The sequence below is a fragment of the Mus caroli genome, unplaced genomic scaffold (genome assembly GCF_978045245.1).
Source record: "Mus caroli unplaced genomic scaffold, Mus_caroli_1 scaffold_10, whole genome shotgun sequence".
In the NCBI taxonomy this organism is placed as follows: domain Eukaryota; kingdom Metazoa; phylum Chordata; class Mammalia; order Rodentia; family Muridae; genus Mus; species Mus caroli.
This window is the reverse complement of record NW_028227265.1, coordinates 13,073,182-13,145,270: the sequence shown is the minus strand read 5'-3', so window position 1 is coordinate 13,145,270 and position 72,089 is coordinate 13,073,182.

Genomic DNA, 72,089 nt, shown 5'->3' with positions numbered 1-72,089 from the left:
CAACATGGGCGGTTCCTCACTTTCATCAAATACATCACACTGGTACAGGACACTGAAAATAGGGGAAGGTTGTGTGAGAGTGGATCCAGAAAGAACATGGGAAATCATGGTGGCTTCTATTGAATGTTGACTCAACGTTAAACTCCTATAGATATATGTATATGCTGGGTCTATTCCTTTGACTGATGATTACCCAGCCCCAAGTAGGACAACGATAGCAGCAGCCCTCTAAGGTTCAGGAAACATGCCAGAAGATGGGATAGAAAGAGTAAGAAGAGCCTGCAGATGGAGTGAAAGGGGTGGAGTTCTGTAAAAGGCTGTCTGTCTTTGTTGTAGCTCTGGTCACTAACACAAGATCTGTAGAAGGTTCAGCCAATGACATCAGTGGCCATTCCAACAGGCACCATTAATTTGGTTCAATGTGTTAAAGACAAGAAGGAGAGGACACTAAGATGGGAAGGGGACATGCACAGGATGTTCAGAGATCATGAGAATGGGGAATAGGGTTTGGGACTGAACAAGGTACACTGAATGCATCAATGAAATTGTCAAAGAATAAACAAAATGTCCATTTTAAAAGTTCACTTTTTAAAATGATGTGTTCTGTGGCATGCAAGTAACTGCTTGGTAAAGCAGTTGGATCATAAAAGAACAAATGGATAATGTGCTGGACCTTGTCTGCCCAATGACCATACTTCTCCACACATCAGGATTCCTTGAACAGGCAGAGGGGGCTCGTTGGGACCCACACAAGCCCTTTGGCCACTCACTCAAGTCTTCCCTTGTGGGGACTAAGATGCCTACTGGAATCAAGGACCCTCTACCAATTCTTGTCACACATACACACATTCTAGGCAGTTGGGCTTTGAATGTGTTAGTAATGAACCGTTTGGGCTTCTGTCCCCAGAAATAATAATATTGCACCTTCAGCAAAGTCTGTCGCACAGCTTGTCAAGCTACTCCACGGTACAGCTGTTGGTGGCGTGTACGCTCTCAAAGGATGGAATAGCTCATTGTCCTAGCACATCCTTGATTGCCTCTTGTCTAGGCCAAAAAGCACAAAGCTGAGTTTTGCACACATACACAAAATAAATCCAACACAAACATTACCCCCCATGGTCCTACCCATTCCCTACCAGCCACCCTAACAGCTCTGCAATCCTAAAAGTTTGTAGGTAAAGGACACATGGACCCAATGCAGAATCTTATCAGAAAGGGATTCAAAGCCAAGACTCCTGAGCCCCATGTCTGGAAAAGGCTGATGCAGGAGGATGGAAAGTCTTGGGCCTAGATCCTGTCTGAAATAGTAAATAGGGGTTTAAGGATATAGCTCAGTATGTAAACTATTTGCTTAGTATGTACAAATAAGGCCCTGAGTTCAATTTCCTGTGCTTGAAAAAAAAGTGGGGCAAGAAAGAAGGGAGGGAAGGAGGATGGAGGAAGGGAAAGAGGGAGGAGGGAAAGAAAGGGATTGAAGATAAAGTGAAACTAAGGTTTGTAGAGAACTGGACAGGAGAGTCTACAGCCCCCTTCTGCATGTAATCTATGAAAATACATCTTCCCTCATGGGTCTTTCTGTACCATGTACCCTTAGAAATATATAGGAATCTAACTTTGAAAGTCTATATGAATGAACTAGCAATTGCTTAGATATTTTTAAGAAGCATAAGAGAGACCTTTATCCTGAACACTCTTTTTCAAAAAAAAAAAAAAGTCTATCTTTAGCTATTTCTAATATGAGTTTTAGAACAACCAATTTAGCTCATCAGTGAATTCTGAGCTCAGTGAGAGACCCTGCCTCAAAAGATAAAGTAGAGCAATCGAGGAAGACACTCAGTGTTGACCTCTGGCCTCCACACACACACATCTATATCAACATGCACATATGTTGACACATGTTGTATGCATTACACACTCATATACACAAATGAAAACTTTATGGTAGAAACAAGGCTCTATAAATGGTTTTGGATAATACAGATGACTTTGAACATGGGTTGAATTACTTCAAGGATAGGGGAAGCCCTGTGAGAAGGGATATCTCGAAGTTACTTTCCTGGGAAGAGCTATTCATCAGAGGCCTGGTAATCAACAATGCATAGATGTAGGACCTGGGTTACCAGCAGGCAGATCAGATGACCCAGCACTTGGTCTTGCCATTTACACCAGTGCACTTCTTCCTTATAGGGACTGAGCAGTTGGCTTTCTGCTTCTGTCTAAGTAAAGAAGTGAGGTGTGGTAGCTAGTGTATAGAGATAGATGTTGTTCCTAAACATACTGGAATGTGTAAGACTGCCTCCTATAACAAGAGTTATGCAACTCACAACCAAGTAGTGCTGAGGCTAAAGAGTCCTTCTTGAGAGCCATTGTTTACAAATAAATGTGCTCTTTGACAATTTCATAACGTATATAATGCAATATGTTCACCCCCCCTACTCATCTCCCACTTCCCTCCCCCAACTCTCACCAACCTGCACCCACTCTTCCTCTCTAACCATCTTGATCCAGATTCATGACTTTTGGTTCAGTTTTGTGATTCCGTTATTTTATGGGGTCCACTTGCATGACCGTCAGGTTGGGACTAACTATTGGAGCATGCTAGGATCAGCAGATCCCATTTTTAATCCTTTGGATTCCTTCTTAGGCAAACTACTGGATGTGGGAGAATAATCTGCCTGCCCTTCAGCTCTAGCACCTGCAAATCCTCTTTTATCCAGTCGTTGACCAAGTAACCTCAATGTTGAGGACTGGTTTCTTGATGGTTGCTGAAAGCACTGTATCTAAATAGTTACTTTGTTTTTACCACTAATTTAGTTAGTCCACTAAATTAGGCTCTTCTTTGAATTTCAATCATATCGTCCCTCTTCCTGGTTTGAATTTAATAAAAACAGAGGCAGGTAGCTACCTTCCAGTGTATTCTTTTTTGTGTATGTGCCACATTTGGGAGAGGTGTAAGTGGATTTCTGCCCAAACCTGTTCTTGTTTGATCTGTATATTCAGATGCCTTGACTCAAGAGACCAGAGAACAACAACGATGTGAAGTAGGGTTTAGGCACCACAGGCTGACACATAGGACTCTACAATGCTAACATTAGAGTCTATCTTTCCAAGCAATTCTACCACCTGTGAAATTGGAAATTGGGTGTCAGAGGAAATGGGGCGGAGGTATTTCATTTGCAGTGAAAATTCTGCATCGTCCCCAAACCAATGGGTGCGACGAGATCTCAGGAGGAACAGATGGGTGCCTGCAAGCACAGGGCCTTGGATGCTCAGGGGAGGAGGGTGTTTCAGCCAAACCTCCTGGGGAAGTCCATCTGGCCCGGACCATGATAATGCACCCCAGGAGGAAATGAGATGAGGCCTGAAGATGCCTGCAGTTCTGGGAGGTGCAGGGGGAGGGGATGCTTATGTAAGGGACAAATGTTCTCATTGGCTGCGAGTTTGTTTGGATCTTGATGGTGACCAATTGGCTATGGGAAAGAAAGAAGAAAGAACATACAGCTCTGCCCAGGGAAGCAACTAGGAGTCTGATCCACCTTCTTGGTGGTTGTACACTATGTTTGTAACCCCCAGGGTGGCCCAGCCAGGCTTCTGCATAATGGAAGGTTGATAGTCCCAGTTTCTGTGCACTTGGGAGTATAATAGGGACACTTCAAAGGACAATGCTCAGTGGGCATTTGATTCTCACAAGCTTGCTCTTCTTTTTCACAGAAGGGTTTTCCACACTATAAAGTATTATGTATGCCTCTGCAACCCCAAATTCCTTTGCTAGCTTTGCAAAACTTCAGCTAACACTGTAATGTGACCACTCTCTGAAATGCAACACCCTTTGGAGTGTACACATTCCCAAGCAGAAAGGATGGTAGTGTGGCTATCTGAGGTTGCCAAAGGGAAGGTGAATGAAGGCCTTGAGCAACTCTCAAGGCATTTCTCCAAAGACCTTTGGTTAGGGAGTTGTGTCTGTTGATATTTTTATGTTTATAAATTCAAACCAGGACAATTTAAAGTCAGTGCACTCAAAACACCAAATCATTACATGTTAAGCAACATCATGCAACTTCATTTTAAAAAATAACAGTGGGGGATGATGAGGTTGCTCAGTGGTGAAACCCACCTGATGCTCTTGTAGAGGGTCTGGGTTTAGTTCCTAGCACCCACTTCAGGCAATTCACAACTGCCTATAACTTCAACTTCAGGAATATGACATACCCTTCTGGCATCTATAGGAACCTACATTCACATGCACATAACCACGCCCCCCCCCACACACACATAGTTTGAAACAATTTTTAAAAACCCAACAGCTTCTGAGACAATACTAGCTTAGTGGTATGACTGTGTTAAGTCTTTTAGGTGTCCTTTAGTAGAAAGCAGACAGTCACATCACTTCCTGCATTCAAACTATCATTGTCATTATCAGCTAAAGTACACAATGACACTTAAACTTAAAATGCAAGATAGAAAAGAATAAATGAGGTTAATAACTTTCTCAGATAACAGGGAGAGTATTTTTGATACTACATAGAAACTCAAAAAGGGGTGTTTCTCAAAGACTACTTGCAGCGTGGAACCTGAAAAACATAGCAATATACTTTTTTGCACTCTATGTAATTGGAATTCATTGGCCCATCCTGCATTTTAAATGAGCCTTTTAGTACATTATGCACTGGTCATTTGGCAAATATGGGCTTCTTATATCATGGGAATACCTTTCAAGTCATTCCACATTGCATTAATATCTTCTTTTTAATCCGTTAATACCACCAATCTCATCTCCCAAATATTTGAGTTTTCAAAAGCGATGGTGCTCCCAGTTGCAAAATATAAAATTTCCCAAAATTCTACTTGTCTCTTGAAGGTTGGGCTCTCATCACGGGCAACGGATGGCATCAGTTGTTTTCCTGAAGTGACGGGCTCGTTTATTCTTTTCCCAGAAACTGTCTGCCAAACACCCAAGTCTGAAGAGTCATAATTTGTCTGTCAGTTGCTCTTCCAAGTGAAAATGGTGTTCCGTAAATAAATAGCAAGTTCAGCTCACAGCTCAGCCACAGCATGAGCAGTTGGCTCGAGCCAGTCACCACGCTGCACTCTGCACAGGAGTTTTCTGTATGTGTTCATCTTATTGGATCTCAAATATTAAAAGATGTGAACACAGAGGTTGAGATTTGATGGCATTTATCATTGTTACTACTTCATCCAGGGCGTTCTAAAGAGCGATTGCTTTTGTTTCTTTTCTTTTTAATTGCGATCATGGCATGCTGAAGGACAAGGTAGCTGTTTATATGCATGGCCATAGCTGCTGGGAAGCCTTATGAGGTACCAGCAGGGTGACTCACTGTGTCTTTTGTACTATCAAAGTAGCAGCTATGAGCTGCTGACAAAGGTAACCACATCTTTATATTGTTAAAAAAAAAATAATAGTTTGGCCCTCAAAGGCCCCCTGAGAGATTCTATGAACCTCTAAGAGCTAGAGGATCACACCATAGTGAGTCTCAAGAAACTGGTAGATTCAGCAACTCACCTGATGGTGGTCTCGCTGCAGGCCTTCCAACTGTCTTCTGGTTTGTTTGTTTGTTTGTTTGTTTGTTTGTTTTATAGAGGATATGCTTGTTGAAAAGATGACTCAGGGTAGACATATAAGATATTCATAGAAAAAATGGATCTATGATCAAAGCCATGATTTAGGGATTTGGATAGACTTATAAACTAATTTCTGTGCCCTGGATGTAGGTAGTCAGATAGGCAGAGGTGTGTGTGTGTGTGTGTGCATGCGTGCGCGCACATGTGAATGTGTGTATATATACATGTGAATATGTGTATGTATATATGTGTATATTTATACATGTGAATGTGAATGTACATGTGAATATGTGTATGTATATATGTGTGCATATATTGTGTATGTAAATGTGAATGTGTGTACTTATACATGTGATGTGTGTGTACATGTGAATATGTGATGTATATATGTGTGTATATATGTGTGTGTATGTAAATGTGAATGTGTGTATGTATGTGTATGTACATATACATGTGATGTGTATATACATGTGAATATGTGATATATATGTATGTATATGTGTCTGTGTGCATATGAATCTGTGTATGTATATATGTATATATGTGTATATATACATGTGTGTATATACATGTATACATGTGTGTATATACGTTATTCTAAACCCTGGCTCATGACAGCTCAGACCTCATGCTTTTTTTTTTTTTTTTTTTTTTGGTTTTTTGGGACAGGGTTTCTCTGTGTAGCCCTGGCTGTCCTGGAACTCACTCTATAGACCAGGCTGGCCTCTAACTCAGAAATTCACCTGCCTCTGCCTCCCCAGTGTTAGGATTAAAGGCGTGTACCACCATGCTTGGCTTTCAGACCTCATGCTTAAGTAATCATATTTGGATGGAGAACAGGACTCCCACTTCAGGGAGAGATTCAAATACACTACTGCACTCACAGTCTCCGAAATTAGGGCTGCTCCCTTGGCCTTCTGAGACAGCAGGAAGTGACTGTAATGTTACAGTATTCTGTAATGCTTCATTCCAGGAGGCAGACTAGATAATGTAAGATTATCACTATTGGTTATGGCCTGACTGTGTATATGTCCACCCCCACAGAGGCTCATGATTTAAATGCCCAGATGGTGGCATTCCTTTGAGAAACTGTGGAAACGTTAAGGGCTGGAGGAAGCATGTTACTAGGGCATGTCTTTGATGGTACATATTACCCCTAACTGTCTCATCCTTTGCACTCCAACCTGCTAGCATGTGAAATAAACTGTTCTTACTACGCCTTCTCTGCTAGGCATGTCTGACTCACAGCTCATGGAACATTTGCAGCCAAGGCTAGCTATGACTACAGCCCAACATCATAAGCTTCCTTAAAACACTATGAGAATTTGGGAGATTCTGCTGTTGTTGCTGTTGTTGTTGTTGTTGTTGTTGTTGTTGTTGAGACCTCAAATGCATGGTTCTGAGGCATGGACATTGCAGGTGACAAAGTTATACTGTAATGTCAAAAGGTTGGACATGCCTGGCTCCCCCTGAAAGCATGGCCCAAGTAACTCTTTCTGCTTATAAGTTGGTTGCATCAAGCAATCAGTAATTGGGTATCCCAGCCCTCGTGAGAGCTGCATAAGAGTCTGAGGAAGAGGTAACTCCTTTCTGTGGACAAAGATGAGTCACCCCAAAATGAAAAGCTTCAGAGATGTGAGGCCGCTGGTGGGTTTATTAGAAGGAGAACATTCATTCTGGCAGTAAAGATGGCAGAGAAAGGAAGAAGCAGCTGTCGCAGTCATGGAGAGAAGACAGGCTGGCATGTGCTGGGCAAGTGTCACTGCCATGTTTCAGCTGGGTCAAGGAGAGAGGAGGCAGGGAGGAGCAGGTGAGAGGCAGCTAGAAGAGACTAACAGTCATCTAACCAAAGATCCTAAAGGCAGAGATGAGAGATTTGACCTTTATCCAGAGAGGAAGGAAGGTCACTGAAAGGTTTCCCTAAAGCCAGAGTGGTAGGAAAAACTTTTAAAGAAATTTCCCATTGACCACAGTATGGAGAAGGACTGGGGGAGACTGGGTAGAGACAACACAGGAGAACAGATTGGGCCCACTCTGTCCACTTGCCTGAGAAGCAAATGGAATCTTCAGGAGGGCCACATGGCTGGGTGGAAAGTTCAGGGCAGGTATCTAAGGATGACCTGATCTCAACCCTTTCCCTGGGCAGGCCATCAGAACTATAAATCAAAAACCAACCTTAAAAAAATAAATTGGCCTGAGCAACTATTTCAGTCAATACAAGTACTTGGTGTGGGCAATCAAGAAGACCTGAGTTTTCCCAGAAGCAAGATTAAAAGAGTTAGGTGTGGTAGAATCCTCTGGTAATCCCAGCACTGGAGAGCTAGACATAGGAAGATCCCTGGAGCCCACTCACTGGGCAGCCAGCCTACACTAACTGGTTAGCTCCAGACCAAGGAGAGACCCTGGCTCAAAAGCAAAGAAGAAAGGTTCTAAGAAATGACAGACTTTGACTCTGGTCTCCTCATGCATGCACACACATGTGTACCCAACTGTATTCAAATGGATCACATGCACACACACACACACACAGAGAGAGAGAGAGAGAGAGAGAGAGAGAGAGAGAGAGAGAGAGAGAGAGACTGAACATAGGAGGACAGTGGTACACGTGACTTCTCCCTCTGCCCTGTGTGTATGGATTTGATGACTCTGAGTTTTTCCCCTTGCAAAAGTCAATGAGACAATTAAGTCCCTGCCCATTTTTCCTCATCCTGATCTCAAACAGTGTTTAAAAAGGCTTGCACCACACTTTCCCTGCCTGGCCTTGTTAATAATTCATGCTCTCCCCTTCTTCAATTCTTTTGTCTTTGCTGCTTACACCCAGTGGGAACCCTCAGACTCTCATTTGCCCTCCTGAAGCTCCATCCTTATAAACAGCCTGACAGTCACTTGGTGAGTGGCCACAGTTTGGGGCTGGCCACCTTCTCTTTAATTTCAATCCAAACCTCACTTTGTGACTCTATTCTTGTCTCAATCCTTTTACCCAGGGTCACTGTGGCTAACACAGAGGAGGAGAGTGTGTCATTACTGACATTGTGGTCTGTGTGGACCAGTGACCTGATTGTGGTCTGTGGACCAGTGACCTGACTGTGGTCTATAGACCAGTGACCTGGGTCTCTTCTTAGAAGGGGGGTTCCTCAGCCTCTACATTTTAAGAATGAAAAATGTTTTATGGTAGGGACAGTCCTCTCAATCGTGGGGTGCTTGATAGCATCCTCAACCTCTACCCATTAGATGAAAGCAGAGCTTCCTTTCCATTACATGCAAATGCAGCTCCATGGGAAAGTTAGCTGGGAATGTTAAGAACCATCTTGTGTAGGTACCCCATCCCTGGGAGACTCCTGGCAAGTTGTGGGTGCAAGGTCGCCACACTGTTATTTAGAAGATCTGTTTTAAAGCACCATGGGTCACAAGGTTTAGCTACAACGTTCACCTTTTTCAGATGGGGAAACAGGTCCATGAGAGTCCAGGAACTACCCCCCCACACACACACACACACATACATTAGAAACCAGTGGCACCAAGATTCATGATGTAAATTTTTACAGTGAAGTATCTTTGACAATGCTCCCAAAGTCCCTTCTAGTGACTCTGGTAAGATTGGTCCCCCTGCTTATATGTTTCTCATTTAACGTCCCCTGGTTGGAGGGTAAAGTGTTAAATGTAAACATGGCCATGTACTTCTTTAGAACTTAGTACATCCCCTTGCACATGGTGGACAGGCAACACTGGGGTGAGTGGGTGCATAAAGGAAGTGTACACACAGTACACTGCAGGACTTAGCACCCATCCTTCTAATGCCAGAATCCAATCCATGCAAAGCACTAACGGAGTCAGGTAAAGTGACAGATGTTCCATCTGGTCTCGGTGCAGCTTAACACAGCTCCTTCTACCTGGTACTAATGAGCCTTTCCGCTCAACATATGATGGCAGGAACCCCTGGAGGCTGAGTTTCAGACTCAGGCTTTGCTCTGTTTAGCTTTAAGTGTCAACTTGACATGGTTTAGAGTCATCTGACAGGGAAGCCTCCATGGAAGAATTGCTCATATTAGATTGACCTGCAGGTATGTCTTTCAGGAATTGTCTTGATTATTCATTGACATAGGAGGGTCCAGCCCACTGTGGGTGGCACCATTCCCTAGGCAGGCAGTTCTGTGTTAAGGAAGCAAAATGAGCATGATCCAGTGAGTGAGGCACAGAGCAAGTTGTGTTCCTCCATGGTTTTTGCTTCAAGCTCCTGTCCTGACCTCTCTCAGTGATGGACTGTGAACTTGAAATATAACACAAGTAAATGTTTTTCTCCACTCAGTTGTTTCTGATCTCTGTATTTGGTCCAGCAACTGAATAAAACTAAAAAGGCAGCAACAAGAGTACCAGTTCCTTAAAGGGAGCCTTTGTCCATCAAGGGGTGAACCTGGCACTTGTCTCCAAACCACATATCCTCCTGTGTGGCCAAACCAACCACATTATCAATATATAATTACACCAACACTCAGAGTGGCAGTCAAGTTCTTAAGTACTCTGAGCTAGAATTCAAAGAGACTACATGACCTCCCCAATGGCAAAACAAAACCATTCCTCTTTTATGCACACACTTGAGAGATGGCCATGGATATATACCACTGTCTAGATGGGTCAGAACCTTGACCCAAGTCCACAGTCCCCTCCAGTTTATCACATTAGGTTTGGGAGATAAAGCACTGCACTGAAGATAGAGGACTCCAGAAAGGACTTGACCATGATGATGGACAGCAAGAAATGTCTCAAAGAGATATCTCTGACAATAGGGTAGAAGATGGATGAGAATTGAGGAAGCATAGAAAAGAGATCTCTGAGTCTGGGTTTTCAATGGCTGAGGGAAAAAAGGCGGTGTGGATTAAAGAGATTTGGAGGACATCAGTGTCACGTCGTAGCAAGACACAAAGAGTGAAAAATAGGAAGTTTAACATAACAGTTAAATGCAGGAGTTCCATGCAGCTATTTGGATGGGGATAATGTTTAGAATGGAAGAAGTGGGTACCTTTTAGGGTCATCTACTCTGTCCTACTCCTTCCCCCTCCTCTCCTTCTCCCTCCCCCTCATCCTTCTTGTGATCTACCTCCTCTTTTTCCTCCCTTCATTCCCCTCCCCCTCTCTAATCACTCATCTTCTTTGGCATGAGTGATTAGGCCAAGATTCACAAAACGTAAAATTGCTAGTTTTTAAGTCAGCTGCCATTAAGTACATTCCCTGTTACTCAATCACCACCTCCATCTGGTTTAATATATACCCGTTATTACATCATAAAACCCTGGGTCCCTCCCAAACCGATCTCTCCTCCCTTGGCAACCACCAGTCTAATTTCTGCCATTTTGGTTACATCTGACTGGACTAAAAGTTTCATAAGAGTGGGATCAGGTCGCATGTGGTTCTTTGTGACTAACTCCTTTCCCTCAGCATGGTCTGGGCATTCATCTGCATTATAACTGTATCACTCTTTTAATTCTCTTAGCATGGAGAGACCACCATGTGTTTCTACATTCATTCACAAATGGAACACTAGGGTGTTTTCATCCTCTGGTTGTGGAAAGCCAGGGGTACCTCTGGGAAGGCATCCTTGCCTAAGCCCCAATATTTGGGATATGTGGCTGGGTATTGCGGAGTCACATGGTGATTCTATGCTTCTCTCCTGGGGCATCCTCAATCTGTTCCCCATGGTGTCTGTACCATGTGATGCTCTCTGCAATAACGCCCAGGGGCTCCAATTTCCCTAGTGCTGCTTTGTCAACAACCCTGTCTCTTCACTTCCTGCTCAACACCGGGAGATGCCAGTGTCCTTGAACGTAGCACGGGCACCTGATTTCCTTGCAATTAGCCCACTCTGCAAATCAGCATTCCTTCTCACCCTGCAACTCACCTTGACCAGACAAAGCTTTCCATACTCACTGCACCTTAACACAGTGCCTTTGATCCAAGTAAGTCCAAAAGGCCAGCTACACTTGCAGCCTTCACACATTCATCCCTTAGGCCCCCTCAATTGTGGAACTGCTCAAGGCGTGTCTCTCAGATTGGCTGGCTGCTCTACTGTGGTAATGACAGATAGACTGCCTCTTTTATGGAAGGTCTTCCTGTTGACTTTGCCTGGACAAATCAGCTATGTTGAGGAATGGGCTGGGGTTGTGTTTGGTCCTGCAGAGTAGGGCAGAGTTAATATGACCACCATTGCTAGGAAGATTACACTGCTCTGTATATCACTGGATCCTGGCAGTTATCTAGTTATCACCCCACCTGAGTGAATGCTCTCCCCTCAATTCTGTCTCAAGGGTCTCTCAATCACAAGTCAGTATTATTTCTCCTTATTCCAGTATCATTTGGCCAAAACACTTGAGAATTATCTAGAGAGAGAAAATGCTGATTTTGGCTCATCATTTTCAGAGGGCACTGTCTACAGTTGCTTGTCCCCAGGTACTTGGGCAGAACATGGCCGCAAAGGCACATAGGATGAAGTAGGCCACCAGTAAGCTTGTCCTAGGGGACTGTATCCTTTAGAACAGCACTCTAACAATGTTAATGTGTTAGATGTGAATAGGCACATCCTATTCATTTCTTAAGGAACAGGAAACAGAGAGAAGAAGAGAGAAAGGCACCCAAGCAAGATGTGGTTTGTTCACGGGACAAAAGAGATGACTCAGCACTTAATAGCACTTGCACCCACATTGGTGGTTCACAGTAGCCTGTAACCCCAGCTACAAGGGATCTGACACTATCTTATGTCCTCCACAGGCACCTACACCCAGCATCTACACACAGGCATGCATGCGTGTACACATTAACATTGTTAGAGTGCTGTTCCAAAGGATACAGTCCCCTAGGACAAGCTTACTGGTGGCCTACTTCATCCCGCTAGGCGCCACCTTCTAAAGTTCTCTAAAACCTTTGAAAACAGCACCAGCTATAGCGACAGACAAGTAGACCAATGTCATAGAATTGAAGACCCAGAAATGAGCCCACACACCTATGGTCACTTGATCTTCGACAAGGGAGCTAAAACCATCCAGTGGAAAAAAAGACAGCATTTTCAACAAATGGTGCTGGCACAACTGGTGGTTATCATGTAGAAGAATGAGAATTGATCCATTCCTATCTCCTTGTACTAAGGTCAAATCTAAGTGGATCAAGGAACTCCACATAAAACCAGAGACACTGAAACTTATAGAGGAGAAAGTGGGGAAAAGCCTTGAAGATATGGGCATAGGGGAAAAATTCCTGAATAGAACAGCAATGGCTTGTGTAAGATCAAGAATTGACAAATGGGACCTCATAAAATTGCAAAGCTTCTATAAGGCAAAAGACACCGTCAATAAGACAAAAAGGCCACCAACAGATTAGGAAAGGATCTTTACCTATCCTAAACCAGATAGGGGACTAATATCCAATATATATAAAGAACTCAAGAAGGTGGACTCCAGAAAATCAAATAACCCCATTAAAAATGGGGCTCAGAGCTAAACAAAGAATTCTCACCTGAGGAATACCGAATGGCAGAGAAGCACCTGAAAATATGTTCAGCATCCTTAATCATCAGGGAAATGCAAATCAAAACAATCCTGAGATTACATCTCACACCAGTCAGAATGGCTAAGATCAAAAATTCAGGTGACAGCAGATGCTGGCGAGGATGTGGAGAAAGAGGAACACTCCTCCATTGTTGGTGGGATTGCAAGCTTATACAACCACTCTGGAAATCAGTCTGGCGGTTCCTCAGAAAATTGGACATAGTACTACCGGAGGATCCCGCAATACCTCTCCTGGGCATATATTCAGAAGATGTTCCAACTAGTAAGAAAGACACATGCTCTACTATGTTCATAGCAGCCTTATTTATAATAGCCAGAAGCTGGAAAGAACCCAGATGCCCCTCAACAGAGGAATGGATACAAAAAAAATGTGTTACATTTACACAATGGAGTACTACTCAGCTATTAAAAAGAATGAATTTATGAAATTCCTAGGCAAATGGATGAACCTGGAGGGCATCATCCTGAGTGAGGTAACCCAATCACAAAAGAAATCAAATGATATGTACTCACTAATGAGTGGATATTAGCCCAGAAACTTAGAACACTCAAGATATAAGATACAATTTGTGAAACACATGAAACTCAAGAAGAACGAAGACCAAAATGTGGACACTTTGCCCCTTCTTAGAACTGGGAACAAAATACCCATGGAAGGAGTTACAGAGACAAAGTTTGGAGCTGAGACAAAAGGATGGACCATCTAGAGACTGCCATATCCAGGGATCCATCCCATAATCAGCCTCCAAACGCTGACACCATTGCGTATACTAGCAAGATTTTGCTGAAAGGACCCTGATATGGCTGTCTCTTGTGACATTATGCCGGGGCCTAGCAAACACAGAAGTGGATGCTCACAGTCAGCTATTGGATGGATCACAGGGCCCCCAATGGAGGAGCTAGAGAAAGTACCCAAGAAGGGGTCTGCAACCCTATAGGTGGAACAACAATATGAACTATCCAGTACCCACCAGCGCTCATGTCTCTAGCTGCATATGTATCAGAAGATGGCCTAGTTGGCCATCACTGGAAAGAGAGGCCCATTGGACATGCAAACTTTATATGCCCCAGTACAGGGGTACGCCAGGGCCAAAAAGTGGGAGTGGGTGAGTAGGGGAGTCAGGGGGAGGGTATAGGGGACTTTTGGGATAGCATTGGAAATGTAAATGAGGACAATACCTAATAAAAATATTTTAAAAAAAACAGGTTAAAAAAAGAGAGAGAGAGCGAAAGAAAACAGCACCAGCCCCTGGGACCAAGCATACCATGCATGGGCCTGGCAGGGGCATTTTATATCCCAACCATAAGCATTCGCACCTAATGCCTTGTCTCCAAATGTGTCCATCATACCCTCACCTTGTGAGTAGGAGAGGGCATCTGGGTGGAACAGATGTGAGGGTACACGCTACTCTTCTCTTTCTTTCTCCTTAGCTGCCAGCCCTGTATTAACAGCCAGTGCACTGGCCAAAGGAGTTGCGTGGCCAGATCCTGCTGTGTCTTCATTTTTCTGAAACACCACTGTCAAGTCCACTCATTTCAAAGACAGTGATTATTTGAAGGCCAACAATAAGCCCCTGCTCTCTGGCTCACTCAGTGAACTCCACGGGTTTTTTTTTTGTTGTTGTTTTTTGTTTTTTTTTTTTTTTCTGTAAATTTTGTTTCTTTCTATTTGGGGGTTTCAATCTTTTGGAAGCCAGCACTTCACAAAGCAGAAGCAGACAAGTGAATTCTCCTGGCCAGAGCCCAGCACATGACCAGTCCTGAGCCTTCAAGCGGTCATCCAGCAGTGTCTGAGTAAAAGCCAGTCACTCATAGGCAAGTGCACATGGGGGTCAAGTACAGATACTAACCACAGGGACTTTTGTCCAGGGATTGGGGTCATACTGAGAAGTGGAGCTAAACCAGAGTGACAGGCATCCTCCCATCTTTCTGTCCCCGCTGCACCTCAGGGAACTCTCCCTGCCATATTCCTGAAACCGCTCCTCACCCGTTTGTTTGTTCTTTCCATGGCTCCACGGGGCATCCAGAGTCCTCAGCCACAAAGCAGGACTCACAGCTTCACTGTGCTCCTTCAAAATCTTCCCTGGGCCTCTGATCTCTACAGCCCTGGCCAAAGCACTCTGACAAATGTTGCTTACAAAGGTCCAGAGAAGAAATAATTGGGGCAGGTCCAGAAAACAACCATCACATCCTTACTTCTTTTTTTTTTTAATTTTTAATATTTTTTATTACGTATTTTCCTCAATTACATTTCCAATGTTATCCCAAAAGTCTCCCATACTCCCCCCCACTTCCCTACCCACCCATTCCCATTCTTTTGGCCCTGGCATTCCCCTGTATTGGGGCATATAAAGTTTGCAAGTCCAATGGGCCTCCCTTTCCAGTGATGGCCCACTAGGACATCTTTCGATACATATGCAGCTAGAGACAAGAGCTCCGGGGTACTGGTTAGTTCATCATGTTGTTCCCCCTATAGGGTTGCATATCCCTTTAACTCCTTGGGTACTTTCTCTAGCTTCTCCATTGGGAGCCCTGTGATCCATCCACTAGCTGACTGTGAGCATCCACTTCTGTGTTTGCTAGGCCCCGGCATAGTCTCACAAGAGACATCTATATCTGGGTCCTTTCAGCAAAATCTTGCTAGTGTATGCAATGGTGTCAGTGTTTGGAAGCTGATTATGGGATGGATCTCTGGATATGGCAGTCTCTAGATGGTCCATCCTTTCATCACAGCTCCAAACTTTGTCTCTGTAACTCCTTCCATGGGTGTTTTGTTCCCAATTCTAAGAAGGGGCATAGTGTCCACACTTTGGTCTTCATTCTTCTTGAGTTTCATGCGTTTAGCAAATTGTATCTTATATCTTGGGTATCCTAACTTTTGGACTAATATCCACTTATCAGTGAATACATATTGTGTGAGTTCCTTTGTGATTGTGTTACCTCACTCAGGATGATGCCCTCCAGGTCTATCCATTTGCCTAGGAATTTCATTAATTCATTCTTTTTAATAGCTGAGTAGTACTCCATTGTGTAAATGTACCATAATTTCTGTATCCATTCCTCTGTTGAGGGGCATCTGGGTTCTTTCCAGCTTCTGGCTATTATAAATAGGGCTGCTATGAACATAGTGGAGCATGTGTCCTTCTTACCGGTTGGGACATCTTCTGGATATATGCCCAGGAGAGGTATTGCTGACATCCTTACTTCTATCCTTACTTCCTGGACAAGAAAATAGGCATAGGCAACATGCAAAGGCATACCTGGGGCTCTATTATTTATTTATAAAGCACATGCCAGGAACCAGATTTCACCTACAGGCTGTAGTTTGCCACCCACTCTCTGTACATACATCCAGTGATATGTAGAGGAGTATTTTTATGGGAGCAGGTTCATAGTTTTTGGCAGAGTTACAGTCCATCCCGCCTCAAATGCTGATGCCTGAAGCTGGTCTTGCTCAGCCTTCAGGTCCGGCCCTAGCTCTGTTGGGTGGCTTTGGCTATTGATTTTTTTTTTCATGCTTGATTACATTCTTATGTAAAATAGTGTAGCACAGAGAAAATTAGAAATGAATTCAACTCTACATTGCCATCATTAATGTAATCCCAGATGTGTATTCTCCAATATTACTTGAGAGATCACATCAATATTGTGAATCTGTACTGCAATGTGTCCTCTGGGCACATGTCCTGTCTATAGTCATAGCAATAATAGTTTTAGTTGATTTTAGTACAACCACCATTGGGTCATCTCTGGGAAGCGTAATTCTACCTCTAATAAGATAGTTGTTCATTGCGGATGCAAAGGGGAGAAGGGAAGATGGGTCAGAGCCAGCCAACCAGATGATAGATGATAGATTATCAGATAGACAGATAGACAGAAGACATATAGGCAGACAATTAGATAGGTGATAGATAGATAAATAGATAGATAGATAGATAGATAGATAGATAGATAGATAGATAGATAGATAAAGATAGATAGGATTGATAGATAATATGATAGATGATAAACAATGATCAATAGGTGATAGATAGATAGATAGATAGATAGATAGATAGATAGATAGATAGATAGATAATACATAGCTAGATAAATGATTAACAATGATAGATGGTATATAGATAATATGATAGATGATAGGCATTCTAGATCAATAGATGATAGGTAGATGGGCAGATAGATAATAGGTATATCAAGAGATATTAGACAGATAGACAGATGAGAGACAGATAGATGAGAGGTAGGTAGGTAAGTAGGTGTAGACAGATAGATGATAACCTTGCAAGCTTGGGGATCTCTAGGTAATGTCTATGATTTAGGTGAACTCCCTCATCCATTCCATCTAGAATGAAATATTTGTCAGTGTAAGCACAGGAGCCCTGCACTAGGCACATTTTTCAAGCCACAAACAGAATAAAATGAGCTGGTGAATTGTCACTTTATCTACTGGGCTGAACCATGTGGAACTGGCAGTTTTGTTGTAAGCAGATACTCAAGTGTCTCCAGGCATACAGGCTCAGTGGTGCTACATTTTGAATCTCATTCATCTTGGATAACCACACACTGACCTTCCTGTTCTAAAAGGCCATGAGGTGATAGTGTGGGTCTGAGTTCAGTTTTGCAGAGTAGGGAACACGAGCAGACTGCTCACCTCTCTTAGCCTGAACAAAGAATGTCAACTCCACAGAGTTCTTCAGAAGAAGGAATCATAGCCCCTGGAACTGGAGTTACAGATGGTTGTAAGCCACCAGGTGGGTGCTGGGAACCAAACTTTAGCCCTATGCAAGAGCAGTAAATATTCTTATTAGCTAAGCCATCTCTCCAGCTCTTTTTAAGAAATGAAGTCTACCATTCCCTGAAGAATTATTAGTTTAATATAGGAGCATTGATGGCAATAAGACATTAAATTCAGACAGAATGATTTGACTGTTCTCCTTAAGTTTATATGACTAAATTAAAATAGAAATCCTTACAAACAGACTTGCTTAGCTTAATCCACCCACCCACCGGGATGTCAGGCACTCATGGACCCACACCCCACGCTCCACACACCCTGGTTCTCTCCTTGCGCATCATGTCCCAGCAGCTTGCTTTTCTACCATTATTTCTTTAGCCAAATGAGCCAAGAAGGGGTCAGATTGTTCATCGGTAATCAGTAGGGACTAGTGAATGATAAAAATATCAGTTTCCATTTACCATTCTTCCCTCTCTCCACTGTCACATTGTTAGGTCACTGGACCACTTTATCTACGGTTGATGGGCAAACTCTAATTAAATCCTATAGACACATGTCAAGGAAGGGGCAATCTTACTGTTTCTTGAGTTTTTGTTTTGCTTTGTTTCCTTTTGCCTATGAACACCATCTGCAGACTGCCCACTGACAAGGCCCCCTGCAACGTGCTATACCTTTAAGATAGATACAGATAGATGCTTGACCATGTGGAGTGGTCAAAATGTGCCGATGTTTTATGGAGCAGGAGGCCTGTGAGTTATTAGCAGTTAATATGCTCAGATCTCTCTGGAATCACAGGATCTGTGCTGCACTTTCTTACTGAGAGTTCATGGCTTATTAAGGCTTCCACATGGTACCTTGAACAAACCAAACTCCATTGTTGTGAGTTACTGTGTTGAAGACCTCTCATCTAAAAACTAGGCAGACCTAGATTCAAATCTCAGCTTACCCCCCTCCACCCCCCCTCACCCACTTAGCTTTAGGTCTGTTACCCAATGTCCTTGACTTTGTATTTTCTCAACTTGAGAAGCAAGGATGAGAAACAATCCAACTTGGGAGGCTGTGGACGTGTTACAATGTAACAAAACACCTGATGAGATCAACTTAAGAAAAGAAGGGTTCATCAGGCTCCCAGTTTGATGGTGTAGTCCATCAGGGTGGCAGTATCCTTCTCTCCAATCCCTGACAATATTTAATGATTATTAATCACATAATACGTATAATTAAATATATAAATGTACAAATTAAACAAAAACTTAGTGAGTGAACAAGTGAGAGAACCTGGTGGTAATATGATTGTTTGGTTTGATTTTCCAACACAGGACAAGTAGGGCTGGAGAGATGGCTCAGCAGTTAAGAGCACTGGCTGCTCTTTCAGAGGTCCTGAGTTCAATTCCCAGCAACCACGTGGTGGCTCGTATCTACAGGGGGATCAGATGTCCTCTTCAGGCAGGCAGATGTATATGCAGCAGAGGAGTAGAGGCTGGCCCCAAGCATGTGGAGCGAGAAGGGGGAGGGGAAAGGGAAGAGAGGGGGAGCCGAACAAGAGGACAGAGCGAGATCAAGAAAGCAAGAGGGGGCGATAAGCAGCCCCTTTTATAGTGAGTCAGGTACACCTGGCTGTTGCCAGGTAACTGTGGGGTGGAGCCTAGACAAAACGCTTACATTAGATGTAAGTAGTTGACCTAAGCCACAAGATTGGAAATACAGGAAAATTAAGATAGGGGAAAGAAAGAACCTAGGGAAGAAGCACATTTTCAAGGCCATGGCCACTATGGGCAACTGGAACTATTGCTGAAACCAGAAGAGAATGGATCTCTGCCCTCCCCTCAGATGGGGGCCTTCTAACCCCTCCAGTGAGTAGGGGTGACTGGGGGCACCCATGAGAATCAAATCACAGGGGGCTCACAGCTGGAAAGAAGATAGGCTGTGAATGCCAAAGAGCTGAGTTTCTCGACTGGCATATGCAGTCGAGATTTAACTATTAAAAAAAAAAAAAAAAAAAAAAACTCGGGTGCACAGTCTGCCACTAAAAATAAGGGCTATTTGTGCAGGTCCATTAAACACACATGTGACACAGCATCGAGGGCACAGAGAGGGCACATACTTGTGGCACACACACAGCACAGCAGCTCACTTTTCAGCTATGGCTTCCAATGACCTCCGGAGTAATACACGATGCCCTCTCCCCCACATAAAATCATGTGACCCCCCCCCCAAGGGAGAGTCAGGGCAGCAGATGGAGATACAGCTCCACATGTTGAGACCCTCAGAGTATGACTATTGCTTGGGATGAAACATGACTTTGAAACAGCCAATATCACATTAACAAGGTTTATGGCCCAAATTATCCTCTACAAAGAGGCATTTAAAGTCAGCGATGGGTGAGAACAGCCTTCGCAATTTCACGTCCACATTCAAGCCCTCGATTGGGTTTCTCCTCTCAAGTTCCATTCAAATAATGATGGTCTCTGGATTAATGACTTTTCTATTTGATTGTGCCCCCCGAGTCACGTGTTTGTTTTATTTGGGTAAGGGAGGGATGTATCTTAATTTCCCATAACAAGAGCTTGTGTGGAAGCTGGCACTTTGGGGGCATGACAGTAATCAGAACTGAGCTCTGTACAAGAGGAAAATTATATTACCATCCAAATTAATTTGCAAACGGTCACAATGCTAATAAAATGCAGGCAGGACTGAGATTTCCCTTCTGAAGAGATCCAGGTCCTCCGTAGCCAGGAAAAGCAAAGGGAAGGAGGACATTGTGATGTCACATTGTGAAAAGTCTGAGCTCAGCCTGAGGTGGACGGCTCAAGCCCTGCAGTCTGGAGCACCGCAGAGTGGGAGGACATTTGCCTCGTATCTGCTCATTCATGGCTGGCTGTCTCCTTTCTTTAAATCAACTTTTCTACATGTTTTTGAGAATTTCATACAGGTGAGCATAGAAATATGACCGTATTTACCCCTGATTTTCCATCCTTTAACTCCTCCTACATTTTCCCCAACAAGCTCCACCCCTAAATGCATATCGGGTCTTTGTAGGGCCAACCGCTGGAGCATGGGTGCGCTGGTGGCCATAACCTCACAGAAGAACTATTCTCTGCATCCCAACAGTTATCCACTCCAAATAGCTCCTCCCCTAAATGGGTGGAGCCTGGACCTCTGCCCTGCCTCCTCAGCAGTTATCCATTCCCAACAGCTCCTGCCTAAATGGGTGGGGCCTGGAGATCATCTACGCCTTCTGTGCCTGCTTCTTGGCAGAATTTATCTTGTACAGATCCTATGCAGGTGCTCACAGTTGCTTTGAGTTCGTAATTACGTTAGCCAGGTCCTACCGAGAAGACAGGGCAGAACTCCTTCCAATCCTCGACGGCTCTTAAACTCTTTTTTTGCCTCCTCTTCCATGATGTTCCTTGGATGTTGATGTATATGGGGTAAAATAGATATTTAGGGCAAAGCTCTCTTTTCCACATAAGGTAGTTCATGGTTTCCGGGGATGGGCAGGTAGGTGGTGATCTCCACTGTGTCCCTAGAATCTCACCTAGAAAGGCAACAGGTAGGAAATACAGAATCATAGCTACATAGCTACACTGTAAGGGTTTTCAGAGCTGTTGTGTTCAGGGTGAAGTCAGGCAGGTGTAGCTGTGACCATAGCTCTGCATACGTAGAAAGAATTTCCTGGGACTCTTTGAATCTGCTTCCTTGAATGTGGACTAGGATATTGACAGCTCCCACCATCAGCGGTTGGTAGAGCACACTAGGTGAGGTCTGTTGCAAGGTCTCCCCTAGGCTACTTGCAGTCCCAGATTCACAAGCTTGCGTGGGAAGCCAGAGGTGTGTTTTTGCAAGGGAAGAGGATAACAATGTTCAGCTTTAAAAGAAGTCAGTGTCTCGAAAAACCAAAAAAAAAAAAAAAAAAAAAAAAAAGAAGTCGGTCCCGCCATGGCTCTGCCCCCCTGCCAGGGTGGTGCAGGAACAGCAGTCGACAACACATAGACGGCCAGCCTGGCAAGGATACATTCGTTGGCTTAGAACTTTATGTATCTTCCACACGGCACACTTTCCGTCTCAGTCTCTTCTTCCCCAGGACATTTCCAAGTGTAACAATCTCTATTCTTACCTCCCAAGCCCCTCAAAAGTAGGCAGTGAGGTGGAGTTAGCTCATGGGCTCCAGCTTGCTGAAGCATGAACTAAGAAGTTCACAAACTCCCTACTATCTAGGAATCTAGGCTTCTACTCCTGTGAATACAGTGCTGGAGGTGGGGTCACCGTCAAAGCCAAGTTCAACCACAGCTTCCTCCTAGTGGATGTCTGTGTCACCTCTAATAGTTACTTCCCTTTTCTGGGAATCTGTTTTCTCACTGGTCAAATAAGAGAGACCTGCCTTGTTTTAAGTGAAAATTAAAATCAACCTATTACAGACTACCATAGTCAACTGTCGTCCCTCATCACACAGCGGGTCACTGTCAGACGCTGAATGTCTTCCAACCTGAGGAAAGGCCGTTTCATTTCGGGAAAAGTTTGCATCTAGACAAATCTTCCAATGAAGGAAAAATTTCTGGAAATAAGATGGAATTGATGGGGTGGGGGTGGGGGTGGGGGAAGGTTCTCTTATCTGTGAACAGTGTGCCAGGTCCAGGACTTTCCCCAAGGGTAGGATGAAACAGCCACCCACTGTAGTGACTCTGGATGCTTCTCCAAACCACGGTCCCCTTATTGAAAGACCACTTATCTGAGCAAAGAACACCAGGGTGGTGGATTTCCTCAGAATACACCATTTCCTATTGGAGGCTGATCCCAGTGTGGGAATGCTGAGGGAGATCACAGTTAAACTGAGGATTAGGTATATCTCAGCTCATTGAAAGGTTTTTAAAGAGGGGGGTAGGAGGGGTAGAAGAGGAAGAAAGCAATGTGTAATGCCTTGTGTGCCCTCTTCCCTCTTACCACTCCAGCCCCTCTCCCACCCTAGGGCCTGCAGCAGCGAGCAGACTCCTGATAAAAACACCAGCTAAGCGCTTACATCATTTTACAATCAAACAGCTCCAGATCTGTTTATCTGATCAGCCCCAAATTCTGTCAGAGCGTTGACATGTGCATTTCTAAATAATTTCAGGATGTCAACCTGAATAGACCCACAGAATGGGAAAGTTAATTATCTTTGACAACTTTGCCAGCTAATTTCCTATTTATATGTACCAAACCGGGGGCCTCTTTCATCCCCTCCTGTCACAAAGGATTTATCAATCAAATCAAGGCCTAAAATTGTCTGCCAAGGCATTCCAGCTTCCCAAAGGGACATTTATCTGGTTGAAATCTCGTGGGCAGCCCAGTGACAGAGGGTTGATCTGTAACAGAAGAGGGGCTGCTTCCTCTCTAGAAGGCCCCACTGGATGGTCTCCCCCGACTCTTAGCAGCACCTCCATGCTCTCCCTATCCTTGTCTTTCTCTGACTGCACTTGTCATGGCCCTATTTTCAAATGTCACCATCTGAACCTCTGGGTTTCAGCTGACAGGTCCCACCAAGCACCAGAACTCATCCTGTCTGAACCAATCCGCTGACCCTCACTCAGGTCAGGGCGCCAGGCATTGACAGGCACTTTGATGGTGATGGTGGAGCCCCCCCACCCCCCGTTGTCACTCCTGTTCTCTGACATTTCGTCATGTTCAACTGTAATGGCTATTTCCGCTGCCTGTCTCCCTGGTTGTGCTGTGCTAGTTAGAGCAATGGGCTGTGGCCCAGTGGGCCAGGAAGGCCTGAACTGAGGAGACTGCTGTCATGTCTGCTATGTGTTTCTCCTGTGAACAGCCCAGCTCCTGGGAAGGGGGCTTGACAACTACAGAATGAGAATTGGCTGGAATGTACCCCATCCTTTCCCCTCCTCCTCCAAAGGTTCTGAGTAGGAGAAAGGCCGGGACAACAGGTGGGGTTCCTGCTCTACGCCCGAGTGTTTTACAAGTCCCCACCTCCAATGTTCACTGAGATGACCATTCTACATCGGTCTCTGCCTTTCATGAACTGCCAAACTGAAAAGTGACATACATTCATTTCTCTTATTCAGCAAATCTATCATATATCTACCCATCTGTTCATCTGTCATATCCATCCCTATATCTATACATCATCTGCTCATATTGCTATCAGTCCATCTATCTATCAATCTATCATTTATCATCTTCCTATCTACCCAGCCCTTAATCATACTATCTATATTTATCATTTTGTGCCATCTACATCAGTCCATCAATTCATTTATCTATTAATCAATGTATCATAGATTAATCACCCGGCCATCGAATTTATGCCAATAGTATCTTCTGAGTAGCATGCTCTAGGCTGAAACAGTAAAATTCTCATTAACAGATTACCCTTAACCAGAAAAAAAATGAATTCTTCTTTTCTCCTGTACGCTTGGCAAACCTGCCCTTAGGGCTTCCTCCTGCTAGTATAACCTCTGAGAGAATTGTTTGAAGCCAACATTCAGTGTGGTAGGAAGGTGGTATGGCTCCATCAACCATGATGGGATGACTTTTGACTAAATGGCATTGGGATCTGCAGAGGCTGGAAAAGCTGTGATGTTTTGTTGAAGCAGGTTACGTGAACTGTGGCATGGTGAGTGAGGCATCATTGCTCAGTGACATGGTGAGCATAGCAGCACTGCTCAGTGGCGTGGTGAGTGCACCACTGCTCTTTGCTCTTCAAGGAAGACATGAAATTAGCCATAATTGGCACATTAGATAATTAAAGTATACAAAGTAATGGTACCTGGAATCATGTGGTCTCAATTCTTCAAAGGTCTGACCACAGAGAAATAAATATGTGCTCTCCAGCCATGGCTCTGCATCTCCATCACTGACTCCCTTCATGTGGACCTAAGCATTATCAATTACATTTTATCATCTAGATGTTTATGTAGACAAGGACCTCATGTAAGAAGCTGCTCATGGTCACATACTCCCACCATGGGCCAGAAAACATCTCAGCCTCAGAAGTATCCTGTTGCAAAGGGAAGAAAACTTGAGTGTTAAGCAACATAAGTGTTCTTGGTTTACTTCACTAAATGACACAGAGCATGAGACAGAGGCTTTGATTGGACACCCTTTTCTCTTCTCCTGATCCTTACCCCCTGCCAGCTCTAGAACTTTTCACTTCATAAAACTTCTCCCAAGTATCCAGCCCTCCTCCCTTCCTCATCTCTTCAGAATTCTCCCTCCCCCAACTCCTAGCACTGTGACCTTTCTATATAACTGAGTTTTATCTTCCTCCCCAAGCCAACCTACAGCACAGCTTCTCTCTTTCACCACACACTCATTTCCTGATTCCTCATGAAAATCTAGAAGTGTCCCAAAAGAAGACAGGCCCCCGCATTTCACATCCAGCCTCTTCTCCACTGGGCTTTGGCAGCTGTATGGGAAGGTCAACGATCTCATGCCATTGGGTTGTATCATTTATTACATAGTCTCTAGATTCCCCTAAAGGGCAGAGGGATGGAATACAAGTCCAAAGAAAGCCCATGGTGCTGGAGGAGCATTATCTCCTGCAGTAAGGACTTAAGAGAAGGCTCCAGGAGACAAGTGCCTGTCACATTAGCATAAAGATATGATTTCAGAGTCTAAAGAAAAAGCAAGACGTGGAGCATGAACCCTCAACCACAGCATTGGTAGGTATGAATATGGGTAAATGGATGAGCTCATTGGCCAACTAACTAATTCAGGTTCAGTGAGGGACCATATCTCAACAACAATAGAAGTCACTCGATGTCAACTTCTAATCTCAACACACACACACACACACACACACACACACACACACCTTTGAAAGCAAAAGACCTTAAGACCTTGGTGGGAAATGATTCAAGAAACTACATTAAGAAGGTTTTAAAGTTAGGTGTCAGGTTGAAGGCACACCAAAGGATACATAGAGAGATGGATAACACACGATTAGGGACTTAGTCATACAATTTGCAATCAATTAATTCTTGATCCTAAGCTATGTGGGCTTGTGCATGTAAAAGTAACCTACTCCACTGCATGGACAAAACCTCATATCACAGAAACAACAAAATGATATGAGGAGGGAGAACAAGCCAGGCCATTGTTCACACCATTTCTATATTCAGTACTATAGGAGCAACTCAACTCTGTGTGTGTGTGTGTGTGTGTGTGTGTGTGTGTGTGTGTGTGTGTGTGTGTTCTGTGTATGTGTTCTGTGTATGAGTTCTGTGTATGAATCTGTGCGTGCATGCCATGTATGCATCTCTCTGTGTGCATCTGTGGGTGTATGTGTGTACATTCTGTGTATGAATCTCTGTGGGTGCATCTGTGTGTGTGTGTGCCATGTATGCACCTATCTGTATATGCTGTGTATTTCCCCCTCTCCCTTTCTCTCTCTCTCTCTCCCTCTCTCTCTGTGTTTATGTGTTTGTGTGTGTGAGAATGAAAGAGAGCTCAATATGAAACTTTGAAAGTATCTACAAGTCTTCAGAAAATAAAGAAATAAGATTTTTTAAATTACTTTTCTTTATTTGTTGAAATTTTCATACATGCTACAATGTATCTTGATCATATTTATACACTCTTCTCCATCCCACCTACTCCACCAGTCCCCCCCCATACCTCCTTCTCCCAACGTTATGTGCCCTGTCATCTTTTACTAATAATCCATTAAGTACAATAAAGGCTGCCCATATGTGGATGAGTATGGGCCAGCCACCAGAGCATGGGCAACTGACCTGCAAAGTAAAGGAGTGCCTCTCCCTCCTCCAGGAACAAATAGCTCTTCAGCTAGGGGCGGGGCCTGGGGAGCTCCTCCCGACTCCGTACTAGACTTTTAAACTGACTTAATCTTCCATCTTTTTTCCAACTTTCTAGATATCCTTTAAATCAATGGACTTTGGTTTTCAGGATTTGGGGATTGCAGAATTGAGCAGCTCCTTCTGCTGCCCCTTCTCACCACAGTCAATTCCCCGCTTCTGATTCTTTGCACTCAGGCTAGAGAGATGGCTCAGTGGTTAAGGGCACTAGCTGCCCTTCCCTAAGGCCCAGATTCAGTTCCCAGCACCTACACTGAGCCGGTTACAGTCGTCTTAAGTTTAGTTCCGGGAATCCCAACAACCTCCTCTGGCTTCCATGGGCAGTGTGAATGTACACGGTGAACATAAACACGCTTAGACTCTTAGACACATAAAATAAAAATAAACTTTTGAGGACACTTTCTATTAGTGGCACATGTGTTCCAATGGATGACCCAGTAACAGTCACAGGTATTATTCCTTACATCCAGAGTTGATGGTAGGGCTCACTCATCCTGTGTCATCTATGCCCATGTCTTGGGTTGTGTCTCAATTGCTCTTTCCTATAGATTCCAGTACCTAAGGGCTCCTTAAAATTTTCAGTGTACCCAAAGCACTCATAAGAATAAATTACAATTGGCTTCCTTTTGTAATCACCTAAGGATATATAACTGTAAACACTTCCAATCAATTTCATCCACCAACACATCTTTTATGGAGCAATCTACACACTGGGTGCTGACTTTAACAAATAAGACGATTACTCAGTACGTAACGGGAGGGACGGGGAGAGGGGAGGTTCACAGAGGCTGCAGGAATTCTGCTCACAGGGAACTCAGGGGTGGTGCTGACACGCTAACCTGCACTGAGGCAAAGCGCTCAGCTGTTCTGGTTCACTCAGTCCTACCTCTTGAGTCAGCTCATGAGTTTCTAAGGACTTTGTCTCATGTGGAAGATGGCTTATATCCCGCTGCAGTCTTCTGGACACTGCCCCCCAGCATCCCAGAGCCCCCACACTAAGGAGGCCCCATGCCCATCCTGAAGGAATCAGCCTTGGGGCTCCTAGTGTCACCCCCTGTCACATCCCTTTCTCTGTGGGAGTGAAGAATTACCCGCCTCACTACATTGACACGCTTTGTCTGGCACTGCTGAGCTGGCCAGTTCATGCCTGGATTTATTTCAGTCATGAATTTCCTGAGTCGCAAGGGCTGGCTGAAGGGACAGGAACACCCTGAGACTCTTCGCCTTCTGTATGAAAGTCCTATGACTACCGTAACCCAGTAGCACAAACTCGGTGATAGAAAACAACTCATATTTATTTACTCAATATACAGGCCAGAAGCCCAGAATCAAGGCATCAGCTAGGCTGTTGCTTCTCCATGCCATCTAGACAATCTGTCTCACATTTTCTTGTGGTGGAAACTATCTTGGCATCCTGTGTCCTCTCTAATCCCTGTCTGTGGCACATAGTACTCGCCTATGTTTCTGTTTCTAAATTGCCCTCTCCTTAAAAGGACACTGGTTACACTAGGAAAGCCCACCCAGGTCCAGCATGACCTCACTTTAATCAGATTAAATGTAGAAAGTCCCTATTTTTCAAATACTCTTGTAGTTATAGAAACCAGGAATCAAGAATCGACGATATCTTTGGGGTGTTTAAGAGGCATACCTTATTCCTAGACATAGAATCCCCTGAGTTAGTTCACAGCTGATTTATAATACCCAGAGGAAGCAATGCTGAAGCCAGGAAATCATAGGCGCTGGTCTCTGGACTCTTCAGCTGCCGTGGGTCACCAGTGATTGACATCTGGGTCTCAAGAGTTTAGCAAAAGCCAAGCGTCAGAGGTGAAGGTGGTTTAAAGAAGGAACAGGCAGGAAGAGAGGCCATTCTAGGGAAAACACTTCCCTATCTCAGAGGAGACCCAGATGCCAGACACAGGCTTCCTGTGCAGCAATTTAACTGAAGAGTGCCCCAATCATTCATTTCTGAGTCTACCCCACTAAATGCCTGCTCTGTCAGAGGAATGGTAGATGGCACAGTGGGAAAACAGCTGTCAGAGTGTACATCAGCCAACTCTCTGTCTGGGCACCCCGTCTGAAGGCTACAGGCAAGGGTCCTCTTCCCAGACACTGCATTAATGAGCCAGGGGAACATCCTGAAGTCTATTCCCTCAAGCACTTGAAAGCCTTTGTAAGGGGAAAGGTTCAAGGGGGAAACCAAGACGGGGGGAAGGATTCAAGGGAGACACCAAGACAGGGGAAGGATTCAAGGGAGACACCGAGACAGGGGAAGGATTCAAGGAAGACACCGAGACAGAGGGGAAGGATTCAAGGGAGACACCGAGACAGAGGGGAAGGATTCAAGGGGAACACTTACACAAAGGAGAAGATCACAAGGAGGACACTGTTATTGGAAGAGTTAATGTCATGAGCAGACAGAGGCAGCAGTTTGGACGGGGGAATCCAAGGAGTGTTCAGGTACTAGCAGCAGACACAGATTGCATGGTAGAGTCTCGGAAGAGTCTCAAAGTCCACTTGGTAGAAGTGGGGTGTATCTTTCTACCTTTCTGAAGATGAAGTAGGTGTCACTGCATGAGCCTCTGATCCCCAGGCAGGAGAGCAAGGACTGAGGTGGCTAACAAGATGCATGGCCATCACTATCCCCTTTGGTGTAAACTCACTTCCCTGGTGAGAAGACTTGGCCCCAGAGGCTAGGATTCACAGTATCTCATCGGGGTACTGGCTGTGGTCTGTGGAAGGGGGAACACTGTTGCTACCTGCACTTGAGCAACAACTGGATGCAAACATCATATTCTTATAGCATTGCTTGATGCAAAATACTGTGAATGGTTCCACGAAGTCTAACTTGCTTCAGTGATGTGTGACAGACCGACATGATATTGACTCCCTCCAATGGCTCTAACTTTCCTTCCAGCTTTGAATTCTTGGTTTCCTCTAAGCAGACATGCTTAGCATCTGCTGTGTTTCAAAGCGATTGTGGGACACATGGAGAGCTGATGTGTATACCTCCGCTCCTACTTCTCAGGTACTCTCTGGTGTGCAAGGATCACTGGCTGCCTCGAGTTTGATATTGCCCATCTATGGGAAAGCATAGCCTTGGTGCAAGCACACGCCCTCTCCCACGTGACTCTGAGGATCCAATGAGAAAAGTCCTCTGGAAGTGTTTCCTGGAAACAACATGGAAACTCCTTTTAGTGGCTGCGTGACTCTATGGGGGGGGGGAGGAGGGAATAAAATAAAAATTGGTGGATTGATCGCCTCAAGTCTCATCTTGACAAGAAGAAAATGAATGCTTCATTAAGAGCCTTAGAGATGGAGATGGAAACGCTATCAGTTCAGTCAAGAGTGTTACCTCCAAGATGTTACCTGATAAAAGCAAATTCACAAATACACTGTAAGAACAAAGACTCAAATCCAAATTCCGTGTCCCTAAGTCCCTGTACTTCGCCACCACAGGGCATAGTCTTACATACCTTTGTCGTATTTGTGTCTGTTGTAAAACTCCCAGGTCTATCCAAGGAAAGCCACACACAGTATCAGAATTGTGAGCTTAGTCCTTTGGCCCTGGTTTCTGAGGAACGTGAGTTTTCTGTGACCGATTCCACACTGATAATCTGCCCTGGAATGAACTGCCCCTCACTATCCTTCATACACTCCTCCCCACGGCCTAAGTGTTTTCTGAAAGTGGGACCCAAGCCCTGAGCAATCTCAAATACCCTCTGACTAGACCTAGGCTTCTCCTCTTCAACTGACACTGGAGTCAGAGCATTGGTGGGAGACCTGCTATGATTGGATGCCTGACTTCTCCCACTGCCTTCCAGTATTGATACCGTATCTTTCCTACTCCAGTTGTAGCAAACAAAGTTCCTCTAGGGGTTCCTAATGCCACTTGGGGAAGAGGGCATTGTCAGCCCTCGTGAAGAATGACTTACAGGTGTGAATCAGAGCTCAGGGCAGGACATTTTTTGAGTAATGGTCTCTTCTGGAGCACACTCTGTCTAAACCAGCTGCCCTCAGAAACTCAGGTTATCCATATTGATCCCAACCTGATCTACAGTCCATAGTCACCTCCACCACTGTTCAAACCAAAACAGGAAGCTTTGTCAGTGCCCTGAAAAGGAGCAGTGGCATCTCATCTCTCTAGAGACACCATCCCAGCCTGTGATGGACCTACCACATTGCCTTGACTTTCTAGGTCACCAAACAAACTATGAAACATATTCTGGTACTTCTGTAAACAATTTTCAACTCAGTTAAATTTTGAACATTCCTATGTATATGTGTGTATATGTGTGTATGTGTGTATATGTGTATGTATGTGTGTATATATGTGTGTATGTATGTACATGTGTGTATATATGTGTGTATGTGTGTACATATGTGTGTATATATGTGTGTATGTGTGTATATATATGCATGTATATATGTGTATGTGTATATATATGTATGTATGTGTATACATGTGTGTATATGTGTACATGTGTGTATATGTGCGTGTGCATGCATGTGTATGTGTGTGTGTGTTTGTGTCCCAGACTGTGGATACCCATGGGTGTGCAGGTGTACATATACATATGAATGTGTGAGGCCAAAAATCATCCTCAAATATTGGTCCTTGGGTTCTATCCCTTGGTTTTTGAGATAGTCTCTCCTTGGTATGGAGACTCCAAGGTTGGCTAGGCTGGCTGGCCAGTGCTCTCCAGGGCTCCACCTTTCTGCTTCCCCAGAGCTGGAATAACAAGGATTCATCACCATACCTATTTTGATTTTTTCTTAATGTGGGTTCCAGGGATAAAACACAAATGTTTGTGCTCACAGGGATCTTTATCAACTGAGTTATCTCCTCAATCCCTGAGTGTTGTTATTCTTTTTTTAATGTTTGTTTTAGGTAATAGGCCCAAAGAATGAATCTACTACTGTTGTTTTGCAAAATGGATATATTGTCAAAAGGCTTTCCAAATATTTACTCTGACATCCATAGATTAGGGCTGCCCTCAGAGCTGACCAGAGCAGCTTCTCTCTGTAGTGCTCAGCACTTAATATAGGGAGTCTTAACTGGTCAGAGTGCTAAGAATGAGACAGTATTGAATATTCAGCCCTAAGAAGGAAATCTACATCAACCCTCCCCACCCCAAGACAAGGGAGTGTTATGGCGGATGGGGAAGGGAGACAATGAGAGTCAGAGATGTGAAGGAGTTCTATGAAACACTGTCTTCTGGACTTGGCATGATGATTGCTCTCATGAACTTGCCTGAACGATGGTCACCTGCACAAGATGAAGCCACAGAAATCAGACAGACAGTATTCCAAAAAGGCAGCTCTAATTGGACTCAATAGGCTACAAAACAAGAAAAATAGAGAATATGAAAGAGTCCGGTAGTGGGTGCATTGGGGAGGCCTTGGAGGAGTCAGAGAAAGCAGATGGGAATACAGGTGATCAAAATCCATAGATAAAATTCTCTATAGACATATAAGAGATATTCTATTAAAAACAAACACAAATAAAATGCTTGTTTTTAAAATGGAGGACTAGTGGGTAGGAAAATTAGATCCCCAAACCTTAAACAATGATTTGGCAGAAATGCCACGGACCAGGGTCATTGTCTCCACACCCACCTTTATCTTCTAAAGTCAAGATACACAATACTCAGTCTGATGAGACCTAACCAGGATAAGGACATCGTCTTTGGATTTCATTTCTGTCCGTCAATCCAGTTGAAACTCCAAAACACCACTGAATGGGGATTCAGAGTGTTGAAGCGTGAATCAAGATTTCCATTAAAAGAAAGAAAGAAAAAAAAAAAAACTAGCCCATTCCCAGGCTTTTCTTCATTTGTATACCTATAAGAAGCAGCTGCAACTTTGCATACAAGTGATTTCTTTTGACATAAATAAAATGGTGTGGGTTTTTTTTTTTGCCATTTTTAGTCACTGTAGCATTAAAATAAATAAATAAATAATATGGAAGCTGTTGAAAGCTTGCTTAAGAAAACAACGTTGTTGGCTTCCTGAATGACTGGCTCTTGGACTGTTGTTGGGTTGATTTTTTTTTTTTTAAGTCTGCCATGCATGCCATCCCCCGATTCAATTTTCTTTTACCTCCATAGACCTCTGCACTTTAAAACGCTACTCAGCTTTTTTGATGCAAAGATTTCTTTCTCTTAAAGATGTACTGCCGCTCAAGATAAATGATATTCGGAGTTTTGAAAGCACTTTTAAGCATGGCATAAAGAAATCTAAACGCAGAGACTCAACATCAGGGAGAAACACGGTCACAAATAGCTGCCTCCATATCTGTTTATAAAGAGGAGCCATGTGTCACAAAAAAAACAAAAAACAAAAAACAAAAAACCTGTCCCATGATTCATTGCTGCCCTAGACCCAAGACTGCACACACACACACACACACACACACACACACCACAACAGGACAAGAATATTGGGCAGGAGTTATCAGAAAGCAGGGGAGGAAGAAGAGAGTAGTGGGGGTGAGTGGGATTCCCCAAATACATCATATACACATGAAAGTGTCAGGGAATAACTAAACAAAGGAAAAACAGGAAGGGGAAATTTCAGTTACAAACAAACAACAGAAACCAAAGGAAGAATGCCCAGCCAAGAGATTTTTTTTTAACTGGGGTATTTGTCTACTTCCTCTCCAACTGACTGCTGCTATTTCTTCCCTACAGCCCCTACCTTATTTGCTACTCCTTAGGCATCAATAGAAAGAGTTCATGTACTGCTTCCCTTGTGCAAAAGCCCTTATGGAACCAGCCTAGGACCCATTGGCTATTTCCACTGCTCTAAATACTTGCATAAGCATTTGTGCTCTCATGTGTTCTTGGACACTCACTGTGCTAATTGACAGGCTCTCTGGAAATGGGAGATTTGGTAGTTTAGAGCAATTTGTTTCTCCTATAGTTCATAGGCTTTTGACTTCTGATTCTACAAGTCTATGATACATGATGGAGGGTGGTCTCCATCACAGGTCCAGTTCTCTTGCTCATTGTCAGACAGGGTGATAAGATAAATATACTTAGCCAAGTCTCTCATCATCCAGGAGGCCAACAAGTACTCAGGAATGTGTTGTTTCCAGAAAAGACTGTGAGTACATCCCCTAGTGCACCAGAAATTCCCAAGCCTCTGTTTGCTTTGTGAAAACAAAGAAAGCGGGGGGGGGGGGGGGGGGGGGGAGGAGCTCAGAGGCAGTGTGAAAGAACACTCACTACCAAAGCCTGTATTCAAAGGAATAAAATCATGGCTTGACATTTTTAGTCATTTATCCCATTGGTTGGCTAAACAAAGAGAGTTGACCCTCATCCTTCACACAGTCCATAGATTATTTGCTGATTTATTTGTACCCACTTGCTGATTTATTTGTAACCCTAAAACTGACAGTCCAGAAGCCTGGTGGTCATACACAGGTACAAGATTGAGGAAACTGAGTTGTCCAACAGCCATAATCCCCAACTAAAGTGGCACCATGCAACATCTTCTGTCTGTTTCAAGAGCCACAGACTAGATCTCCATTGCAATTTACTTACTGACAGAGTTGATTTAAGATGCCTTGGATGGATTGCTGTCCTGGGTTTCTAAGCATGAAAAGTCAGTTGTGACACTTGGAAGCTTTGCTCCAGTGTGAGTGATAATGCTGTTGGCTATTAGTCAACATTAATGAATCAACAATATTGCTCATGGAGGAGGGAGGGCCCCAGCAAGGGAGGGTAAGTGGATAGACTAGCAAATGCATGCTTAGCTAACAGGATGGCTAAAGAGTGAGGGGCTGAGAGGTATTTAGGAGTTGATGCCAACAGAATTTGAAAGTGTCATAGGGGCTATTCAGCTCATGTTGAGTGGATAGATGAATGGAGGGAGGGAGGGGAGAAGGGAAGGAGGGAAGAATGGTGAACAGATGGATGAAGGGTTGATGGATAGAAGATGGATAGATAGATGAATGGATAGACGGACAGATGGATGGATGGATGGATGGATGGATGGACAGATGGATGGATGAACAGATGGATGGATGGACAGATGGATGGATGGACAAATGAGTGGATGGGTGGATAAAGCATGGATGAAGGATCAAGAATGAGTGGCTGGCTGGATTAAGGGATAGATGGAGATGCCCTGTGTTGAGGTGGAGACTACGAGAAGAGGACCATATTTAGAGGTGGTTATGAAGAAGATGGCTAGTACCTTATAATTTTTCATATCATACCCAAAGCAGTAAAATGATATATTTGTGTCTGTCACACAGAGGTTTGTGGCAAAGATTTAAATTCTGGAGTTAGTAGAAATGGTAGTGGAAGAGTGGAAGTTTCTGGTGGGGATGAACCTATATGGGGACCGGAGAAGAAAGGAAGAGGATGCAGAAGTACCCCACATCCAATGACAGACAGAAGAGACAAGGACAACAAAAGACCTTCATCAAGTGAAGGACAAGAGGATAGAAGAAGTCCAAGACCCCAAAAGATGACATCATGTCAAGAGAAAAGGGTACAGGGTCAGGTGTTATAAGAGCCTCACTGGGAGAAAGATTGGAAACTTTCCACAGATAAATAATAAACAGCAGAGCTGAGGCCCACTGGGCGGGAAGGAATCATTAATATAATGTTTTCTTTATTCACTAAGCTCTGGTTTTTACAGAGATGGACAGCATTGCCTTGCTAGATAACACATTCCCTTTCTGGTTTTTGTTTGACTCATGGGAGGAAAAGCTACAGGAATGCTTAGCACTTACAGAAATGACTGTGCAGATGCCCGAGCCAGAGAGTCACTCCACCTTTGATTAGCTTTGCAAACAGCCAAGTCTCTGTTGCTAGAAAGATGAGAGTATCGGAGGCAAATCAAATACATACAATGCATCCAAGAGCAAGATATTCTCTGAAACTGAAACCCTACAAAGCTCATTACTAGCTTCCTCTGGCCATCCATCCATTCTCCTATTCACTCTTTGAGAATTGACACCGTCATGTTGAAAACAACGGTAGCATGTACCAAGATCCATAAAAACAGTCGTACATGATGAGACCATGTTTTACTTTTATAAATGGTATCCAAAGATGTAATTCAGAAGAACCAGCAGAAGATAAAATTAGGCATATTAAATATGTTCTCAAAGTAGATCATCTTGAAAGTGAACCTCCAGAAGCAACATGGATGGATGGATGGATGGATGGATGGATGGATGGATGGATGGATGGATGGATGGGTGGGTGGGTGGATGGATGGATGGATGGATGGATGGATGGATGGGTGGGTGGATGGATGGATGGATGAATGGGTGTTCAATAGATAGGAATGATTTTAGTTTGCAAAGTGGCAGGATATAATGCTGAAGGGTCATTAAAAGACTTTTCAGCACCATAGGGGAGAACGGTTAAACACAAGCTCTCAAAGGAGCAGATTTGGTATTGATTACCTGTGTATGTAACTTGGAATTGTGGGCTCAGCAATGAAGTCATCAAGCATAGAGCCATGTCATAGATCCTGTGTGTGTGTGTGTGTGTGTGTGTGTGTGTGTGTGTGTGATTGTGTGTACAGACTTGTGAGGATGTGTGTAAGTGTGAACATGTATTTGTAGTCCAGAGGTTAAAGGGGTCTTCACTTGCTTCTCCCACAGAACCTGCAGCTGGCTGATAAAATAGTCTGATTGGTCGATAAAGTTCAAGATCTTCCTGTCTCACCTCCCCAGCACTGAGAGCACAGGTACCTCTGCCACGCTCTGGCTTTACATGGGGGAAAGAATCCAAACTCAGGTCCCCATGCTTATCCAGAAGCCCTTTACCCGCTGAGCCATTTCTCCAGACCCAATTTTCAATTCTTAAAGTCGTTAATGTTTTTAATTCCATTTACTTGTTCACTTAAAGTCTGCAGGGTTAATATCTGGTGAGGACTGAAAGGGCAAACAAGAGCCTTCTGAGAAAGGCTCTGAAATGAAGCTGAGAAGAAAACCTTCTCTGAAATGGGCTCTTGTCTTGGCAGGACCTGAGACGTTTGGGATGAATTATATGCTAATATTGTTCTCCTTTGTTCCCTTGAGCCCTTCCCGAGATGGACGAGATGGCCAGTAGAGAGAAGTCTCCTATCATCGGCTTAGGTGTTCTGTGTCTCAGAAACTTTGATCTTTCAAATTGCCTCTGCAGAAAATGCTGCTGCCGTTTTGTGCTAGTCACGAAGCCTACATAATTAAGCAGGCAGGGCCTACTTCTCCTGTAATTATTCCTGCAGGGATTTGAGCTTCGACTTCAGCAGACCCCCGAATGAAGGCTATAAAATGTGTTGGTGAATGAGCCAGGTCACAGACCTGGACAAACACAACATCTCCCAGAGCATTCGGCCATACTGGAATGTGTATGAGATGTATGTGTAAGGCTGGACCTGCGCTGGAGAGGCCGACTATCATCTCTGCTGCTTCTCCATCCTTCCTGGGGAAGTGGGAATGACCTTGCAGACTCCTGGAAGGAGGGTCTGATTTCTCAAGTTAAGAATTGGAGAAAAGAACTCATGTTTGTCTCACCAGTGTTGATGGAGTTGTGTGCTGAAAGCCACACACTTCCCTGCTAAACCAGGCAATGCCTTCCCTTACCATGGACTCAAATTAGTCATATGACGCTAAGAGCCCTGGGTTTTTGTATCCATGTATGCAATGTCTTTTTTTTTTAAGAAAACTTTTCTAAAATCTACGTGTAAGTGTCTACCTAAATGATTTTATATGTGCATCACACACATGCAGGAGTCTGCAGAGGCTAGAAGTTGTCAAATCCTATGGAACTGAAGTTATACAGAGCTGTGTGGGTGCTTGGAATTAAACTCAGGTTCTCTGTCAGAGCAGTAAGCATTCATACGAGCTAAGCCATCTCCTCAGCCTCTTAATGTCTTCTTTGGTTTTTAAAGCTTACGATTGAATCCACGATGTTATGGGAAAATGCTCTACCTACTTCCTCAGTCCTGATCTGAATCCTGGGAGAGAGAAATATCCTCTTGATTGAAAGCAGGACTTTTTTTTCCGTGCCATTTTGATGAAGTTGTGATCAGAGACCAGCTTCTGCACAGTTATCGTCAGTCCCAGGAACCTCGCTCCTGAGGTCCATATAGGTTGGCTTGAAGGTGATGCTTACAACAGACAATGTCCGCGGGAGAGAGCGTGAGAGCACTTGCACAGCGCGCTCCACCAGTTCCCTGAACACACTCTTCCTCTCACAGAATGGCCTTGAGATTGAAAAGCCACTGACCTATCAACAAGGTTACTTCACTCCCCGCCAAAAAAAAAAAAAAATTGTGGCTTTGGTGGACCCACTATTTCAGGGCTCCTATCATAGTTCTATTTCTGTTGCCATGATAAAATACCTTGGCGAAAGGCAGGTTAGGGGAGGAAAGGTTGAAATTCCAAGTTTACAGTGCATCACTGAGGAGAAATCTAGGTGGGAACTCCAGCAGGGAGTATACGTGTCTGTATATGGGTACCCACAGGCTGTAAGAAGATGTTTGTCCTTTTGGAACTGAACTTATGGGTAGCTGTGAAGCACACAGTATGGATTTTGGTCCATAGAGCAGCGAGAAACTAATGCATGCAAGCCTGATTTCAGCCTTGCTTGCTTATTAGCCATGTTCAGTGTGATGGTTTGTATATGGTTGGGCCATGGAGTGTCTATTGGGAGGTGTGGCGTTGTTGGAGTAGGTGTGTCATTGTGGGTGTGGCTTTAGGACCCTAGTCCTTGCTGCCTGGAAGCCAGTATTCTGCTAGCAGCCTTCACATGAAGATGTAGAACCCTCAGCTCCTCCTGTACCATGCCGGCCTGGATGCTGCCATGTTCCCACCTTGATGATAATGGACTGAATCTCAGAACCTGTAAGTCAGCCCCAATTAAATGTTGTCCTTATAAGAGAGTTGCCTTGGTCATGGTGTCTATTCACAGCAGTAAAACACTAACTAAGACACTCAGCTAGCTTTCTCCCTTCTTATACTGTTCAGAATCTCCATCTTAGGGGATGGTAACACCCACAATGGGCTGGGTCTTCCTATATCAATTAACAATTGTAGACAAATCTCCTATAGGCGTGTTCCCAGAACAATCTGGCATAGACAGTTCCTCACTGAGACTCTCTTCCTAAGTGATTCTAGATTGATCACAGCTCCCTGGAGCTTTTAGGAAGACCAGAGTTTAAACCAAGTAAGTATTGCTCAGAGCTTGTTAGAACTCTCTGCCCCCTAACATTCGGGCCCCACACCCCGGCCCTGACCAAGAACCCAGTTTCCAACCCTGGGTGGCAAAAATCAGCATCTTAAATCATGACCACAGACTAGCCAAGAGAAGCAAAGGCCCTTTGCCAAAGTCTAGGTCTTGATAAATAAATTCTTCCTTGACAGCAAAGAAAGGCCTGGCCCAGCCACTGGCTCCTTAAACATTTTAATTTAATTCAACGGGAATTTATTATGCACCTACAATCAGGAGCCAAATTCAAGAGCTGAAACTTGGAGGATGGGAGTCGCTGCGTTTTTATGTGCTCTGCTAGGAAAGCAGAGGCTCTTTCTGGAATGAGTGCATGCACATCCAGACCATGCAGGCAGTTAGTTTTCTTAGTGTTCCTCTTTCATTCCTTGGGTTCCATATTTCTGTCTCCCATCACCTCCCTCCCAAGACCTTGTCCTTCCTTATATAAACCCTCCCATTCTCACTTTGTGCAGAGCCCAGCCCACTCCTCCTGTCCTGGGTCTCACTCAGTATAAGACTTGGAAGTCACCCCCCCCCCCACAGTGACTGAAACTGTTCCATACTTCCAGCCCTCTAATTCTTTTCCCAGTGTGAATTGCTGCCCCACCCTAGTAAGTTCACATCTGCTTACCTCCCAAAACCGAGAAGATGGGTACACCCCATAGTTGGTACAAGACTCTAGGCCTCTAGTGTAGTCCCTAGCAGGGAAGACCTGACTCATCCCATGCTTTTCTACATGCACCAATCATACAACAAAATACACTCTAAGCAGGAAGAGTCAGACGGAGGCTACAGGAGCTGAAGGATGGCACAGTGATTATCTGCACTTGGTACTCTTCTACAGGATCTGAGTTTGGTTATCAAAACCCATACTGTGTGCTTTACAGCTACCTGTATGTCCAGCTCCAGAAGAACAAACATCTTCTGATGGCTTGTGGGCATCCGTATACAGACACATATACACACACACGTAATTTTTTTTTAATCTTTAAAATGCATGTAATATAATGCATGTGGCTACTATAACATAAAGGGAAGGAGGGAAGAAAAAAATTCACACGATGTTAAGTTTCATATATTCAATTTGCAGTGGCACAATATTGACTCTAAGGTTTAAGTATCCACAGTTAGGATTATGTATCCATGTACACCCCCAAAAATAAGCTTACTAAAAAGCTAGTTGATAAATTAATATACATTGATAAATATATATATTACAGTCTAACATATAATCAAATATCCCAAATAAAGTATAGAAGGGGAAACATAAGACCAAAACAAATAAGGAAAATATATAATGAAACTAATGAAATATAATAGGTAAACCCAAGTATTCAAATATAATTATGTCAATAATTATATTAAATGTGAATGGACAAATATCAATTCAAAAGGAAGAGAATGTCAAAATAGATTTTTAAAACTGAAGACTGATCCATGTGCTATCTATTAAGAGATGTGTCTTAAACGTAAGGCTGTAGAGAACATGAAATTCAATAAATGTTAAAACTAAGCCAGATGGTGGCAGCTACATCCAACAGAATAAACAACAAATATTTACAAAGATAGAAATGGGCATGTCTTAGTTGAGAGAAAGGAACAAATTTATCAAGGACACATATCTATGGTCTCTCTCTTTCTCTCTCCCTACACACACACATACACACACACACACACACACACACACACACACACACACACACACACACCCCTAATAACAGATTCAAAACACAAGGACTGGGAAGTTATTAGAAACTCTTAACTTCCAAAAAGAAATACTGGCCGCCATTACCCTGTGGTAGTGACCCATGTACACTCTCCATGCAGTGGAATGGAGAGCACTGGCCTCATATCTGACTTCTGTGTAGACTCAGGTCTGGTCTAACAGCCTGTGTCCACAACAGATTTGATGAGATTTGGACTATGTCTTTTAGTTCTTTTTGACCATAGAGAAAAATAGTTTAGTATCCTTTGGGGTAACAAAGAAACTGAAATAGTGCCAATGGCAGCCACCCTGACTTATGAGAAAGAGACAATTATAAAAGAAAGGAAAGCTAAGAAAAAGGTCTTATCATTATTGCTATACCCTCTAGATCGAACATAACCCCTGGGCTGTTCTGTCCCATTTACTAATAAACCTCCTTCATTGTATTATGTTGACTGAAGTAAAAAACATTTGTCTTATCCAGACCTGAGAGTACCTATAAATACATTGCACCAACCCCTCTGCAGACACACAAGGCACCAATAATCTTTGTCCTTAGTCATGGATCCACAATTGAAGAATAAGGTACGTGTATTTGGCAGGTGAGAAGAGAGTCAATCCCTTGGGTGGGTGAGACGTGACTCTAAGAATCACTGTCCCCATGTGAAATACCTGCCTCACAAGTGTCCTAAGAGGTCCTTGCTTCCTGTGGTCATTCTTATCAGATGGTGAAACGGTGATGTAAATCAGGATGAGTCCTGAGCTGGCCAGCTGAGACGACTCAGTTCCCGTTCTAGGAAGCATGAGTGCAGTCAATGAGGTGAGGGCCTGGAATACAGAGGAAGGCTGATGAGGTCGGGTGGGTTGAGAGTCTCCATGTCACCAGACAGGGTAGGACAGGGCCAATGGGTGACACTCTGGCCCGACTCTGAGTCTGCAGCTGCCAGTAAATCAATGAGGGCAGTATTTTCAGAAAGGCAATTAGACACTTGGCCTTGTTGGCACAGCCTGGCAGCTTCCAAGCCAGCAGAGGCCACAGAATGGTGGAGTTGCCCTAGGAGGACTGTTTGTTAAGGGATCTGGTTCTTTCCTGGCATGGCAAGGGTGAGAAGAGAAATTATCTGGTATGGATGGAGCTGATTGAGATGCAAGAGAAGAGAAATAATCACAGGGCAATGTCACAGACAGGAGATGACCTGCTCTGCATTTGGGTAGCAAAGAAGCATCTACTCTTGGTGGAGAAGGCATCATGAAAGAAGAGAGATGGGCGCTGGGCGAGCCCTTGACCATGTTCTGAGCTTCAAGTCCATTGTTTGCCTCCACCAGGCCTGAGAAAACATCCCCAGTGAGATTTTCCTGGAGTGTAGAACACAGGCAGTTTTAAGCTGCCCAACATAGATGCTAAAAAACTATAAACTCATGTCCTTTGGAAGAGCAGGAGACAATGTTAACCATTGAGTTAAGACAACTTTGCAGCGCAGTCTTACATGTCTTTATGACTACTTATTTTGACTCAATAAGATCCAAAGAAAATACAGGTTCAAACTTAAAATCCTGCCCAAGGTCAGAGGCCCAAAGGAGGGAAATCCTGGCATTGTTCTCCCCACATGCTGAGCCTAGATTTCAAGTGCTGTGGAGGCCTCTCATATCATCAGCCCTGCTGCAGCCTCTTGCCCGGAATGGCAGGCAGGTATCCAACTTGAGGAAGGGCCAAAGAGAAAGTATCCCCTTAGCAGATGCCACCAAGACCTTTGTCCCCGTTACAACAGTTGTACCAGGGTGTGTGCATATATGCATATATATGTGCACATGTGTGTATGTGTGCATATGTGTGTGTGTGTGTGTGCGCGTGCGCGCGCGCGCGCGCGCGTGAGGGGGTGTATTCTAGAATTTGAACAGCAATAAGTACGTAAAGCTCCCTGCGAAATCTTTCAGAGGCAGTAAGCCTCAAAGCACCAAGTCAAGCCAACTATTTTATAGAGATCTTAGCATTGGCTTTCCCTGCTCAGCTCCAGATCCTGCATATGTTTTTCCAATTCTTCCCCACCCTTCTGCATCTACTCACTCCCTCACTCACTCACTGTGTATGTGCCAGTGTGTATGTCAGTGTGTAGAGGTCAGAGGACAATTTGGAAATGTCTATGCTCTCCTTCCACCATGCATGTCCTAGGCTCAAACTGAAGTCATTGACGGCTGAGCCATTTCAGTTTCCTTTCCTGTTCATTTAAATAAGCTAAGTCTTAAGCTCTCCTAATGCATGGTCCACACCCAACTCCACAGGCACCTGATACCACCAGCTCATCATCATCTGCCTGGAGTCTGCTGGATGGTTACCAGGAGGAAGTACTGTCCTAGGTCTCATCAGAGCCATTTACCAGGCATCTGTAATGCTTTGAATATTAACTGTCCCCACAGGCTCCTGTGTTTGAACACTTAGGTCCCAGCAGGTGACATTGTTGGGAGATGTTGTGGAACTGGTAGGAAGTGGAGCCCAGCTACAGGAAGTGGGCCACTGGGGAGGGCCTTGAGATTTTCTAGCCTGAACAACACTTCTTGCTTCTTCTTACCTCCTGATTGGTAACAGGAAGCAGACAGTCGCCATATGCTTCAGCCACTGTGGAGCCACTTGTAGCCATGTCTTTCCCACCATGATAGACTGAAGTCCCCAAGCTGTGTGCCAGAAAATCTCTTTCTTCCTTAAGTTGCCTTGTTAGGTGTTTGATCACAGTGCTGAGAAGAATGCCTAATATATAACTCATGCCAACTCCTGGCTTCACACAGATGCCATTCACTCTTTGCATTTATGAGTTAAATATTGTTCTTCTTTCATGAACCATGCAACAGTAGCTCATAGAAACTAAATGACTTTACCACAAATCACAGAGCCCTTCAAGGGCCAAGGTCAGACTCCTTCCCTATCCAGACACTCAATGCAGCTTCTTAACCCTCTGAGAACAGGAGAGCTGTAGCTATGTGACAGAGCTTCATCATCTGAAGACATAAAGTACCCCAGAGAACACACAGCACCTCTGTCCCTCTGTTCAGGGACCCAACTGGTTAAAGAACTCAGATTTTCCTTCGGGAAGAAATAATTCTAATACCAGGACTCCTCAATTACTCTGTGCAATTAAGTCCTGAGTGCTTGTTTGAACAATTAACCAAAATAATTATAAACGTATCTCTGTTACTACAATTGCATATTAACAAAGGCTCAGGGCCAATTAATCATTACTCCATCAATATCTAATTTGCATAAACCTATCGTCTTTAAAGACTCCATGTTTGGGGTGACAGGGCTCCTTCATCGATTATGGAAATGTCCCCATCAAACCTCCCTGAGGCCGTCAGAAGAAATAAAAGGGGTTGTCTGTTGTGGGCTGCTTAGTGTCCTGCCCACCCTCCCTGGGACAGGCAAGGATTGAGAACAAAGGGGAGAGATGCAATTAATTTGCAGGTCTCCTTCAGGGAGAGAAAACTGATGGGGCTTCAGATTGTGGGGGGTGATAGGTGGAGAGGATGCATCGGGCATGAGGTCTAGGTGGGGGTGGGTAAGAACTAGCAGCTAAGATGCATGTGGGGTCATCCAAATTCATACATTCATTCATTCATTCACTCACTCACTCAAAAGTTCTCTTAACAAATTCTACTCTGGACTGCAATGGCACTGAAAGGCAGTAGTGAATGAGATTCTTCCAGGTCCGTGATGAGCCAGGTAGACAATATGCTGTCATTAATGGGGGCGGGTTTTCCAAAAACAAGTGCTGAGAGTTTGCTGTGTAAAGTGGTTAGTGTTCAAGTCCTGTGGAAGGAAGGAAAGGAACAGTGTTTGACAGGGCTCTGAGCAGGTCTGATAGAGCCTCAAACACAACTGACATGTCAGTATGAGGCAAGCCTGACATCAGAGCCATTTTGACCCAGGTTGAAAGACTTGGGTGTTCCATAGCCTGTGTTGCCTGCCCTGCCTGCCCTGCCTGCCCTGCCTGCCCTGCCTGCCCTGCCTGCCCTGCCTGCCTTGCTGGCACTAAAGTGAACTGCCCAGGCTGAGCTGACTTTGATCAAGGGAGATGGGGAGAGAAGGAGCTAGCCCTGTGCTGACTCATTTCCATGTAGCCCTTTCTTGCTTGTGCATGTGCATGCACATGTGTGCGTGTGCACATGCGTGTGTGTATGTATGCATGTGTTCATGCATGCACACACGCCCACGTGTGCACCTGTGTGTTTATGTGTGTGTGCACCTATGAGTATGTGCAGGCCCGGTGTCTTACTTGACTGTTGGTTGCTCTCTACTTTATGTCTTGAGACAAGGTCTCTCACTGACCCTGTGGTTTATCAGTTTGCCTATAATGGTTGGCCAATAAGCTTCAAGCATCCATCCGCTCAGCTGGTTTTGCATCCCACTTTTATGTGGGGACTTTGGATTTGAACTCAGGTCCGTATGCTTGAGCATCAGACACGTAACTGACTGAGCTTTAGCCCCAACCCTTGAGTCTTTTTATTTTTTTTTTAAAGAGAGATTTGGACAGGTCTAGCACATTAAAACAGATAAAGGCATTGCAGAGAAAATGTAATGAGGCCACAGTAACCCAGAGAAGGTATAGACGAAGCTGACTCAATAGGCAAGGATGGGCTCTTTGAAGCAAGATGTGAAATATGAACAGATGGGCAAGGAGAAAAGGAAGAGTGGGTCTCAGACAGAAGTAAGTGCTGATGCTCACTAGGAAGAAGACCACTGAAACATTAAACTCAGAGAGGCAGCAGGCATGGAAATGGGAGACAGCTCAGTGCACATCTCCCCGGACTGGTACAAGACATGCATGTCCAGGTTGCTCTCTGCTCTGTGACCAAGCTGCTATTCCAATGGCCTCCTGTTTCCCAGGAAGTGACATCTCCTTGAAGATGGCTGGTCCTGCACTTCTGGGCCTTCCAGCATCCTACAGCCTCTCTTCTGCATCTGGGAACACGCTGGCTTCGATTATGCATCAGTTGTGAGGAGGGCACTCAGATGAGGCACATGTTGTTGTTGCTGAATCACACTCTAAATTTCTGTGTGGGGAAGGACATGCCACTCTGCTCGTGGGGCAGATAGGGCTCAACCTTCAGAACTCAGTGCTCTATCATCATTAAGATCAAACTCAGGTCATCATATTTGGGGCAAGCTTATCCATTGAGCCATCTGATTTTAAAAGATTTTGCTAGTGTGTATAAATCAGCAAGGTTTAGAATGGCACTGTCTATATATATATATATATACTCACATACACATTCACACACAAAACAAAACACAGACTCTTACACACATTCTTACACACACATATTCATACACACACACACACACACACACACACAGGGAGAGAGACAGGGACAGAGAAAGTGATACAGAGAGAAAGTCAGACAGGAAAGAGACAGAGAGACACATTTTTGGAAACAAAGTTCCTCACGTGTGCTGTTTTTGCTCACTTTCTAAGATGCTAAGTGCTGATAAATTCATCCTTAGACATCTATGAATGACATTTCGATCACCCAGCCACTGGGCCTTCCAGGAACCGGACATTCTGGATGGCTCGATGAGATCATGGCGCAGACTCCTGAGCTCAGAGCCTTTCTGCTGGGACAGCATATGACAGGACTCACAGTAAAAAGTTTAGGCAGAAAATAATGATCACTCACAAAAGAGCTACAGATAAAAGAGAAGGTGAAGCAGCAAAGCAGGTGACGTCAGAAACGCATACACTGACTCTCCTCCGGGACCTGCTGGACCAAGGCTGTGCCTGGATTGCTGGGCATGACAGAAAGAAGAGGTAAAAGAAAGGGGACTTCACCTGCCTGACTCCAGATAAATGCTATAAGGTGGCTACGTGGGGCCAGCAACTTCTGTTCCTACAATGAGAGCTACTACCACAGCATTGGGGTTATCTTAAACAGCCTGGACAACTCAAGCACTGGGGCTTAGGTCCAGCATGGTTTAGTGAAAATAAAGCTAACATGAGAAGCCCAGAGGCAAGCAGAACTTGCTGGAGAGGCAAAGCCCTGTGTGGTCTGAAGGTCAGGGAGCTGTACTGCCTAGGAAAGGGCAGTGTGACCTGGCCCCAGGGTAGAAAAGGGGACATAAGACACGAGCTGACAGTAGTCAGTATACCCTGGGCTCATAGTTGTTTCCAGAAACTTAGTCTGGCAAAACCACCAAACCTGCTTCACTCAAGAGAGAAAAAGAAAAACATTTTCCCCCAAGTTGCTAGCATAGATTCTCCACCATCAAAAAGTACCCCCAACATGTGGGAGGTACTCCTGTTATCTCCTATAATAGAAACCCTCAGATGCCTGAGGCAGGAGGCTCATGAGTTTGAGACCGGCCTGGGCTATGTAGTGAATTTAGAGCTACTTGAAGCTATGTATATATTCAAACACTGTCACATAAAAGGGGGAAGAGAAGGAGGAGAAGGAGGATGAGGGGAGGAGAAGGAGAGAGAGAGAGAGAGAGAGAGAGAGAGAGAGAGAGAGAGATCATATGAGATTATGAGATGGCTTAGCAAGTAAAGGGTAAAGGTGTTTGGCTGCCAAGTTCAAATCCCCAGCTTCCATATCATGGGAGGAAAGAGCCAAATCTTTCAAACTGTCCTCTGGCAGGCCCCCATTTATGCTGTGGTACATATGCCACTCCCTCAATGCTGACACACAACTAAATGTAATTTTAAAAATAGAACAAATGATTGATTTAATAATTGAATAACCTCTTAGGTGAATGGGCCTGCAAGGTCAGTTTGAGTCCACAAACACCTCAGGGTAAATATCTACATTGTATCTACTGTGTGCTTTACTGTAAGTCATGCCTTCTTTATTCCATAAGGGCAGGTCTTGCATGAAATAGGAGTGTGCCAGATGGAGGAACCCAACCTGGGTTGATAGTGAAATGTGATATTTTTTCCACAGAGAGAAACAGACCTCAGTTAATATTTCTCTTTCCGAATACTGCTGGTGTTTAAGCTGTAAACGCTAAAAGATACATCTCCCTCACTGTAGCGTCCATCCACCAGTGCTTAATAAGGAAAACACACTTCCATCCTGAATAGCAGTACACTGTATTCTCAAGAATGTGTACAAAGAAAGAGCTGAGCGACCTTGTGGTTAGTCAATGTGTCAGACAGAGAGGCAGATTGGATTTTTTTTAATACAACTATGGACTGTGTGCTGAGGTGGGGTGAGAGTGTGCTCAACATCACAGCCGTGGAAGTCAGAGGACAACTTGCAGGAGTCAGTTCTCTCCTTCCACCATGTGGGTTCCAGGGAGTAAATTCAGGTCACCAGCATTGGTGGCAAGGATCTTTACCTAACAAGCCATCTCTCAGGCCCGGGAAGAAGATGTTTTCAAGCTAACCCAGGTTTGGATGTTGCTAAGACTCTTCGTGATCAGGAAGAGAGTTCAGCTGATGGACAGTGTGGTGGCTTGAATTCAGCACTTGGGGGGTGGGGGGTAAAGAAAGGGGGATCTTAAATCCAAGGTCATTCTTAGCTACACAGTGAGTTCCTTCAAGGCAAGCCTAGGATGTAGAGACTCTCTCACGAAAGCAAAGAAAAGGGGAGAGAATGAAAGGGAACGGTTAGTTCCTAGGTTTGCATGAGGGATCCTGGGAGAGAAGCCCCCGATCGGGGTTCTAAAGGGACCTCCTGAAGTTACAACCGTCAGGCAGAGTGGGGGATGCTGGACCATGGTTCTAGTGACAGGGGAGACAGGAGGTTCCAGAGAGACGGGTTTTGAAAAAAGCAGATGAGCAGATCAATAAAGAATGGTGGCTATGTTTTGATAAATCTATATCGCAGAGTCTCGTGGAACTATTAAGAATTAGATAATGCACACACCCAACAGGCACTCCTGATGTACTATTCAATAAGAAGGCAAAACGCTGACTACACATTGGAAACAAGCAGACGTCTATCTACGTGGGTGCATACTTAGATGTTTACATAGGAGAAGAAAGAGCTATCGGACAGCGTGTACCAAAAGCATAACCACTGGTTCCCTGGCTTACTGAGCAGAGGTGGAGGAGAGCAGTTTACTTAGATCTTAATACATACATTCTTTTTTCCTAATTTATTCAAATAATCTTTTTAAAAAAATGCCATTTTCACTTAGCACTGAAATAGTTTTGTAAGAGCACAAGCACATAAAACTGTCCTTTGATCACTGCTAGACAAGCAGGTGGCACTGTGACATGAGAGACTCTGCTCTAAAGTGCTAGGGAGAGGCGTCTTTGAGAGACTCGGAGGTCCCTTGCTTGGGCCATCCCATTATCACCTTTTTTGTTGCCATGCCCAAAATGAGAGTGGAGGGCAACATGGGCGGGGCTCGAAGAAGGGTAAGTGGGAGGAGCTAGAGGGACCAAAGGGAAGGGAGAAAGTGACTTAGTTTTATTTCCATTTAAAATGTATTCGTTTTTGGAAAAGGCAAAAAGAATTGGCATGAGCTGAAGCCAGGTAAGGTTTCGCTCTCTGCCTGTGAAGAGGAATGGAATTCAAGAGGGCAGAGACAATGATGGCAGCTGGGGCCCATGTCACTTCCCACTGGCCCAGTTTGACTGGCTTACAGGTAAGATGAACACCTGCCCTACAAGACCTTAGATTTGGGGGGTTTTAGAATGAGAAACTCCAAGATGACCACGGATACCCCGTGGAGGAACTTAGACTCCCTCACCCCCTACTTTATGTCAATAACTGCAAATAACTTCACTTCCTGTTGCCAGTCTCTGCTTCCTGGTTTGTGTGGGATACAGAGAAGCTGAGGCCACAGGTGCTCACTAAGACATAACTGCTCATAAAGAACCAAGAAGAGACCTCACTGGCCTGACCAAGGGCTCACCAGGGCTGAGCCGTGAGTTGCTGAGGCACCGCTCCAGGCACAAGTTTACACCCCACTTCAACCCTGCTCTGTTCTGATTCCTGTGTCCTTTCCTCTTTGTCATGGGCTACTGGGGAGACAGCTGCACCTCCCAACTGCTTCTTGTCCCTCCTCCCTCCTCCCTCCTCCCTCCTCCCTCCTCCCTCCTCCCTCACAGTGAGTAAACATTCAGGCTCAGGCTCCGCCCACAGAATTCAGTAAAACAAACAAACAAAAAAACTAGACAAATTGCATTCACCCAAGACATTCTTTGGGGGACCACTTGACAAGAGGCTCTCTAGGGTTCTTTTCTATCAACCACATGTCCACTGTGGGTATGGTGATTTTTTTTTCCTCAAGACTCTTCACCCTCCTCAAGGGTCAACCACTGGCCCTGGGGGAATGTAGATCATCACCAGGTTCAAGGTCTGTGCTCAGGAGACCATGATCAACACCACAAAGCCTACAGAGGAGGCTTTTATTGGTTCCCCCAAAGCATTAGTGCCAGGGCCTGTGATGGGGGAGGGGAGAAGGGGCCTTGGGTGGAAACAACCTTCTACGCTCAAAAGAACCAACTGTGCTGATTCAAAAAAAAAAAAAAAATTTTTTTTCAAAAGTGCCTGTGGGTAAATTTGAGCTGCCCACAGCTCCCCAGGGGCATCGAGAACTTGCTGCCGAGCCATTTCTGTGGATTTCAGTCAAATCCTAATTTTAGTGTTCATTAAACATGGGTAATTCCCCAGCCTGTCCCTGCCTCACCTCATATACAGGGAACATCGGCAATATAGGTCACAGAGGCTCCGAAAACACTCCACATCAAAGGGAAACCTTTTCATTAGAAGTATTAACTTTATAAATAATGATGAACTTTATAAAGTTTCCCAAAGCTGTGGGGCCTGTGTAAGGAGAGTTTGCCATCTCCTAGTCTCTGTGGATGTTTGCAAGAGTCTGGTTCCTTGGGGGAGGGGAATAGTGCGAAGTCTAGGTTCCAGGCAATAGCATGATGCCACCCTGTCTGCAGCCACCCTCCCAAGTGGGATATTTTTCTTCACACTGATACAGCAAAACATAGCTGAAGTGTGTAATGCTGGAAGAAAGAAGCACATCCAAACTTACCTGTGAGGACACACACACACACACACACACACACACACACAGCACAGCACATCTACCAGGGGTATACATGTGTAATGACAACAAATTACTTAAACAGTGTTTGAGCTCACATCGTGAAGGAACAAGAGGAGACGTGGATGCTAAGGTTATTTACCACTTCACTGAACGTCTAAAGGGCATCCATTGTAATCCTCCTAACGTCATGAGCACAAGATGGTTGTAGGAACACCAAACATCACTTTGTCCATCGAAATACCTACTTGATTTGACAAGCCTTAATCTTCCCATGGTTACGTGTCACGCTGGGCAATATTCAGCAAGCTTTTCCCCTCGTATCCCTGTCTTTGTGTAGTCTGTCCTCAATGCTCTCGTCTTTCCCCTCTTGTTCTGCCCTAACAGACCCTTTGCATCTCTGACTACACTGACACCAGCTGCCAGAAATCGCCTCGGATATCTCTACTCTCCCCTAAATAAATCAACCCTGCCCCTCAAGGAAAGAGTTCATGGAACCTAGGCTGGCCTCAGACTCATTGTGTAGTTGAAGATGACTAAACTTCTGCCCCTGCTCTCTCTACTCTCAAGTACTAGGATCACAGCAGTCTGTCTCCATTGCCCCACTTACACAGTTCTGGGGATCCCAACCAGGCCCTCATCCAGACAGTCTGCCCACACACCCTCCCACTCTACTTACTACTACAAAAGTAGTTCTAGATCATTCCCGTAACTTCTCAATTATCTGCACTGGACCCCCAGGACACAGTGAGGTGTGTGTGCGCAGAGAATTGATCTGTTGTGTCTAGAATCCCTGGGCCATCCATGCCATCATCACTGAATAAACAAAGAGGAGGAGAATGGCCCAGGTGCTATCCTAAACTTGACAACTAGCTCTCTGTGTGGGGCACAGACTCTGCAAGAAGATCTGCCATCACCGGGGCACACTCAGATTTTCCAGATGGTTCTGGTGGCCTTGTAGCTAGAGGCCCATGCCTCCCCACAAAGCCCCATGAGACTCATACATCCCAGAGGCCCCAGAGGTTAGAGCAAGCCTTCAATGGGTTTGATATAAAACCAGCCATCTGCTTATAATCCCAGCACTGTGGATGCAGACTGATCCCAAGTTCATGGCCAGCCTGAGCCATATAAAGAGTTCCAGATCAGCCTCAGCAACAGAAAGAGACCTTGACTCATAGCAACAGCAGAGCAGTTATCTTTGTGCAGGCTTATAAACTAAGTACCTGGGACGTAGGGATGGGAAGATGAAATGTCCATGTGATCCTTGGTTACATAGCAAGTTTGGGGCCAACCTGGACTCCATGAGACCCTGTCTCAAAATATCCAATGCCAGAGGCTGGGAAGAGGGCCCTGCAAATGAGAGGGCCTGCATTCAGATCTCTGGCATTCATATAAAAAGAACAAGTATAGCACTGGTCTCAGCCTCAGGGAGCCAACCAGGCAGAGCCCTGGAGCTCACTAGTCTTTCAGTGGAGCCAGTGGAGCCAGGTTCAGTGAGAAACCCTGTCTCAGAAAATAAGGTAGAGAGAGCTCAATGGAGACAAAAAAAATATATATATATCTGGCCTCCAAATGTGTGTGCACAGATACAGATGCATCCATACAATTAATACACACATACACACATGAACACAGAGAGAGAGAAGGAGAAGGGGAAATAAACAGATAAACAGAGGCCCTGTTTGGAAACCAGGTGTATCTTAGCCATACGCTCCTGGATGGAGCAAGTTAAGGACACACAAGTGGGTGCAACAAGAGATTTGATCTTTCTTTACTAACTGCCCCTTTTCAACTTCCAAGAAAGGATCAGCTCTGCAAATGGCATCAAGCCCAGGCCATTGGAGCTTTCTCCACCTTGGAGCTGGCAGAGGCATGGTGGCTCTCAGCAAGTAAAGAGAAGCAGGTGTCCCCTGTGCACTCCCCATCCTCATCCTCATAAGGTTGTAAAAGCCAAGGCTAAGGGAACAGACACAAATCAATCCCAGTGGACCAAGGGACCAGGCTGGCCCAGGTCTATGGAAAGCTTCAGCACCGGCACTAGATCTGAATAAGAGGGGGCTCTGCAGAACGGCCAGAACTGCCCACTGCCAAGAAGACAGCTTTGGGATGGAGATGCGTGTGTTTGAATCCCAGCTCTGTAGTTTCCTGGCTCAGACGCCATAGGGCAGCTGATAAATCTTTGAACCTTGGTGTCCCATCCCCATACCTGGCACATTGGATTGTTGAGAAGATTAAATCAGCTAATATCCTTAAGTGCTTGAAAGAATGCCTGGAACCCAGGTACAGAAATGTAATGTAAATAATGCAAAAAGCTCTTTTGCCAATGGCAGGGAGGAGAACAGCATCTCCTGCCTGTGGATAGTAGACACTGCCTGAACAATCCAGAAGCCACTACTAGTTAGCCTGAACAAACCAGGTAAGGAACACACAGACAGGAAAGCATGGAAGCCCGTGTCTGAACCTTTGCTGACTTGTCACTGTGTTGCCGGCTGTTGGATCTAGTGCTAGCTTGTCTCCGGAAGTGCTTCTGGATCCTGTCAAGCCAACAGTTAAGATAGAGCATTACAAGTGCACAGTCCTGATGAGCCAATCCTCTTCCTAGTTGAGCCTTATTGTCAAGGGCAGCCTGGAATACATCTGGAGTCCCTTGTCAGTGAGTCCGTGGAGTTAATGCATAGAGGTGATGTGCACCCCAAATCCAAGGCAGATGGCCTCTAGAGCTTGCCTGGAAAATCCCCCAAACTGCTGTGCAACACACCAATGGAGAAAGAACAGGACCTTCCCTCAGAATAAAATCAAAAGGCCATCTCTGTCTTTGAGTATCAGTTACTAGCCTAGTGTCATTTCTAAAAAAAAACAAAAAACAAAAAAAAAAACCTGACAAAAATCAAAATCAACTTAGGGAAGAGAGTTTATTAAGTTTACAACTCTAGGTTCCAGTCCATGATTATAGAGAAGTGAAGTAGGAAGATGAAGCAGCTAGACACATCTACAGTCAAGAGCAGAGAGTGAACAGATGCAGACTCTCTCTCTCTCTCTCTACATATATATATATATATATATATATATATATATATATATATATATACATATATATGTGTGTGTGTGTGTGTTATTCAGACTAGGGAATGGTGCTGCCCACTGTAGACTGCATCATCCCACACCAATTAACATAATTAGGATCACCCAACCCAGAGATATGCCCATAGATCAACCTGCTAAACAATTGCTCCTTTAGGACTCTCTTCCCAGATAACTCTAGGTTATGTCAAGATGAACATGAAAACCAACCATCACAGTTATCAATCCAGAGAAAGAGCACCTTGTACTTCAGGATATCAAGTATTCAAATATGTATCCCTCCAGGTCCTCCAAGTATTATGGTTCAGTAGATAAAGGCCCTTGCTGTCAAGTCCCAAGTGATTCCCTGGTACCCACATTGTATCAGACAGAACTAATGCCTCAAACCTTTCCTCTGACCTCCACACACATGTTATGTGCCCCTACTACACACAAAGATATGTGTGCATGCACATGTACAACAAACAATATAGTCATGAAGCTGCTGCATAACGAAGCTGAATAATGGATTGAGAAGACAAGCAAATTAATACATAAGAAGCAACCCCTAAACATGAGAGACTTTACTGTTCTTGTTCATTTTGCTTTTTAGTAATGAGTTGAAGGACAGAGGACAAGTAAGTCTATTTTGGCAGAAAACTCTGGCTATGTGGGAAGGGAAAACAATGATGCTGGTTTCAACTGGACGATGTGATAGGAAAACCTGAAGCATATCCATGTGACTAGTGCTTTGAAGGGAAAATGTGTAAACAGAAATTATTATACCCAGCTAAATAGACAGGGACATGAAAAAGTGATTGAATCACAGATGAATGGCAACATAGGATTTAAAATTCATTTATGATTTCATGGGGGAAGAACTAGTAATATGGTTAAATGTCCAACTATAAGTCCTATATTTTCAATGACTAAAATCATTTGAAACTGTTTTGCAGAGAATGCCAAGGTACCATAAAGCTTTGATTGCTGATACAAATTGGTGAGCATCCAATGCCTTGAGAGAACACTATCTCCTACAACTTAAACAAGAGTGAGAGCTGGAGATGAAACAGATTCCTTAGCTGTATGAAGAGAAATTTTAGTTAATATGGACTGCAGCTAGGTCTCAGTGGGTAGAGACACTGCCAAATGTGGACAAGTCCTGGGTATGATTCCCTAGCACTGCATAAACCAGGCATGGTGGTATATTTGCATAATCCCAGGACTCAGGAGGCAGAATCAAGAGGACCAGGAGCACAAGGTAATCATCCTCTATCATGTAGCAAGTTCAAGGCCAACCTGGAATACATAAGACCCTATCTCAAAAAACATAACAGAAGTAAAAGGAACTCAATGTGGAATAAAACCCTTGACTGCTGAAAATCCGTTTGTTAGGAAGAGGCAGACTTTTGACTACTTTGTTTACTAAAGCTATAGTGTGAAATTCTGCCTTAGCCTTAGTTGTTACTACAGACTGAAATGTTAGGTGATTATGACATGTTTATAATGGGAAGTATTTATTTACCCATTGTGTTTTTGTTCTAGGGAACTGAAATTTATTTATCACATAACTACCATGAATGTACTGAAGTTAGTATAATTACCTCCAAGATGAAACAGCCGGCGTTCTCGTGGGAGTTATGAAACAAATGCAAAGAGCCAACAGAAAACATTTCTCTTCTACCTCATACAAATTACGGTGCAAGTCAAAATAAATGGCAGCTCGAAAAGAAACACTTGAGCAATAGCATTGCCTCATGGCCTCTGCTCATTCAGACACGGAATAACAGCAAGAAATGGATTAAGGACAAACTCAGACATTGTACCTTGTACACAGTGAGAGATGGTGAACGGGGAAACCTTCCATGTGGCTCTACAATAAAAAATACACAGGCTGAAGATGGAGCTCTATGAATAGAATGCTTGTCTAGCTTGCAAGAAACCTGGGGTTTCATCCCCACTGCCTCACAAAGGGAGCATAGTGGCATATTCCTGTATAGCCAGGACTCAGGAGACATACACAGGAGAATCATAAGTTCAAGGTCAACCTGGGATACCTAGAAAGTTTGAGACTAGCCTATAATACATGAGACCCTATCTCAAAAACACGGACAAATACATTAAGATAAAAGTGACCACTGAAAGATATAATATACAGAAAATCACAACCAGCTACAGAGCAATAGATAGCAATTTGCATTACTTCGCTTCCACAGGTACATGAAGGTACCCGCTGTGACATGTTAAACCACCCTAAATTTAGTGGTTCAAAGCTGTTGGCTGCCAATGCTGACAACTTTATTGGGGGGGGGGGGAGTTGGGGGAGAATGGCATCAGCCTGGGCAGAGTCTGACCTCAACATGACAGATGACTTGCCAGACCACCTGAGCTTGGTTTTCAAGGGCACCTTCACCTAGACTGCTAGCTGGCTTGTCATCTATGACCTCAATTGGGTGGCAAGATCAAATGTTTTCATCACACAACAGACCAGACCAGGTATGTTCACACAGCGGCAGCTTCCCTTCCAAGACAGAGATGAGTTCATTAGACCCTCACACGGCACATCATCCCTTCCAACATACTTGGTTGATGTTTGCAGCCAATCGTAGTTAAGGAAAGGACAATGAAATGGAACAGGGTAGAACCATCTTCTTGCCATGAATAGGAAACTCTCTTATGGGCAGGGAGTTTTATTAACCACACATCTCAATTAAGAAAGGCATAGGACTAAACAACGTTGTCTTACATGGGTAAAATAAAGAAGTAAATAAGAAAACTATCAGTACTCTGAAGATGGGCAAGAGTTCTGATGATGTCATTCATAACAGAGGAGAGGAAACTGCTGGACCTAAAAAGTGCCCAACCCGATTAATGATCAAATGATCACTACTTAATATGCATATGTGTACATGCATACAAACATATAAGAGGTATAGACATTCATATGGAATATGTATTCCTATAGTCTATTGAAATATATAAATTTATGAATATAGTCCAGCCAACTGAAAAGGTCCAGTTTTGCCTATCAAATATGAAATATTCTCTTAATAGTTTCCTCTGCTCTAGGAGAAAGTTTCTCTTTCATTCCACCTATAAAGATGGAAAACAGAAGAAGCGTCCTACAGGTCAAAGCATCTACTTCTATCAAAAGCATAAGAAATGAGTCTGGTCCCTAGCAAAGCACCCAGGGAAAATTAAGATACCTATAATAATATAACTACAGGTTTACTCTTTGGTATATTATACCCCACCATTACTGTTGATGACAGTAGAGACATTATCACCATTACCATGACCACCATCTCCATGACTACCACCACCATCAGCACCATGACTATCATCACCACCACAGCCATTACCATCTTCATCATCATTACCACAATTGTCACTCAATTTCTGCTCCTCTGGCAGCCAGGTTGACAGACATTCTGCCCAGGGTGGGTAGGTTTGAAGACTTGAAACTTCTCAGCCACAATGAAAGGGGAAAACTCAATCTCGATGGCATTACCACTGAAAATGGCAGCCTGGGAGGTAGAGAAGGCAAACAATTCCAATTATCTGAGGTTGTGCCTTGCTCGGGGAAGTACACCCTTAAGACCGAGTTTGCACATATTCAGTGTGGGGCCTGGAGAGACCACAGAATGTGTTACAGCCACGTGGTGAAATAATCTTTAGCAAGAAAAATGTAGTAACACACTGGCATATGTTATAACAGCACAGGTGAATGTAAGAAGAAAGCCAGGACTGTAGTTAGTATGCTCCAATTTGATAAGGAATTATCAGGAAGCACAAATTAGTTGAGACAGAAAGCAGACCAATGGTGGCCTATAACTTGGGATGGGCATGGGACTAAAGCACAGACAGGCAAAGGGAGCTTTTTTTAACTGGGTAGAACATTTAAAACTGGCTGATGGTGCTATCTGGTTGCACCACTTTATAAAGTACCCGCCCAAATCACTGCACATATATAAGAGTTGAATTTCATGGTATGTGAATAATACTTCAGTATAACTATTTGCAAACAAAAAAAATCAAGATATAGTATCTGGGCATGTGTCTGACTAATAGGTAAATTTACAGATACATGAGTTACTGGCTTAAAAGAAGACAACTAAACAGATGGGCAGTCAGTTCCCAAAAGGAGGGATTTTAGACAGCCTTCCTCACAGGCAATGGTCAAAAGGCTCCCTGACAGCCACTAGAAATGCAAGTTAGGTTGATGAGACAGTGGGACCCCCTTCTGCTCTCCTCAGCAACCAGAAAAGAGAACATGGCCGTTCCCATTTTACTGAGAAGAGCTGGAGACCCAGAGGGCATTGGCAACCTGCCCAGGCTCACTCGTTCAGTTCCATGATGAAGAAGTGCTTTCTCATGACTTCATATCAGGCCACCACCTGGATCTTCAATGATTCTAGTCTTAATTCACACCTGTGGGTTGAGCAAGTAGCAATTGAGATGTTACAGATTGTGATGGGCTGGGCCGGCTCACTTACTTCAGTAATGTGCTCCGTGGGACATTTGTATTATTCCCATTAACACCTAATGGCCCATAAGGGCCTGCTATGGATTTTTTGTTTTTCTCTTCATGGGTAGATATTGAGATTTCATTAATGCCAATTTGTCACCAGAATCCTGTCTGGTGAATACAGCCATCATCGCTCTAGAAGCTTAAGTGTGTAAGTCTCTTGTTCGGTACAGTTCTTAGAGATTTGGCTCAAGTACCAACCAGCTGGAAATAAGAAGGCCTTAGCTGTTGCCCTGGCCATAGACCTCACATACCTTGAAGCCTAAGGAGGTCACTCACTTCTTGGGCTTCAGTTTTCTTCTGTAGGATGATACTTTCTAACCTTGCTGAAAGGATCAGAGAAGTTGGGTGTAGATGGATTGATGGACAAAAGCAATACGAAGTCACAAGAAGCAGTGTCTGCCCTAACCTAACTCCCCAGGCTCTGATCTCTCAGCCACAGCCATGGAGATGATTAATGCTGTTCTTTGACAGTTCACACCAGACATCAAAAAATACAACCAAGCTCAAATCTATCTGGACAAAAGTACTCTGCAACAAATGGAACTACTGAGAGCCCTTGCCCTGTGAAAACCTCTATAACCAAGTTTTTTTTTCCAGGGAACCTCTGGGTCTTCACACAGCCAACCAAAGGGCACAGGAGAGAAAGGAGAGGTGGGGATGTTCAGGGAAGTGTCATCCTGTGATTCTGGCACAGTAGGCATGAGAATAAAGGTCATCCTTGTGAAATCAGCAGTTGGCAACCTCCACAGGTGGTTTTGGTATGTCCCCTGAAGTTCAAGGACCCTTAAGGCAGAGGGGTGTAAAACAAGCAGCAGCCAGGTGACTACAAAAATATGAAAGGCCAGGATCCTTGACATGGGACCCTGAGGAGCTGAAGGTATGACAGCTCAGTTGCTCGGTTGCTTTTCTAAGATGCACAAGGTCCTAAGTTCCTTCCCCAGTGCTACATATACACGCTATCCAAATGGTCTTGATGTCATAAGAGCTTGAAATGTTCCATGAATGAATCAGTCCACACCCTTGTTGAAAATGTGTCCCCCTCACCCTGGAGTTCCTAGAACACAACTATCTCAACTTGACCCAAATCCTACATATCCACCAGGAAAACAAAGAATGAAGGACACCCTAAGGCCTGGTCAGACTCTCCTTTGCATCTTAGATGTCATCATTTCCATCATTAGATCCCCATCTCTTCGTTTCTTCTTCTCTATATTTTCCCATCAAAGGTACTTGAAAGACGATCACTATCTGTGGTGGTGGCTCATTTGGCATCTTGCCCCCAAGCCCCATGTATGATAAACTCCAAGGGCAGGGACCTCACTTCGTCGCTGGCTCAATAGCACTTCAAACAGTAAGAAATGAGTTACATAATGCATTTATCAGGCTGCTGAATGCCATTCAAGTAAGTACTCCAGAAATTTCTGGGTTGAAACTTAATCTGCAAATTTCTGAAACTTAATCTGCAAATTCCTCTGCTCAGGGTATATGGAGGCAGGCCCTTTGGGAAACGCTTAGCACCAGATGAGGTCATGAGCATCCATAGCTCAGAGAAGCACAGCTGTTTTGTATCTCCACATGTTCGTTATCCTGTCCCGTGCTGTGATGTAGCAAAATGGTCCTCACCAGATGCCAAATAGATATGATACCACATTCTCTTGCTTTTCAGCTTCTAGAAACAAGAGCCTAGGAAATTTAATTTCTTAATCAATTACTTAGTCCTGGGGATTTCATTATCAAAACAGGAAACTGACAAAGTCACTGTGCATAGTTAGGTGTGTGCAATTCAAATATATTCAAGTGTATTTCATAAAATCATAGTCTCTGCCTCCAAGTCATACGTAAACCCAGGTAGTCCTCAGGTTGTTTGTCTCCTTTTCTACTTTCACTTCTATTCCGGTAGCAACTGCCATGACGAAGAGTAACTAATTGGGGTAAAGGTTTATTTGGCTTGCACTTCAGGTCACAGTCCACCACTGTGGAAAGTCAAAACAGGAACTCAAGCCAGAACATGAAACAGAAATCACAGATGAATGTTGCTTGTTGACTCACTCATAGATCTATGCTTATCTAGCTTTCTTATGTAACTCAGGACCACTTGCCCAGGGAATGGTGTCACCCACAGTGGGCTGTACCATCCTACATGAAATCACAATCAAGACACTCCCCTGTAGATAGTCCACAGAACAATCTGATCCAGGCAATCCCTCAGTTTGAGACTCCTTTCCTAGATGACTCTAGGCTGTGTCAACTTGATAATTAAAAACTAACTAGGATGCATCCTTAAATATTTTTGACATTCCTCAGTCTCTTGATTCCAGTTTTTCTTCAAAATAATATTCACTATGTGTCTGCACACAACCCACCAAAGACAAGACCACTGTTGAGCAATTTCTAAAATGGTGCATGACATAGAGTTCAAATCTACATTCAATCAGTGGCTCCAGCAGATACACTTGAGACAATCGAGAGAAGGTGGGTGGAGGAGAGAAAAGAGTGTGCAGCCCTCTTGCCAACAGTTTTATTTTCAGATCATCAAAAGTAGAAGAGAAAGGATAAGCGCATGTCTTGCTAGAGGACCTTTGAATTCAAGGTCCTTCAAAACCCCAAGCAATCAGTATTTCTTTGAGGCAACGAGCAATCCCAGGGGTGTGTTAAATAATACCATGAACTGCACAGCCTGGGAAGATACTTGCGACATGAAAATGTGGACTTTCAAAGGAATTTCACTCTGGGGACTGTAAGCCAACATTTAATGTGGCTTGTCTGAGATAGAAGGTGCTGGTGAAATGCCAAGAAACCAAGTGGTTAAGTCACAACCACCAGCTCTCCCCTGACCCCATCTCTCACACTGAGCAGCCCAACAAAAACATCAAAGACTGGGAATACTTCGGGGAGCCAAACTTATACAAAGTCCCCCATCTAAGAAGCTTTGACTCATACAGGGGAGACAGATAATAATCCAACGAATGTTCTAGGTGCTGGAAAGTACGATGAAAATAAAATATAGCAGAGCTAGAATTGAGAAAATTCCGGTGATGTGGTTTCTACTGAAATACAGTAGACAGGAAAGGCGGAGGGGATTACAGACCAGAAGATAAGGGTCTCTGGAGCCTCGGAAGTGACATGCTTTCTTGGGGGACACTCTAGAAGTCAGGGCATGAAACATGCAGTTTCCCGAGTAGAAATATGTTTGCCTGCACTGCTTATAAAGCACAGGGATCCCTGTATGAAGCAGGGAGAATAGGAGCAGACAAGTGGGGGGGGGGTAACTGGGAGACAGAGACTAGGGGAGCACAAATGGCATCTGCTGGATGAACGAGAGAGGGGGATGGCATTAGAGAAAGACATTCGAACAAAACACAATGCCCACACTGTATACTCAGAAAGGTTGCAGATATGTAATGAATGAGCAAAGCAGCAACTGATACTTTACTGCGCATGCGCTTGCGCGTGAGTGTGGGAGTGGGTCCATGAGAGTGTGTGTGTGTGTGTGTGTGTGTGTGTGTGTGTGTGTGTGTGTGTGTGTGTTAATCTGTGCATGTATGCATATGTGGGAGCATGCCTGATGTGGATGTACGAGGGGACAACTTTGACTAGTATCCACCATCACCCCTCTTTGAAACAGGGTCTTCCACTGGACTGGAACTCACCAAGCAGGCTAGGCTGGCTGTCCTGTGAGCCCCACAGACCTGCCTGTATCTGCCTCTCCAGGGGTAGGGCTATTACACACACCAAGCCTGGCTACTTTACTTGGGTTCTGGGGGACCAAACTCAGAACCTTATATTTACATGCCAATTACTTTACTGACTGAACCATCTCCCCCAGCCCTCCTGCTGCCTACCTGTGAGTGTCTGTGAGCACATGTGTATATACAAATAACTTAATATTCCTTATAGTAATTGGCATGCCAGCAGGAAGTACCTCACATGCACTTTGGCAATATAGTACAATGTGCTTTCTGCTCCCTACTTTTTCTTCTGAACTAGGAATGGAGACAGGTCTTCATGAAGGTCTAGACCTCTCACCAGAAATGAGAGAAATTGCCCTCTCAGGTCAGCAAGGAGGTAGCTTGATATTTTTAGGGCTTGAGCAGCTGAACTCACTGAACTCAAAAGTGTGCCCTGGATCAAAGAGACCAAAAGGAATTCTTCAGCCCAGAGAGCTATGTCTCTAATAGGATTATGCCTGAGTTTAAAAAAAAAATTAAAAATTAAAAGCCAGAGATGTTTCTAACTCCAGACATTCTGGGATTGAAGTTTGCCTTGACGAATGATGTTTTTATGTATTCCAAAGCTGGTATGTGACAAGGAAGCCTGCAGCATCCCCCAAGAGAGCCTTATACAAGATACTTGGGGAGAAGAAATGTGTGTGTGTGTGTGTGTGTGTGTGTGCGCGCACATACATTTACGTTATTCATTGCAGACTTCTATATGATGTTAGACCAGTAAATATCCAGTATTAGGATCAAGCAGATACAGATGAATATAATAATAATATAATAATATATATAATACAGTAATATAATAATTTGCCTTCAAATTATTCACAGAAATGAATAATTGAATAATGAAGTGGGAAAAGAAGAGAGTAGAATGGAAATGGAAGAGGAAGATGAAGGAGGAAGAGGCGCCATGGGGAGAGGAAGATGGAGGAAGAGGAGTCATGGGAGGAGGGGAAAAGGGACGGACGAAGCCATGAAAACAATCACGGAAATGTCCATAGTGACTGAGTTGCTGGCTAAAAGTTTCTGTTCTTCCATCATTCTCCTCAAGTAATGGCCTGCTCATCCCTTCATAATTGCTTAACAACTTCTCCCTCTGGAAAGCCTTTTCTGATCTCCCAGCATGCCTTACTCTTAACAAAGCACTGAATTCTTTCTGCACCTCAGTGTCCCCCTCTACGAGGTCTCCGTTGCTGAGGTACCAATAGCCACAGCTTTGTTGCTTAATGGACACCACAAAGGAGTCCTCCTATCAATATGGATTCCAGAGATTTGATCTGAGCCTTAGATGCTCGGGGTGCTGCTTGGGTTGATGGCATCTAGAAGTTTCCAGTGACAAATCCTTTCCCCGCCTTTCCCAGTTTCCAGGGCCCACGCGCTTTCCTAGGCTCACGGGGACATTACTTCAATTTCTGCTTTTGCCATCACGTCTCATCATCTTCAGCTGTCTTTTCTCTCTGGAGACACCTGTGACCATTTTCAGTGCCCACCCATAGATTCCCCTTTATCAAGATTCTGGCTTTCACCACATCATCAAAGGTCCTCTGCTCTAGAAAGAAGGTTCTAAATGTTAACACAAATGTATTTTCGAGTACCATTATATAACCTACTATAGTCACATTCTGTTTTGTTGTTGCTGTTTTGTTTAGTTTTATATTTTTTGTTTTTGTTTTGTTTTGTTTTTAGGGTTTTGTCTTTTGTGGGGGTTTTGGGGAGGGAGGGGTTAGGAATGTCTTCACACATATGTGACACATATCTGGGTAAATCCTGGTTAGTTTCCTTCATCTAAAATGAATCTGGAGGTAGCAAACTGGCCTTTGAGAACAGAGCACAAGCAACTCTGGAACTGTCCTGGCCACTCTCTCCTGGCCACAAGATGGTGTCCACAGCTTTGGGCAGCACTGTGTAAGAAGCTATGTGTACTGACATCACACACACCTTTCACATACACACTGGGGAAAACAATGCTTCCCAGAAACCCTCCCAGGTGACTTCCTTCGTGCTGCCTTAACAGGCCCACATCCTCGATACAAGTTGTTCATGATCTCCATTTTTTTTTTTCCCTAACAGTTCTGACAGTGAGCCATTCAATTCAATCCACAATCCAAAGGAGGAAAATTAGCCTCTGCCTCTTAAGTGTAAACGAACCAAAAACCTTACAGATGTGCCGTAAGTTGCCACTCACTGAGATTTTTTTGTACACTTTAGTCATAGCCTCTGCATTGAAAACCATGAATAAGTGTGTTAAATGAGAATATATATGGGCCTGGATAAGGTGGTGTCAGCAGATAGAGCTAACAGCTGCATGGTTTGGACACATAGAAGGTCTTGGACCTGTGAAATAGTTTACAATCAAGGACAATGTGTTATTTCATTCTGTCTTTTCTTTTAAAGATATTATTTTCCTTTTTAGGTCATGTGTATAGGAAGTTTGTACACATGAGTGTAAATGGTTACAGAGACCAGAAGAGGGCATTGGACCCCGGGAGCTAGAGCTGGTCATTGAGAGCTGCCTGGTATCAGTTCTGAGACTCAAACTCAGGTCCTTTGCAAGAGCACTTCATTCTCTTAAGTGGTGAGCCACATCTTCAGCTTCTGTTACATTGTGTATCTCAACAACATCCTTGTGAACCAGGCCTTTACAGAAGAACAGATTGTTACTGGTTATTGTTGAGAAATTACCAGACCACCAGGGGAGACCGTCCTGGCTTGCCTCAGTGCTGGGTCATGTGAATTGCTTTGCCCACAGAGATGTTAACAGACATGTCAAAAGGCTTAACTGATAATGTAAGTAGGACTGAGTCTGCTCTCTGAAGCTTCCTCCATCACCATGACAAGAGCTAGGCTTCTGCCACAAAGAGGATGAGGAGTGGGTGAATCATGGCTTCCTGACCAGCCCACAAAGTCATATGAGTGGGCCCAACCCAGATGAGAAGAGCCAATCAGCTCAGAGGACTCTATTCCAAAGAAGATGCTGAGGGAATAAAAAGAGATGTTTGTTTCAATGGGTGCGTTTGGGGATGTTTTGGTGTGAGTTTTAATGTTTAAATTAACAAGCATCAAGTCTATTTTATGGACATGGATACAGACGCAAAGTCACAGAGTTATAAAGCACGGGGACTAGGCTGAACATCCAAAGCTGACTGTGGTTCAAACTTAATTCTCATAATTATTATGAAAGTCTGTCAGTTGTTGAATCTATTGCTAATTGTTAAGTCATCCCCCCCCTGCAGTCTCAGCCTTTTCCTTTATAATGGAAAACAGGGCTCTAGAGTTAGCTCAGTCAGGAAAATGTTTCTTGCACAAGCTTGAAGACCTGACTAAGCCCTCAAAACCTACAGAAAAAGTAAGGTGTGAGCATACATGCCTGTAATTCCAGCACTGGGGAAGGGGAGACAGAAGGTCCCCAAGATAGATGGCTTAATCAGGGATGCCCAGGTCCCAGAGAGAAACCAAAACCCACAGACACACAGATAGACACATGTGCCCACGCACAAACTCACATTTGTGCACTAGTATGCACACAGGAAAAAGAGACAAACAAGAGTGTCCTGGCACCCCAAGTCACAACAGTCAGCAAATATCTTTGTGTCGAAAAAAAATTAAACATAAAAATATAAAGCAGAGTCTCTTCTCCCCAAGCCCCGTTCATGGGGGGAGGGCAGTGCAGTGAGGATTTATATTTTAATTTAACTGTAAGGGTTTCTTTGGCTCAATAACAACTCATTTATTTCCCTTTAATTTATCAGAAGACCTGGTAATAAAATCAGACAAAACACCTTCCAAGGTGTAAAACACATCCACTCTCAGACTGTCTCCAAATTGTCTATTAGTTCATATTGAATTTATTCTCCCGATGAGATTGCTTGCTCTCCAGAAGAGCTCAGGGGTGCCAGGGCAGCTGGAGAGAAAGCAGCCATCAGTGCCAGAGAAAAGGCTGCCCCACTGCTCCAGGCTTCTAGAACTCTCTATGAAGAGACACGACACAGACACAAAGCAGGACCAGCCCAGATGCCCTCAGTGGGGTCAGAGAAGCAGGAAACCTGATGTGTTATGGGAGCTGTACATCCTGAACAGCCCCTATGGGTTCCTATTTTCAGTGTTAAGTGCATGGATAATCTGACTCATCCTCACTAGAATTCTGTAAGACACATGTGGTCCCAGTCTTATAACTCAAGGGCAAACTTGGGGAAGTTTTAAGAAAAGTTAGGCCAGGGTTTGGTAGTATAAGCCTATATTCCCAGCTACTCAGGAGAATCATAGGTTTAACACTTGCTTGGAAAATGTAGTGAAATACTGCCTCAATTTCTTTCTTTCTGTTTTTCTTTCTTTCTTTCTTTCTTTCTTTCTTTCTTTCTTTCTTTCTTTCTTTTTTTAAGTTTTAAAGTGAAATGAATGGATAAATAAATGAATAAGAGGGTTGGGGATGTGGCTCAAGGATAGAACACTGCCCCACATGCAGGAGGCCTTGAAGTCATTTCTGCATATGAAAGATAAAAAATGAATAATAAGAAAATATACTAAACTATGTTAAGGTTAGGTCAAATTACTCAACTAGAAAATAGAAGACTGGGGAATGGGAAGACAGCTCCATGGATTATGGTGCTTGCTCTTCTTCCAGGGAATCCGAATTCAGTTCCCATATCAACATCAGGTGCCTCACAAACACACACGAGTGAGTTCAGCTCCAGAGGCTCCAGAACCCTCCTCTGACCTCTAGGGCAACAATACACTTGTTTCCCTCTCCCTCTCCCTCTCCCTCTCCCTCTCCCTCTCCCTCTCCCTCTCCCTCTCCCTCTCCCTCTCCCTCTCCCTCTCCCTCTCCCTCTCCCTCTCCCTCCCCCTCCCCCTCCCCCTCCCCCTCCCCCTCCCCTTCCCCCCTCCCCCTCCCCCTCCCCCTCCCCCTCCCCTTCCCCCTCCCCCTCCCCCTCCCCTTCCCCCCTCCCCCTCCCCCTCCCCCTCCCCCTCCCCCTCCCCCTCTCCTCCCTCTCTCAAAAGTTTGGGAATTAGCAAATAGAGAAAAATGTTTAGTGAAGAAACATGTTAAGAAACACACACACAAACACACACACACACACCACACACACACACCACACACACTGGGCTAGGCCTATAGCTCAGTTGGTAGAATGATTGTCTACCTCACAGGCAACTCTGGAATGAACCATGTGAGCCCTACAGAGAGAGAGAGAGAGAGAGAGAGAGAGAGAGAGAGAGAGAGAGCACAGTGGTACACACCTGTGATCTCATCACTTGGGAAAGAGAGGCAGGATGAGCAGAAGTTCAAGGGTCATCCTCAGTGAGCTGAAGGCTAGCCTGAGCTACACAGGATCCTCAAGAAGACAAGTTGACCTAACATAACTTGGTGTGTTGTCTCATGCAGTAGCATTGAGTGTATGGAAGCCTCAGGGTCTGGTTTATTCAGGGTCCAAACAGCATATAGATCCCACAACCTCTTGTACCCTTGCATGTGATATCTGTACACTGGACTCAAACTCATTCCAAGATTCTTTCTGGAGTCAAGATTTTAAGAAGCTGTTGTCATGGAACCGATGTAGGAAGACATATAAAGCTGGTTGCCTTTCTTGCCCAAAGAGCAAATAACTGTGAGCCATCTCCCACACCCCCAGCTCTCCTGACCGCCAAAGTGAGGGAAAACCCAAGAGAAATGGAACCAACAGCTTCTGGTCCTGAGCCTTGCTGGAGAGACAATGTACACACAAGAAACCCAGAGGGCTGTTAATTTTAAAACTTTATCAGGGGATTGGAGAGATGGTTCAGCAGTTAACAGCACTGACTGCTTTTCCAGAGCTCCTGAGCTCAATTTCCAGCAACCACATGGTGGCTCACAACCATCTGTAATGGGATCCGATGCCCTCTTCTGGTGTGTCTGAAGACAGCTACAGTGTACTCATATAAATAAAATAAATAAATCTTTAAAACAAACAAAAAAACAAAACAAAACCTTTATCAGGACAGAGAGTAAAGAGTAGGCTGTCTCCCTAATTGGTTTTGTTCTGTTTTTTAAAGACTTTATGTGAACAGCTAATTTGAAGGATTTCCTGTTTCTGTTTTTGGTTTTTTGTGAGTTACACATTTTGGTGACTTTAGTCTTGGAAATCTTCTTACTGGCTGCCTCCCTCTTCCAGTCAGAACACAGTTCACTGTGCCTTTGCTTTGTTTGGGGTTTATAAAATATGTTCTCAAAACAAGAGAACACTGACAAAATACTAGCTTTTAAAATTAGAGAAAGAAATGGCTTGTAGAATGAATATTTTATTTAGCTGGTAATTGACTGAAACTGGTATGTATTAGGTGGCTCCTGGCTTATTTTTCAGAATTATCTTCTGACCATGATAACAAAGATAATTTTAATTGTCGTGTGTGTGTGTGTGTGTGTGTGTGTGTGTGTGTGTGTATGCTTGTGTGTTTTATATATTTTAGCCCCAAAGGTAATTATTGTAAGATTTTTAACTTTGCTTAACTAGCTATAATGATGCCCCTGCCTTGACCTTCTGTCTCCTTTTTTTATAAGTTAATAAAATTTTATACATAATCTTCATTTTTGGTCCCTGGGTTTGTACTTTTTATATCAAATTTCTTTCAAGAAATCACTTCTTTTGTTAAAATTTCAAGACAGAACCAGATGGAATTCTAACTGGGCTGTGGGGTTTTCATTTGTCTGGGGTGGCATTCAGCAGGAAAAGGACCTCATTTCAAAAGATTCTGGGATGCCGGGCACTTTCTGGAGTATCTGTCATGACCAGTTCTCTGGCAAGGAGCCAAGCAGAAGGTCCCTGACATTCAGACTTGGGGCATGAGGTTATTAGGAGAAGGCGTGGCTGAGTCTGGAGTGAGGCATGAATTTCAGAGAAATATCAAAACTCAAGGAGGAAGTGAAATTTCAGACATGTCCCAGATTCTCAAGCCTGTCTGGCAGAGAGCTGCCCCGAGGCCACGGGGAGCCCTGTAGATCACCTGGGCCCAGCCACCAATAGCACAGGAAGTACTAGCACTTGGCTGCTGTCACCCTGAATGGGGTCCTCCCCACCCCCAGTTTCCTTCTGTGACACTGTCCAACCCACACTCCACTTTTGATTGATCCGCGATTCTTAAGAGGATGGGACCCTTATGTTTCCTGTTTCTGACTCCATCTTTAAGTTCTTTACCAAGTGGATTGTTTTATGAACGTGAGCTGATTGCCTTTCTCATCTTACCTTGGATTCTTTCAGCAAATAAAGGCAAACACTATCAAGAAAGAGCTTTAGGAAAACCTCCTGAAATATCATTTTATCACCATCAATAAACTAGAACAAGTTTTATTTAACCATTAAAAGTAAATACCCAGAAATCTTTACAGATACATTCATTGTAGCAGAGGCAGGCATTTTCTGGACACTAAAGGAAGGAATTTCTTCTTTGCTGCTCTTGTTTTGTTTTTGCTTTGCACTGCTCTGTTGTAAGTAAGGCAGGGTCTCATGCAATCCAGGCTAGCCTTGAACACTGATCCTCCTGCCTCCAGCTCTTGAATGTTCGGATCCCAAGTGTATGCTAACACCAGCTAAAGGCAAGAGACGCTGGTGGAGTCTTTGATCTCTCAGAGTGACTCTGATGGTTAGATATGTCAGGGCATGTCACTTTATACACGTGTACCTATGTGTATACAGAGTCCATAAACCGGATCTTGTGTCAGTGAGCACAATCAGAAACAGTTTGCATTCCACCTTAGTGGACACGATGCATGCTGTTAATCTCCTGCTGTTGATAGGGTAAGCAGATCTCACATCCCAGCACTGTAAAACCCTTCACCCCAGCAGGCCCCCTCCCTCCCTCCCCCCTCTCATCCTCCCTCCCCCCTCTCATCCTCCCTCCCCCTCCCTCCTCTCCCCTTATTTATCCTGACCTAGCTTGCAGGGGCAAAATAGACTAATGGGCAGGCTTTCTACTTACACACCATGCTGGCCTCTACTCTCTTTCTGGACATTTTGAGGCTGGTATAGACTCTGAGTCCCTGAGTCCTTGGCCTATGAGTTCCAGGGACATTCCTTTACACCCAGGTGACATGGCCCCAAGAGAGGAGAGGCAAGGTTGTCTCTGAAGACTCTTCCGAGGGTTTACACAAAACAAGCCAAAAGGCTCTGGAAATCATAGGAGATTGATAGCAGAAGGTTGATGTGGGGAGCTCAGAGAAAGCCAGTTTGCTTCCCTTAATGTAATTGAGTTTTGACTTGCAGGGAGGAAATTTGCATTATGTGAAAGAAAGCAAAGGCTAGTCTGAGATAGGTGAGGGGTGCATACCCCAGTGCTGGATTGCTTAAGGAGTGAGGATCCTGAGTTCCGGGCCAGCCTGGGCTACACTGCTGGGAAACACCAAACATAATTAAAAATGTGAGGATGGAGCCCTGAGAAGTGGAGAGCTTTTGCACGCTAACAAAGGGAACCATTTATTTCCAGTTTCCCCCCAGAAACAAACCAAAGAGACAGCAGCCCCAGAATCACTTGGAGCCAACCCAGAGGACACCAGAGAACCTTGCTGACCCACAGAAGTTTCTTCAGCTGCAGCCTGGAAGCCACCAGAACCGGGTACAGTCACTGCCCAGAGAGCGGCTCCATCCATTAGCCAATGCTGCCTCCCTCAGCTGGCTGCTGGCAGGTGAAATTCTTTTCTTTCCCCAGGAGCTCAGCTGCTGACTTGGGGGTTTTGTAGCTGGAGTTTGAAGAGAGTCACTGCAGGGGATTAGGGTGCTCTGCTGCCCATGACTGCTCCCCAACAGAGAGAAACATCCCAGTCCCATAACTGACTTTCCCCTCTCATGAGGAATAGGCAGAGAAACATGGGCAGCCTGTTTGTGAGGCCACCGGTATCATAAATGGCTCATAATCACCACGATCCCTCTGAAATCGGTTGCTTCTGCAATTAATGGCTGATTTCACAGTGCATTAAGCATTCCTGGAAACAAGTCATTAACTGTCAGCGAGTGGGAATGGGCTGTGGTTCAAAGGTCCGTCTGCTGCCTTCAGGAGACTTCCCTATGGGAAACAGGAACTTGGGCCCAAGAACAGCAAGAGGGAAGATGGCTGTTCAGGGCACTGGGGATACTGAGAATCTCAGTGCAGGCTGACCTCAGAAAGGTACCTGAGGTATCTTAGCTCTGGCCTAAAGCCACAGAACTGAACCACCCTCTGGTCAGGGATATTCAGGTCCACTCCTGCCAACATGGGAGTACTGGGCTGTCTCTAAGGGCAACAGAGCTAGTGACTTTCAGGTTCTCTTCGTCTGAATTCACAAAATGAAATTTACCACGAAGGATGAGTTTTACCGAGAATTTTATTGTCTGTCCATAAGTGGTCACTTAAGAGGGAAGTGCAGAAAAGACTCAGAGCTCCATAGGCTAGGAAGGTGGTCCCAGGAAATAGGGCTCCAGTAAGCTGCTGGCCTGAGGCTCTTGAAGGACGTATGGCAGAAACTGGGGGCATTCTTAGAACTGATGCTTTGGGGTCTCTTCCCTGCCCGATTAGCTTCTATCTGCAGTTCTCTTCACTGCTACCCAGTGTAGGAGGTCTAGAGTCTGGTCTACCACCACGCTTCTGTGATAAAGAAAGGGAGGGGAGGGCTGGAGAGCTGGCTCAGCACTTAAAAAGCACTGACTGCTCTTCCAAAGGTCCTGGGTTCAATGCTCAGCAACCACATGGTGACTCACAACCATCTTTAATGGGATCCAATGCCCTCTTCTGGTGTCTGAAGAGAGTTACAGTGTATGCATATACATAAAATAAATAAGTAAAAATCTAAGAAAAAGCAGGGCGGGATTCTTCAACTGTGGGCTGGCAGTCTTCACAACACATACCTTTGGGCATCATAGGGACACACAAGTCATTTCAGAGACAGGCAGGCCCTTGGAACTCACTGCCCAGCCAGCCTACCTGAACCCCAGGGTAAAGGACTGGGGAGGCAGCTCAGTAAGTATAAAGACCTCTGTGCAAGCATGGGAACCTGAGTTCTTCGTGGAAAAGCCAAGCCTGGTAGCATATACCTGTGATCCAGGACTATGTAGGGGAGAGAGACAGGAAGATCCTGGAGGCTCATTGGCCAACTAGTCTCTTCCTAGTGTTTCTGCCAGATTCAATGAGAGATGTGCACCCCCAAAAGGTAAAATGCAGATGGGGGCTGGAGCAACGAC